Source organism: Canis aureus, chromosome 7 (assembly GCF_053574225.1).
Source record: "Canis aureus isolate CA01 chromosome 7, VMU_Caureus_v.1.0, whole genome shotgun sequence".
Classification (NCBI taxonomy): domain Eukaryota; kingdom Metazoa; phylum Chordata; class Mammalia; order Carnivora; family Canidae; genus Canis; species Canis aureus.
The window spans coordinates 21,499,087-21,571,175 of record NC_135617.1 but is presented as its reverse complement, the minus strand read 5'-3'; the positions used below and the strand labels follow the sequence as shown (position 1 = coordinate 21,571,175).

Below are 72,089 nucleotides of genomic sequence, written 5' to 3'. Positions count from 1 at the left end.
CCACCCAGGTGCCTCATGGAATCTATTTTAAGTGGTAGCTGAGCCATTTCTCTTATTCAAAATGTTAATTATGTCAAATTTGTTTTAGAATATTATTATGGCTACAAAGAAGAGAATGAATTGAGGGGAACAAGGCTGGGGCCGTGAAAGAGAGCTACCTGAAAAGTCTTTCAGGCTAAAAAGATGGGGCTTGAATTAAGGTTATAAAAGAAATCAGAAAGAAATAGTTGGATTTATGAGTTAGTAAGGATGTAGAATAGATGGCATATTTTTGTTGATTTGAATTTGAATGTAGATTCTGAACCAGAGATTCCAAATGCTTTATGAGTTTTCCGTTTGATCCACAGGGTTGACAACCAAGTAGGTGTTCACTGAGATGAGAGTATCAAGAAAGAAGCTATCTTGACATTAAAGGAAGGAAGAGAGAGAAAACACTGCTTTGGATTTAAACTTACTGAGTTGGAAATGTCTGTACTAGTAAAGAATAAATAATCAGTAGTGGTCAAATCTGTAGTGGTCAAGTAGCAGGGTGGGGGGAGATGAATCTGAGACAGAAAAATCAGTATTAAAGGATTCAGAATATAAATGGTGAGGCACTTGAAATGGATGATATCATCTAGGGAAAACTTGTAGTGATACAAAAAAAAAATAAGCTTAAGAGCAGTAGTCTAGCTTTATGATGACAAACTGCCAAGAGTCTATGAAAGAAGCTAAGATGCTACACACCAGAGTAATAGGGAAAGAACGGCAGAATATGATATTCAGGGAGGAGAGTAGAGGGTTCTGAAAGTAAGAGTGATTGAGAGAGTCAAATGTCAAGAGCATAAAAGAAATGTAAGAAGGGAGAAGCATCCAGTGGTTTTGGAATCAATGAGATTTCCTTTGACAACAGTAATTTTAGTGGAGATGAGGGAATATAAGATAGCTTTTATGTTGGGTTACAAATAAGAGTTGGGAGAAAGAAACTCCTTGTAGAGAATTATTTTAGCTTTCTCGAAGAGAAGGAAAAGCATGTGAAACAATGATGGCCATCACCCTCCTCTCAACTTTAGGAATGCTGCTCTTCTATGATGTTGTTGGGTGGGTAGGGCCAGAAGGGGGTGTTTGTGACTTGAGTGGAATCACAAACTACTCATCTCTGACACAACACTTGGGAAAACACAGTTATCCAATCCTTAGTTAATAATAGTACCTAGTTCAAAAAGTAGTATTAAATAATGCATTTAAATACTAAACGTTAACTCATAACCTTATTACATTCATTGTTACTTAATGTCTATAAAAACTGGCAAGACTATAGGAATATAGATACAGAGTTAACTGACTTTATTCTTGCCTCCCTAAGGGAATACAAGAAACTCTAACAATTTATTCAATAAAAGTTTTTGCAGCTTCTCCCTTGAACCAAAGTTGATATTGGGTGGGTTTTTGTTTTTGTTTTGTTTTTGTTTTTGTTTTTGTTTTTTGCTTCATGTTATTGATGAGTCTTAGGAAGCTTAATTTCTTCCTAGAATCATAGATAGTAAATGACAGACCTGGGTATTACATATGGGTCTTTCTGGCAGTGAACCTCATGAGGTATACCCTGTGTGTCACTTCTAAAAGAAGAGACAACTATCACTTTATTACTAATATTATATGAATAATTCAGTTTGTAATATGATAGGATACAGCGCTTCTTAGCCTTTTGGCTAAGATCAATCATTGTATTCATTGGGCAGGGGCTCTGACATCAGGGAGGCCTGCATAATCTTGAGTCCAAACCATTCCTGGCTTCAGTTTCTCATGTTTAAAGGAGGCATGATAGTTATAAGCATTAAATGCATTTAGTATAAAGATTTAAAAAGCTAATCTAGATAAAATTCTTTACAAAGTCTGTTACAAGGTAAAACTCAAAGCCTGTTTGTGACAGTGGCAATAGTAGCAATAATACTACTGACATTCTTGATTTACCACAGAAATAACAATCCATAAAGGAGAACTATACTATTTTGTCAAATTTGGGTAAAAAGACAGTTAACCAGTAAATTCATCCACAGATAGAATTTGACATGTAAATTTTATGATAATTGAGTCAAATTACTCAAGATTGTTGGCATTTTTTTCTCACAAACATTCAAGACATCATTCACCTAATTTATCTGAACCTTTGTTTTTTCTCAAGTCAGATTTTAAACGTATTGCTTACATCTGAAGTTGAATTGGAAAGAGTATATGAAATACCATTCTACTTTTTGGTCATTTTTAATGTATTGACCCTGTATTTGTGGTCTCAAATGACAAAGCTATTTATTTTTTCCTAAGTGTTTAATATTCGTTTCATTTCTCACATGTTTAATCCTCTTCAGTCAGTTCTATTAAAAAGGGATTAAACTTTACTAAACACAAGAATAAATATGTTAAAAATTGTTTTCATTTTCATTAAAAGTATAAGCTTTCTAAGGATAACTTGGAGTTTAAGAAACAAAAATGTGAATGGAACAGGGGAAATTATCTAAATTATGACATTGAAATCATATTTATAATGATTGTCACCACAGTCACATACACAAGTGACGTCGGTAGGAAAGAAAGCTCAGATGGTTTATTAAAGGGAGGGTAGTGGAGTAAGAATATATTTACACATTTTCCATATAACTGCTTTAGTGAGAATTATTTTTCAATATTTGCTGCAAGTTGAAAAGGTGGGACATCTAACAAAAATGAACACATTATCATCCTCTTCCAACCGGGAGCTAACCTAGAGCCAGTACCACTCTTCCTTATTTGTTCACCATGCAAACTAAAATCCTCAGGTATGTGAATGAGAAATATTTCTTTCATCATCTTTAAAATTGGTATGCTACTTATCTCAAGTAGCTGAGTTGGTTAGATACATTAAGATATTTGACAGTACCTGGTATAGGAGGCCTCCTCCCCACCACAATTTAATCTCTTGAAATTATTTGTCTAAAGTTTCTGAAAAAAAATATAATGATATTGAACCCTCTGAGATATTGATGTCTACACGTAGACACTTATTAGTCTGTCATGGTATCTTTAAACACCACCAATTAAACTTGAATGTGAAGCAAAAAGACCATTTTTTATTAGGGTTTGGATCCACTTGAGGGGATATTTCAGACTTCTCATTTGATCTCATTAGGCTCTACATTGAAATATTGCAAATATATATTAGACTTGTCACAAGCCAAATTTCTTTTTGGTGTCCATTTTTATGGTTGGTCACTCCCTCCAGGCACAGAGGCTAGGAATAGATTTTCTACAATCAAGAAAGTCCAGTTACAAGAAGCTCGACAATACCACTCAACATGCTTGGTTTCCAAGAAATAGAGAAACAAAACATTTTTAGTTTGATGTTTTTATGTGTCTTATGGGTCAGAGGTACTTAAAACTGAACTCAAGTGAAACATAAACTGTGGCCCTTTCCCTGGAGAGTCCACATGTCAGCTATTCCCTGGCCGAAGGTTTTGGCTGCCATCCCTCAGGGCCTACCCCTTTCTCCGGGTCTATTTCCACAGCTTTACAGATTTCATGGTGTTTCACAGAAAATGCTCCCACTGCTTCTTTTGAAGCCTGGCTAAAACTGAAAATTTTTTTTCTTTTTTTCTTTCAAATATTCCTTTTATTTTCTTTAGATATTTTGCTTATTTATTTAGAAAGAATATGTCCTACGTGCATTTACTATTGGATAAAAAGACACCTCCATCCATTGTCAATATAAACACTCCACAATTGGTTAATTACAGAAAAACACCTGGAGGTCCTGCTGCTTCTAATTGTCGCTGTCCCATGGTGGTTGATAGTCATAGACAAAATAGGAAGTGGCCATCACTTTGAATGAGAGTAACCATGGAGTCTTAAAGTAAAGACATTCATTAGCCATCTGTCCAAGGTGAGCTATGGCCAATTCCTTTCTGGTATGAGTAAAGTTTATATGGTAACTTCAGTTATTATTCTTCAAAAGTGGCTGTTACAAAGACATGAAAATATGAGCTGGGTGGATCTCATCTCAGAAATGTCTAATTTTATACAAAAACATTTTTACCAATTTGAAAATTCAAGAGAAATAAAAATTAAGATAGTAAAAGAAATAAAGAAAACTAACTTTATAGGCATGAGTATTTTCTTTTCTTTTTTCTTTTCTTTTTCTTTTTTTCTTTTCTTTTCTTTCTTTTCTTTTTTCTTTTCTTTTCTTTTTTTCCCATTGAAAAGAGCCTGTGTCATTAAGGACTTAAAAACATACTTGTTGGGAAGCCTGAGAGGCTCAGTCAGTCTCTTAAGTGTTCAACACTTGATAATACATTTGTTAAAATCCAAAATAGGAAATACAATTGTTGGTCAAATATATTCATTAAAGAATTTCAAACTGAAAATAGAGTATAATCTACCTACCACAAAAAGAAAAGAAAAAAGGCAAATTAGCCTGTGTGATAACTGTCCTATAAAGTGATTCAACTTTTAAAAATCCCACACCAAATAGCCAGTCACTTGATTTACAGCCTTATATGAACTTCAAGGTCAGAGAAATTCTCCAAACTAGTCTCTGATATTATAAACACTCATTGAACTATTAAATGGCTCCTCCCTGTGTGGGGAAGTTATTTTTTAATTTCATAAAAAATGAAAATCGTAACTTACACAGTAATCATGAATGGAATTTTTTCAAATAGATATTTAATATAAAGGTCATAGATTTTTAAAAGTGCATATTAGACAAAATCAAATAATGTATGTTTCAAAAATAAATTCCAAGAGATTGAATATTTCCCCACTATTAACTGTTAGGAGCAAGATTTTGTGCTATGTAACCCAGAATCTCATTTTTTTATTTAATCTAAGACACCAATCGAAGGTAAGATGCGCTATTATTTTATCTACCCCCAGGCACTTTTAAAATATGCTTTCAATTAAACTTTATACAATGCTTCCATTTCACTTAATTTTTCTTTCATACTTATTGAAGATATTTTTGCATTTAATAGAGACTTTTAAAATAACATTGTTTATAAATATATGAAAATAATATAAATATTAACCATATGAGCCTGCATGGTAGTAGTACAAATATAACTCAATTTCAGAAATTTTAAAATGTGAAAAAATATACAACTTAAAACAATGAAAAAGTGCATAACATATTATTTATTATTAGGGTAGCTCAGAGTAGGGAATCATTAACTACATAGAAAAAGAAATACATGAAATGACATTTTATTTAAAAACAAAATATTTCATATATAAATAGGTATTAACCTAATAATCCACAATTAGCAAGAAGGTGTGTTCTTAGTCATCTAGATGTATATTATCTCTATGCACAAACCTAAAACTTGGTTCAACACATTCCTCCTGCAAGATGTATTTAGCACTCACAATGAATAAATGCTATTTACATGGAAACTGCTTTAACGTACTAGACCTAGATTTTGCTTCACATCTTCTATTTTATTTTTTATTTGCTAAAAAATCTTGTAAAGGGATCCCTGGGTGGCCTGGCGGTTTAGCGCCTGCCTTTGGCCCAGGGCACGATCCTGGGGACCCGGATCGAATCCCACGTCGGGCTCCCGGTGTATGAAGCCTGCTTCTCGCTCTGCCTGTGTCTCTGCCTCTCTCTCTCTCTCTCTGTGACTATCATAAGTAATAAAAATTAAAAAAATAAAAATAAAAAAATAAAAACATCTTGTAAAGAATCTTTGCTAGTAAAAGTTAGAAGTGTTCATGTTAGTGTGCAGATTATCTCTATGACTTTGGATGAAAAATTTTTTTGGATGTAAAATATTTAATAGAAAAGTCAAGCAAAAGAAAGTTAAAGAGCTATAAGTGGTTTATAGGCCTTAAATTTTCCATGATTACCATATCTTCCTCCATATTTATTACTTTACTTCTCCTTATGCAATAATTTCTTTGGCCTGCTTCTTTGAGGCTGAAAAAATATATATATTTGTGTATATATACATTTATGTTTATATGTATATGTGTGTGTGTGTGTATATATATATATATATATATATATATATATATATATATATATATATAAACTGTGGCCAGTTAGGTTGCTTGGCAACAGACATCATGCTTTAGGGTGGACTTGAGCCTTTTGCTTCTATAAGCTGTTAAAATTAAATGTTTCTTGAGAGGGGGTGTTATGTTAATTCTCTTTTTCTCTATTCTCTATTTTCTTTTTGGCTTACATTATTCATGTGAAATAAACCCCCTCCTTAGTTCCAAATTTTAGTTCACTGAGAATTAGTTGTTATCATTCTCCTGCCTAGAAGAAAAATCTTGTCTAACATTCAAGCCTCTGTAAAAGCTTCACACATTATGCCCTCATAAATTATAGCACCGAATCATGAGGGCCAGAGATCCTGGGTACAGAACGTGTGTAGCACATACATTGGTTTAACAACACTTTGAAATTGTCAAAATTTTACCATCAGGTAGAAGCCTGTGGAGTCCAGGGACAAAATGGGGTTGTCTACGATTGCAAACTCTCGTGTGGAAATGTGAGAAAAGATGAATGAAACAGGCTTATGAAATAAAGATCTCTAATGGAAAAGAGAAACTAAGAAACAAAATGGATAAAAATGAAAATAGTGAGTAGGGCAAGACCTCAAGAAAAGATCTAAGAAGAAGAAAAAAATACATAAACATGATCTAGGAAACCCTGAAAGGAAACAGACACTACCAGAAAATGAAGAAGGTTTTCCTTCCCCCACCTCTTTCATGTGAGGGGTGACAGATAATGTGATTTCTCAAGGACAGTGATAAAAAACAAAATTGCAGAGGGGAGCTGCATCCTGCAGAGAGCAGAAGAGTTTTACTCACAGCCCTCTGTGTGTAAGCACTACATAAACAGGAAAAAAAAAAAAAAAAAAGCATTGCCAGTCCTCATGGCTTTAGACAAAGTGCAAAACTTGAAGGCCACACAGAGAAAACAAGCGAAAGTATACAAAAGACTAACAAGGCATCTAGATCCACAATGGCATCTCGAAAAATCTACGCAAATGACAAGGCATTCCATTTAGTGGTGCTCTATGTGAGGCAAGTCTTTGCCAGCCTTCTGAAAGGAGATAATCAGATATTAGTAGGGCTGTGATCGGCAGCATAAAGGAACATCGGCAAATTCCTATATACACATATTTCTAGAGGAAGTGCTTAGTTCCCTCCTGTACTCTAAAGAAAATGGTCTTGTCAACTATCTTTCCCGATGCCTTGATTTAAGTTGACTCAAGGTAGCATACATAGATCAGCCTCAGAGCATCAGTTCAGCAGACAGACTGGAAGGGAGTAGACATGTGACAGTGAGTACAGCAGTGATGAATGGATGTTTGATGGCATCATGAGAATTGCTTTTTAGTGCAAAAACATAAAAATGATGTAAGGTGAAACTGTTTCTCTTTTTTTCCCACATTTTGTCTTTCCTTTGGTCTAGTTTCTTTCTTTTTTTTTTTTTTTTTTTGTTTTCTTTCACACTTTCTTTGTCTCTACTCAGCATCTTAGTTTCCCAGGAGATAATCATTGATAATCCTTGATAATCAAAAATTCTTTCTAATTCTGTGATAACTTTCAAAGTGTTCTTTTTCTTAAAATGATTTTAACTAAGTTAAAACTACTGTTGGGACCTTTAGTGACATCAGAGATTTTTTTAGGTCTTTAGTAAATCTCCTTAGAGAATTAGCTTACCATAAAGACACCGTGTGTGCACGCATGTGTTCGTGTGTGTGTGATGTTGTTGCTTGTGAAGATTTTAAAGTATAACCGAATTTTTGTAAGAAATGATTGGATTTAAAGTATAGGAATCAGATGAATTTCATATTTACAACACCGTGTTGCGGCATTATGGTGGTTGAGCATGCGAACCTATAGATTGTGACCATAATTCACAAGTCTGAATTTAATGTGCTTCAATTTCAAGAGAAATTTTCATCACATCTGATGGAATGATCAAGAACACTTCTACACATGTGTGTAGGGTTGGGTGTTGATTCCTAGAAAACCCTGAATATAGATTTTTGAGGGACAAGCTTAGTGGTGCCCAATTAATATTTGTTATTATGATTGCCACCCAATTGGTTAGCTATTCCTTGTCTCTTGAAGAAGCTTTGCATTGATGGGAAGCCACAGGCGATTGACTAAACAAATACTTCAGTCAGGAGAAGATAGATTATTTATGCCAATCCAAAATTTAGGTATGAAATCTCAATTCAACAAATTTTTTCTCAAAGTGTTTTAGCCTATTCCCCAAAATTTGATTAACTTGAGGGGTCTGGCAGCACCATAAATAGCAAACATCTCCACAGAAAACACAGATTAGAAAAATTGTTTCATCTGAAATGGAGAGAGAGTTTTAAAATGTTCACTGTCTCCCCAAATACTTACGTATCCTTTTGTTACAAAAAGTAGCTAGTGCAGCTAAGATTTCCTATATTTTTTTGCAATGCTGTGGAAATCGTAATTAATGTTCATTAGGATCAGAAAAGTCCTTAGAATACCATACAGAAGTCATACATACACACAGACATGCACATATAAGCTCATGTATAGTCATTGATTTAATTAAGTTACAATTTGTATCATATTATTAATCCTGCTAATTAAAATGAATGCACAGGAAGAGGGTTTGGAAAAAAAAACCTAAAATTATAGGAAAGGATTAAAGGTAGAAATTGCAATTCTAAAGGTTATATTTCTTTGGATGTAGCATTGTTATAGTTCTAGAAAGTTTTAAAAACCAAGTGAAACTTTCAGATTACTAAGAAATTTAGAGATTTTTTGTTTGTTTGCTTTTTGGTTGTGCTCTAGATAGGTTGATATAGATTTTCAAAGATCTCATTTTCCCCAGGAACCCCAAAAGAAAGGTCAACAAAATTATCTCAATTTTTTCATCTTCAGACACCGACTTGAAGCTGTCAAAAGACTACTTTGTCTGTGGTTAGTCCACATATTGCTCTTCTGTGCTATACAAGAAATTAATACAGGCTGTTGATATCCTCGGACCAAACAGTAAAGAGCTGTCAAAAAGACCCCCATGTTGTCAAATTTGTCAGGAAACTCTTGGGGAATGAGTGCAAAAGGACAAGCATTTAATTTATTGACTTAAGAAAACAAACAAACAAACAACCTTACTGTCAGTAACTTTATGGGGAATGGACAGTGTCTGGGCAATGATTGTGTTTTCCTATGGAATGCTTGTCTTACCTGTTCAGGTAACACTCTTCATTTCCATAGAATGCATGTGATCTGTTACTGAGAAATGTTCCTTCAGTTTTCTTGTATTCCTATTTTGCTTTGTCCTGCTACTCTTGTCTGTGTGTGGAATGTTCGCTCTTCACACATATCACATTCAAGAGATACCATTAGTTTTCTTTAAACTATCAAGATTGGGAAAATTTAGCATTAAGCATTTTAACATCACCCTTCTTTCAGAGCATTTTAATTCTCTGAGATCAGTTGACACTCTGTCTGCATCAAGTACAAATCATTCAAGTACATGGTATGATTTCATAAATATAATGGGAACTCAAGGAAAGGTTGGATTTATTCTTTAGCTCTTACAACCATGCTCTCAGTACAAAATACCTCAATGGAGGCAAGAGGGAAGAAGACATACAAATATCACTATGATGTAGATAACATTTTCACTGAAAGATTAAGACATTTAGGTTTAGTATCTCACAAAGATCACTTACCACAAAGTATGGTAGTATTAGGCTTGAAACTCATGTCTTTAAGATTAATGTTGTTTATACAGCATTAGCCAATTATAGTCTTCTAGGGCTGTACTTGGTTTTTATAGCTGCCATAACAAAGTAACACAAACTAAGTGATTTAACAGAAGCTTACTCACAGTTCTGGAGACTAGAAGTCTGAAATAAAGGTATCAGCAGGGCCAAGTTCTCTCTGAAACCTCTAGTGGATACCTCTCTTCTTACAGATCCCCGCGATCTAGACATTCCTTGGTTTCTGATAGCGTCACTATGATCTCTGTCTCCATCTTCATCTGTAATTTTTTCTTCATGTCTTCATGTCATCTGCCTATAAGGACACCAGTCACATTAGATTAAGGGCTCCCCTACTCCAGTATGACTTCAGTATAACTACATCTGCGGTGATTCTAAAGAAAATAGAGTTCTAGGGTTAGGACTTCAACACATATTTTGAGCACGCAATTCAACTAAACATACCTTCTAAAATATAAAAATTATATTTGTAACATTAAGCAAGTATGTGTGTAAGTGTGAAATTTGAGGCCCAGAGAAGCATCTGTTTGTATTGTAGCAAAGAAATTATCTTATGGTAAGCTTGGTTGCATCTAGTGGACTGAATTCCTTATTGCTTATGAACAAATGACCCAACATTGGTAATGAAACTTCTGGTAGTATAATCATCACTGATCAATCTAGCTTGATTTCTATTTTGTTTTGTTTTTGCCAATATTTTCTGCTAATGTGAACATAAGCACCATAATTCAAAATCATCAGGGAGGCAAAATTAAGTACTCATTTGTTAGTCTGTCTAGGACTACACTTTATTTGTCCTGTCTTGGAATTCTACAAAGAATAAAGAATCCCATCTGGTTCCAGTCATTTTTTTGGTGGTTTCTTCCCTAAGATTTGTTACCAGTCGTATACATACTTAAATATTTGGAAATACAATGGATAATACTCTGTTTATATGGTACATATTTATAATTTCTACTTGTCAAAAATCTTTACTGCTGCAGTATTTAATGTCTGTGTTGTCAATGAATCCAATTACACCTACATCTTTTTCCTTTGACACACAATACAATAAAATCCAACTTATTCATTAAAAAGGGAATGGGCAGTTGATTTTTACTCTGAGAATAACATATTCATACATGAACATATGAACACATGAATTCTGACAGAACTGTCTAAATTACTTAAAATGATCCATTCATTTATTCATTAAACAAATATTAATGAAAAAAAAAAACAAATATTAATGAAATTTACTATGTGCCAAACACTATTTTGGATGTTTTCATAGATCAGTGGTCAAAACAGATAAGAAATTTCACCCTAGAAATTATATTCCAGTGAAGAAACAATAAAGTTTATATTAATCTATAAAGACATACTTATGTATATGTATATATATGCATATAAACACATAATTAGAACAGTATGAATTTAAACAAAAAATATCTTATGTTGATTATCTACTAAATAATAATGGTCAAAAACTTAGATCAAGAAATTTCCTTCAATATTTGAAACTCTGAGTGTAACTTGTATTTTTTATGGTTTTCAATGAACTATGAAATCAATATTTTATAAATATTTAACAATGAATAAAATTACTCCCATCAATCCAATGATTTACATTTATTTGATATTTCTATATTTATATTTCTTCATGGTTGCAATTATAGTGGCTATAAAATCGTGATTTTTAATTATTTCACTTAAAGTATTTCATAAACTGTTGCCTCATGTTTTTTCATAGTCTTGAGGCTCATCATATTCACAGTTGCTCAATCTATCAAAGTAACTATGATTTAGCATGTTCTTTTTTATATTTAGTTTTTTAAAACCATTTTTGTAATTATAAAAAAAGTGTTAAAAGAGACTTTTCAAAATAAATTATTTTAATTTCTTCTTTTAAATGTTATGACAAAATGAGTGATTTCTCTGAATTAGGGTTGGAATAATTTATAATTCTTAAACTTTATAATTGATTTTTAATTGGTTAATTAATTAATTTTTAATTGATAAATTGCCATTCAAAAAGTTACTTTTCTTTATAATCTTCAACATTATGATTTTTCTTTATCACAACACCTATTAATCAATCAGTACACATTTCTCTCTTTTTTAAAGATTTTATTTATTTATTTAAGAGAGAGAGAGAGCATGAGAAAAGAGTGAGAGAACCAGACTCCCTGCTGGGCAGGGAGCCTGATGCCACGCTGGACCCCAGAACCCCGGGATCATGACCTGAGCCAAAGAGAGACACTTAACCAACTTAACCACCCAGGCACCCCTTTCTGTGTGACATATTTAATGACCACTTTCCTTTTGTCATTAGAAGAATTGATACATTAACACTGTAAAGTGGTTGAATTGACTTGGCACATGGTAGGTAGCTTGTTATTTTGTGTTTCCTCTCATTACTTGTGATGCTGCAATTTTATCCTTTAAAAAAATCTTTGTTATGAAATAGTATTTAATAATAATGAGTATTTTCTTACTGGAAAGAATTCCTTCACAAAGAGCCAAACATCAAGCCATGATTTTGCTCATTTGTATTATGGCAAATATAAACAGAGGTTGTAACAGATGAGGAGCCAAGCTAAAGGTTATGGCTAAAATCGGCAAAATTGAAGCTGCCTGTGTCTTCACATTTCTTTTCCAATTTGCTTTTAATATTGCTTAGCATCATTCATTAGCCAGTCACCAGAAATAACCCCTAGATGCATAGTGTAATATGAATCAGAGGGTTCTGAAAGAAAGGCAGAAGAGAAGACTTCCACCTTTCACACGTTGAAAAATAAAGCGTGTTTCATTAATCATAAAATATCTGTGTCTTTTGCAAGACAGACCTGGCCACGGTAGGCACCATGTGTTTAGTGTTTTTTTTTTTTTTTTTTTAAGATTTTATTTATTCATGATAGTCACAGAGAGAGAGAGAGAGAGAGAGGCAGAGACACAGGCAGAGGGAGAAGCAGGCTCCATGCACCGGGAGCCCGACGTGGGATTCGATCCCGGGTCTCCAGGATCGCGCCCTGGGCCAAAGGCAGGCGCCAAACCGCTGCGCCACCCAGGGATCCCTGTTTAGTGTTTTATTAGTATAAAAAATGAATTGAGAGTATAAGAACTTTTTTGCTTTCAAAAATTGTTAAAAAAGTTAAAATGCAGCAAATAAAATAAAGATTTCCAAACTATTTGAAAAGCCAAATGTTTATTTGGAATGATATTGTGTGATGAACCTGATTCACATTATGTAATGTATTTGCAGGTGGAAGACATAGAGAAACAAGGTGAATTTCTTTTTTCTTTTTTCTTTTTTTTAAACAATGAATTTCTAAGAAGATATGCAAAACATTTGCTGGTAGATATTACTAAATGCTGACATGACACAAGATTGATTCATTTTTTGACCCATATATTAGCTAGAAGTACTAAAATATAGATATCCCATTTTGGGAAAACAAAAAAAAATACTTTTAAAATCATTACTTTTTTGTTGTTCTTTTTCTTCTTTATCAATGCTATTATTTACAGCTCCAAACCGTTAGGGTTCTGAGTTTCTATTTTTCTTCCCATGCCAATGATTTGTGGTATTAGTGCAGATCATTGATTCTGCACTGCTGAGCTATCCAGCTTATGGCAGACAAAGGGGCTGGGGGTGTGTCTTTAAAATGCCCTTTACTTTCAAAATTCACATTGTAGAAATGACACCTCTGGTTTTATAACTGTGCAGCTTGCACCGTGTTGCATAAAATGTTCTCCCAAGTGGACAAGGTCACTCACTTTTGAGAATAATTCTCGTTCTTTGTGTTCAACACGGGTTGAAAATATTATTGCATATCTTTGCAGTCTGGGGTCTCGAAACTATATTAGCTAATAAAATATTTTATATTTTTAAGTGAAAACTTATCTTACATTTTTCCTGATGAAATAAATATGCCAGACATTTAGAAGTAGACGCTTCATCATTTAAGCATTATGATGCTAATGATGTTAATATCAGAAACAACCAAACTTGTTACAAGATAATTTACTCTGCTGCATAACATACAATATTTTCAAGAAACACTTATATAATTTAAAAAATCTGCAGACCCAAACTTTATATCTGGAAGAAGTAGGAAGTGAAAGATAAGGTGATAAATGTATTTAGTCAATATAGAGATCACTATCGTATATATATATATATATATATATATATATGACTGACAAAAATCCTATACTACTCACTATAAATTCATAGAATCACAGGGTTTTGCAACTGCAGTTTTTTCTTTCTGAAAGGTTCTTTCCCCCTCAACACTTTTCCTGGGAAACTCCTACATATATTTTCAGAACTCCTTTTTTTTTTTTTTCTTTAAGTTTTCCCCTCCTGTGAGCCCCACATCAAACATATCTTAATTGTAGTTAACTACAGTTCCTTCTCCATTAGCTCCGTGAAGGTGTAGGTCATATCTGTCCTGTTCATCATGATATCTTCAGTTCTTGCCACTGTGGTTTGACTTAGTCCCAAACATGTGCTCTGGATTAAGACTGCTGGTTTTTAATCCTGACTCAGGGGTTTAGCAACTGTGTGACTTTGGCCAAGAGGCTTAACCAGTTTTCCCTACCTTAGTTTCCTCATCTTTAAATCAAGGTTAAAAATAGTACCTACTTTTTAGAGGCATCTGAATGTCTTGGGCAGTCAAGTGTGGGACACATGATTTTGGCTTAGATTGTGATCTCAAGCTGCGTGTCTGCCCTGCATTGGTCTCACACAAGACATGGAGCCTGCTTGGGATTCTCTCTGCGTCTCCCTCCTGCCCCCCACCTCCTGCCCCCACCACCTACCTCTCTCTCTCTCTCAAAAAAACAAAAACAAAACAAAACAAAACAAAAAAAAACAAAAAACAACAAAAAACAACCACAACAACCTACTTTATAGAGTGAGTGGTTGTGGAGACTACATTATTTAATACTTGTAGAATGCTTGGAACAGAAACTGTTTGGTACCCTATAAACTATAGCAAATGGTAACTCTTAATATTACTATTATTCTGCACACACTCATTAACCAATTGTTGAATTTATATGTAATTCTTTGAATTACTATGAATTTTGTATGCAGGTGACTTGGCTTTACTGATATAAAGTATTTAATTTTTTTTTAATGATTTATGTCTTTATTTGAGAAAAAGGAAGTGGGGAGAGGGGCAGAGGGAGAGAGAATCTTAAACAGACTCCGAACTGAGTGCAGAGCCCCATGCCAGGCTGGATCTCAGGATCTTAAAGAGCATAACCAGAGCCAAAACCAAGAGTCTAAGGCTTAACCAACGGTGCCACCCAGGAGCCCCATAAATAAAGTATCTTAATAAACAATTGGACAAAACCAACCATCCTTTTGATAAATAAATACAAGTGAAATTGTTTGGTAAGTTAACTCATTAATTAAGGTTACGATCTGAAAACTGTTATCTTCAAGGCTTCACCACTAAATTGTAGCATCCAAAATCTGATATATTTATAAAGCTTTTTTTGTGGTTATAAGAAAACTTTATCATGTTTACTTTATTTTTTTAATTATAATGATTCTCTCCATAGTTGCTGGTATAGAATTTTGGAATATCAATCACTCATTTCTCTATGTGTTGGAGAAAGCATACATTTTGTGGGGAGAAATAGTGGCCATGCCCTTAAACATTTATTTTATCTCCTTTTTTTTATTATTTTTTATAGAGATCTGGAATCCAAGTTAATCTTCAAAAGATACACAATGTACCTTTTCATCTACCTCTCAGTTGGTTTTCAAATTACTTGTAATTATTCTGGAATTTGTCAATGAGTATAATCTCAAACTCTCAAATGCCTAATATTTCTCAAAGTGCAAGTGTAAGAACTAATAATCATGGAATACATGAAAAGGATGAATAGTTCAAAACCATTTTTTATAGGTAATCTAATTTATTCTTGGATTAAACTAATTCACTGGGAATTTTCATACCTCTTTCAAATCACTTTTTATACCTGAACCTTTAGGATTTTATAATTAGTATACATTGAAAACTGCATAATGACTTCATGAAACATATTACTTGCCTATTAGAGGAATATTTCAGCTGACTGTTTCATATCATGTAGAGATATTGGAACATAAGGAAGAAATATATCTCTGGCCTCATTATCGAGATTACCAATGATCCTTTTGAATAATTGATTTTTGCCTTATGGACACCGTGAATCATGTAAATAATTCACATATCCCTTTTGGGTTGGTTGCAATAAAGCTCAAAAGCAAATTCATAGCCCACATCTTGCTATTTCACAAGAAATTATGGCATGCATTCTATCCCATTTCATCCTACCTTTTCTACTCCTATTTTTCCTTTCCTAAATGCTCTCATTTTCCAATTATAAATAGTTCTGTTTTTAGTTCAAATATTTCCATTACCTCAAAAAAATCTGGAATAAAGTGAGGCAGAAATAAGAACAAATTAGGATTATGGCTAATAATGTGGTCAAGGATGGATTTAGAGCATTCCAGAAGATAATGAACTATATCATTGGTCTAAATCAACATTCCTATTTAGTGTTGTGAAGTTATTTGTTAACCACCTTGAAAAGGATCACAACATTACATAATTATCATCATGTGGATAGTTTGGTTTCTGAAAAGTATTTGCTGATAAAATCTGAATTCATTTACTAAATATACAATTTATATATGTTCAAATGAGCTGTGTTTTACCCTCAATTTGTTAGTGAATTTCATCTAATCAGGAAAAATTTAACACATATCTCCTTCAGGTGTCTAGGACAAAGCTCAGTCATTCTCCTGATGTAGCTCTACTGATTTTACATAAGTTATTAATCACTTTCTAAAAGAATTTACTAACATGTTCAAATTTTACCTAAAATAAATGAAGTTGTTAACTTGCTTAGCCTGTTTCCTAATTAAAATTATTTTAAACTATTGGTATTTTAATTCTCTTTTTAGAATGACATTTCAAGGAATGTATGTAACATAGCAGAAACACCATCATTACCACCAAGGAAGAAACTACTTTTAAACATTATCACTGTTTCCCTAGAAGCACTGAGACTGCTAAAGGATACAAATATTTCTGGTACTTTCTATGAAGCCTCCCTGGCTCTACCTAGCTGAAAGTTCTCTTTCCTTTTTATACTTCTTTAGAACTTCCTTTTAGTATCCTCAGGTTTTTGCTCAATGCTAAATTTTTAGGCATAATAAGAACAATGGCTGTATTTCATCTTTTATTCTCCATGTATTCTTGCACAATGAATGAATGAATACATCAATGTATGAACAAATAGTGTCTTCCTTTCTAAAGGCCACAGTAATTGGTAACAATACTCTTTTTAAAAATGTTTCAATCTGAGGTTTGCTATAATCTTAGAGGTACAGATACTAAGATCATTAAGAGTCTTAAAAACTGTATTTCCTACTTCTAAACACATAAAAGTTTCTGGAATAATTTTTTTTTTTTTTTTTTGCTTCTTCATGCTCACTCTTTCTCTCCTATTTTAATATGTAGTTATGCTAAAAAAATAGGGAAAGGTAAGGTAAATTCAGTTTAAAATATTTTTCCATTGATAATAATTGCATTTTTATAAAACTTTCTATATTATCACTAACATGTATACCCATAATATATAATGTTTATTCATTCAAAAATGTTAATTAAGCCCTGATTGTGTTTTATACAGTAAGCATACAAAAGTAAATATGATATGATTTCCTGACCTTTTAGAGTGCATACTCTACTAGGGAAATGAATAGAATTATTGTAAATAAGTTAATCTAATTTAATATGATAGGGAAGAAAAATTATGTAAAATTATTATGTGAGCATAAATTAGTTGGAGATGAATTATTCTTGTCTTTTACCCTGAAAGGTAAAATATATAATATCTAGAGAATAAGCAAAATATTTTAACCCAACTGAAAGACAGAAACATTTAGTGTAAGCATAAACAGAAAGTAATTCGATTCACTATTAAGAATGGCCTACAGAGATGCTTTACCTCATATGAAATCAGGGAAATGCAAATTAAAGCAACAAGGAGATACCACTAAATACTTATTAAAATGGCCCAAATCCAGAACACTGACAACGCCAAATATTGGCAGAGATGTAGAGTGACAGGAAGTCTCATTCACTGCTGATGGAAATGCAAAATGATAGAGCCACTTTGAAAGACAGTTTGGTGGTATCTTACAAAGCTAAATTTACTCTGACCATACAATTCAACAATTATGTCCTTGGTATTTGCCCAAAGGAATGGAAACATTTTTACACAAAAAACTGCATGCAGATATTTATAGCAGCTTAATTCATAATTGCCAGAACTTGGAAGCAACCAAAATGTCTGTCCTTCAATAGGTGAATGGATAAATCAACTGGTACATATGAATATTCAAATATTATTCAGCACAAAAAAAAAAAGGAGTGATAAAGCCATGAGAAGACATGGAATAATCTTAAATGAATATTATTAAGTAAAAAAAAAGTCAATCTGAAAAGGCTGCATACTATATTCCTCATCCATAGATCCAACTGGGAACTGAAGTTTATATGAACTTGCTCTCATCTTCCAGTCATGCCTAATTTCCAACTATGGCATATTGACTAATTGCAACTGTAGGACATTCTGGAAAAATCTACAGCATGAAGATGGTTACCAAGGTTGAGAGGGAGAAGGGAAGGATGAAGAGGCAGATCACAGAGGAATTTTATGGCAGTGATGGTACTTTGTACAAAACTATAATGGTAGGGCACCTGAGGGCTCAGTTGGTTAAGCTTCTACCTTTGGCTCAGGTCATGACCCCAGGGCCCTGGAATAGAGCCCCATGTAGGGCTCCCTGCTTAGTGGGGAGCCTGCTTCTCCCTCTCTCTCTGCTGCTCTCCCTGCTTGTGCTGTCTGTCTCTGTCTCTCTCTCAAACAAATTAATAAAATATTTGAAAAATGAAATACACATTAAAAAATAAGATACACATTATTATGCATTTATCCAAACCAATAGAATCTATAGAACCAAGAATGAACCCCAATGTAAACTATGGACCTTGGGTGACAATAATATGTCATTGGAAGTCCATCAGATGTAACAAATGTACCACTCTAGGAGGAAATGTTGATATGGAAAGGCTATGTATGTATGAGGGTGGAGATATATGGAAATTCTCTGTACTTTCTATGCAGTTTTGCTATAAACTTAAAAATTCTCTAAAAAAACAAATCTATTAAAAGAGAAATAATGGCCTACAACCATTGCTTATCAAAAGGACATTTATTATTATTTTTATAAACAGGGCAAAGCATGTCTATAAAACTTCTCAGTAGAAACAGATAACTAAAGGCTGGGACAACCCCAAAACCCATTGCCCAGTATTTGTTACCATAAGGCCCCCTCAGCAGTGGTGAATTTTCAGGCTGAGTCCTTCCTCTAAACTTTGGAATGAAGAATAGCAATAGGTTGGTAGTAAAATATTTATCCTATTGTTTATGGACAAAACACACTTGACTATGTAATTTAGACAAATGTCTTTAATCAAACAACTTTGCTTCAATCAAGTTGACAATGAGTATGAGGCTGCCAGTAAGCACTGTTGACATTCTTACCCTTAGTTCCCTTCATAAATCTCCACTATGTAGTCTTATAGTTTAAAATCCAATTATATATTAGAAGTCATGGAGAAATTCCCTATGTCAAACTTTGATCTGCTTCTCTTCAGCCCTTTACATTTCTGAAGTCAAGCTTCTGAATAGATAAATGAGTTGAACTAAGTAGTTTGATTAGACCTAAATAATTTAGCTCTAATTTTCTGCCGCCATGGGGAGACATTAAGGCAAGTGGGTGAGTTTGGTTTTCAGTTGATTTTTGTGGAAATTACACATTCTGTGGAAATACATACTTGTGGGTGAAATTCCTCATCCATAGACCCAACTGGGAACTGAAGCTTATATGAACTTGCTCTCATCTTCCAGTCACGCCTAATTTCCAACTATGGCATACTGACTAGAAACACTGAGTGTATGCAGATAAATCTATTTTAAAATCAAATGCCATATGGGGAAGAAGGAGCAAGAAAAACATCCTTAGAAGGGTGATGTAGCATTCTGTGGCATGGCTCACAGTGGTGTGAAAGTAGCACCATATGCCATATGCTGATTGTTAACCATTTCATTAATTAATGTGTAACAAGAATAAAAGTCACCTCTGTCACTCAGTAGTACCGATATGAAAGTCCTGCAGTGCTGTATTTGTTAAGTGAGCAGTTTACTTTTCCACAAATAAAAACTAGGGTTGACCATTACACTAAACCTAAGTCTAAACCATCAAAGTCTTCATAGTCTATCTGGATTTTCAGGCTTATTTTCAGATATAAAAACATGAAATCCCAAAGTTTTCATCAACATGGGCTTTTCTGAAGTAAATGAACCAATGACTAGAATTTTATGCATTTTTCTTCTTAATTGAGTTTTCTCAAACTGGCGGTTTTGTGGCTTTTTTTTATTTTAATTTTTGTTTTTCTCAATGAGCTGACTTTGGATCTAAAGTCTGGCTACAAACTGTCTGAAGTTCTCATCAACTAGGCCATCTGCTCCAGCAAGCACCATACACATTTGCATCTGATAGATCTCTTTGAGTGTGCTCTGTTTCTATTTCCATCTATCAGGTATGAATGAAACTATATCCTCTTAGTTTTGTTTATTGCTAATTTTCCTTGTGGGACATGCTATAAAATGCCATATAAATCTCATTGGACAATATATAAAAAATCATATGATAATTACATTTATCAGACTTCTTTGGAACCTAGTTAATGGAGAGCATTTATTCCCTATAGTTTTTTTTTTTAACATTTTATTCATTTATTCATGAAAGACACAGAAAGAGAGAGACACAGGTAGAGAGAGAAGCAGGCTCCCTGCAGGGAGCCTGATGTAGGACTCTATCCTGGGTCTCCAGGATCACACCCTGGGCTAAAGGCAGTGCTAAACCACTGAGCCACCCGGGCTGCCCATATTCCATATAGTTTTAAACTCAGTTTTACTTTAGCTTCTTTAATAATACATATAATCTTATAGGCAAGTAAACTTTCAGGTAAAATCTAGTCAAATCTAAAATGACCATTCCAATCTTAGTAGTTCAGAGTTGGCCCATTCATATAAATATAATTCCATTTGTTTAGTACATTTTGGGGTTTTAAATTTTGTTAAAACTTGGAATCATGATAGACACCTATTCTTTACTGTTTTCCATTAAAGAAGTAACTTTCTGGCATGCAGAAACAATTTTAGGCAAGAGAATATTTTCTGTATTCTGTAATGGAAAGATTTGAACTCATGCCGGTTAATCACTTTTATTTTGTCTCCCCTTGCTGTCTTTAGCACAGATGATATTAATTTTTTTTTCCTTAAGCCTCTTCAAGGCTGTTCATTTGGCCTTCTGTCTAAAATCTTCCTTTCTGTTTACCAGGTTGGGATGTTACTTTTTTTTTTCTGCAAAAGTTAAAATTATGGTTTTATTGACTGTGAGTTGAGGAAGTTTATATTTTCCTTTTTTTTCCTGAAGACAACAATTGATCAGAGAAGCACAAAATGATGTTCTAGCTCTTTTTGTTCTGATTGCCCAAATGGGCAATTTCTGTAATCTTAGACTTTGGCTCTCTGTACTATTGATTGTTTCAAAATGACTGCTGGATAGGAGTTGCAACATAGGTCAATGCAGAACTATTTCTTAACCTGAATTTAGCAATCTTGTTTTTGAGTTTGGCAGTAGAATTGAAAGACATCCTGGCTTCCCTGAGAAGGTATGGCTTACAAATGGTTATTTTGTTCTCGCAAAGGTAGATAACATTTTTATGAAGTTATAATGGAGTAAAGTTAAATGTGTTGAATTGGAAATGATTCTAATGTTAAGCTGCATTACTGAAAAGAAACCAGCAGACCAAAATTGCTTATCATTTTTTATATTTATAAATTCTTTTGTGCAACTGATTTACTGTGGCTTTTGCTATTTATGTTCATTCAGTTTCTAAGTGTCTGGAACTTGGAATGGGGCTGATGAGTCACATTAAGCGTTCTCATACTCTGGGACAGCAAAGATGTAACAGCACACTTAATTGCACTCATTTAACCATTAAGCCTTGTTTCCAAGGGCTCTGCCAGTTGTCAGGTGCACTATATTACAGTCCCACATGGCATGTGACATCTTTGCTACTTGCTGCATCTGGTTAGAGCCCTCCAGTAAATGGTGGTATCTAAGCTAGTGAAAGAGTCCAGGTGTAGGACAATGATGCTCAAGTAAATGATAGTGAAGCATTGGAAAAATAACCCTAGAGAATACTTTACATCTGATGAGATAGGACAACACTTTTTCATATTAAAATGATCATAGTCATATTACATAGTTGCATTGTTTATTTTAAGAAATGTGAGTTTTGGCCATTTTTCAAAGGATTATTTTTGTAGTTACTAACCATAAAGGATTCTGTTAATTTAAAACATTTTCAGTGTAAATATTTCTAGTCAGACTTAGAGCTGGGTTAATGAATTGGTAGGCTTAAATTACTGGAATTTCACTAGAACTTAGAGATTTCTCGATTCATACTTCTTCCTTCCTCTCACCAAGGAGAAGATGATTCAGTATAGATAAATGATCACTAAAACCTCAAGGTTGCTTTTTGCCTTTTCTTTAGTTAAAACTATAGCTACAGGTTTTACAAGCAAAATAAAAGTGTTATAGAGAAGATATGCTTATTTATTTCTTCTCTCTGCATATCATTTTATTCAGAGGAAGCCCTGTCATCCCCACACAATCTAAATTATTAAAGTACTTAATGAAAAGAAATTCACATACCTGATAGACTGATTAAAAGACTGTATAATTTCTAATCCATTTTTTACACTTTCAAGTGACTTCAGAAAACAATCAGATCAGGTGGAGAATGGGAAAAGAAAAAAGAGCCTCCTAGTGTATACAGGAAAGATTAGAGGTAAATAAAGTGTTGTTGGCAGCCAGGTGTTTTCCATCTTCATCAAGGAGAGAACAGCAGAAAAGGCTTAAGCTGCAATGGGAGGGATGGAAGTTAAATATAACACAAATGCAAAAGTAAAATGCAAGAAATAGCAACTGGAGAAAATCTTGGAATTTATTCCCCCATCCCCCAGAAAAAAAAATTTCCTTCTCTCTCTCTCTGTCTCTCTCTCTCTGTCATTTTAATATTTAATACCAATAGAATCTATCAGACATCAAACATATGAATATAACTTTTAATCAACTTTGTGATGGAATTGACGGAAACTCGATAATTTATTAATGACATAGGGTAAGATACAATGCCCTGTAGAGAGAATACTACAGGTTTAGTATGCCACCCACTATCATGCAGCAAAAAATTGAGTTTTAGTGAAAATTATATTCAACTTTCCATTAAAGGGTAATATTTTCAAGAGGTTTTAGAATCTATAACAAGAAATATATGGCCCATGTTTATGGCTATTAAAATCTATATTTAAATTTAATTAATTTCAAAAATTTTAGAATAAATAATAAATGAAAATGCTTTATTTAGCTATTTAAATAAACATTGCACTAGAACACCTAAAATACAGGCAGGTCTCATATATGTGTGTGTATGTGTGTTGTAATATGGAAATGGATTTCTCACAAATACATTCCTATAAGTTGTTAGTCTGTCCAAGTACCTTTAATATCATCATGTTTTTAGATTGAGTTTAATCAAGCTATAACCTATAATCACAATGTATAACAAAGTTTATTCTTTCTCTTTTGTCTCTTTATCCCAATTCTTCCCCCCTCCCTTCCTTGCATCTTTCATATCGAACACATTGGATAATACATTTAGACTAAGTTATTCACTCTACTAGATGGTGAGAATACAGAGATGATAAAAGTTAGTTTAACCTCCAAAAAAGCTTATAGCCTGGTGGAGGAGACAGGCTTATAATAGAGTACAGTAAGATATGTGCTATAAAATTCAGATGGCTAGAATGTGATGGACTATCCAAAATGGTTAAGTAACACAGACTAGAGATATCTATGGGGTAGAAAGTATCATTTTTTGAGTTCAGTCTCTAATGAGAAACTATGTTGTGAATATGGACTTAGAGGCAAGAAGAACATCCTCCGTGGTTAGGGTAGAAGCTGACTTACCTAGTCTCACCTACTATTAGGTTTCTGGAGAAGAGGAGGAAACCCAGTGGAACTGAGACTAGAGAGAAGGTGAAGGCTTACAAGTGAGATTTGTAGGTCTTTTGGAAAGGTACTCATAGGAGCTCCCACTTTTCACTTTATAAACCTCCGGTAGCAGGACCTTTTTCCTGGTGTAAAAATAGCAATATTTTCTCTACAACTTCCCCTTTTCTTTATATAGGCAGTTCATGTTCTCCATAAAAGTAACATATTAACAAACATATTAAATCAAAAGGGGTGATAAGAGTCCATCCTGTAGCACATCTTAATTTAAACACAAGAAACTTCCATTTTTAAAAACTATATATTTTTATTTTAACCTGAATATAGTTGACACACAATGTTACATTAGTTCGAAGTATACAGCATAGTGATTGGACATCTCTATACATTGTGCTTTGCTCACCACAAGTGTTGCTATCATCTGTCACCATACACTATTAATAATACCTTGGACTATGTCCCCTGTGATGAAACTTGTATTCCTGCTACTTCATACCATAACTGGAAACCTGTATCTCCCACTCCCCTTCACCCATTTTTCACATACCCTAACTCCTTTCCCTCTGGCAATCATCAGTTTCTTCTTTGTATTTATAGGTCTGATTCTGCATTTTGTTTGTTTATTCATTTGTTTTGTTTCTAGGATTCTACATATAAGTCAATTTATATGGTATTTGTCTTTTATTCTCTAATTTATTTCACTTAGCATAATACCTTATAGGTTTATACACTTATCTCAAATAGCAAGATCCCATCCTTTTTTATAGCTGAGCAATATTCCATTATATCGATCTCTAATCTATATCACATCTTTATTCATTCACCTATTGATGGGACATCTGGGCTTCTTCCGTATCTTGGCTATTGTCGATACTGCTGCAAAAAAAAAAAAAAACAAAAAAAAAAAACAGGAGTACATATATCTTTTTGAATTAGTGTTTTCATTGTCTTTGGGGGAATGCCCAGTAGTGGAATTACTGAGTCATATGGTATTTCTAATAAAAAAAAAAAAAATGGAAGAACCACTATACTGTTGTCCACAGTGGAAAGTTTACATTCACAACAACAGTGCCCAAGGGTTTCTTTTTCTCCACATCCTTACCAGCACTTGTTATTTCTTGTGTTTTTTACTCTACTCATTTCAACATGTGTGCAATGGTATCTCAGTGTGGTTTCTATTTGCATTTCCCTATTCATTAGTGATGTTGAGTGTCTTTTTATGTGTCTGCCATCTGTATGTTTTCTTTGGAAACCCACTGAATGGGAGAAAATATTTACACATGACATATCCAGTAAGGGGTTAATATCCAAAATATATAAAGAATATACGCAACTCCACACTTAAAAAAATCAAAAACAAAAACATAATCCAGTTAGAAAAGGGCAGAGACCTGAATAGAGATTTTTCCAAAGAAGACACACAGATGGCCAATAGTAACCATTCCATTTCTCATCTTCCTGAGTCCCTATGGATTTTTCTTGATGGTTTTGGCAAGGATTTTGCATGTCCTTGAGACCCTGCTAGACAGAAAGTTATTCAATAGCCTCTCTCTGTCCTCTTGTACTTGAGGAAAGCACATAGGCCTCAAGAGACTTTCTAAGAGATTTTGCTGCTAGCAACAATGGGCAAGAGAAACAATAAATGCAAAGGGAAAGTTTAAAATTGTCAAGAAATCTAACTCTGCAAAAGTGGTTTCTGTTCTTCTAACTTGCTATATGACTTTGGGCATAGTACTCATTTAACCATGTATTTTTAAAAACTGACTGTATATCATAAAGTAGTATTTCCAAACCCATGATTTTATTGGATTATTGAATAAATTAAGTACCAAATCTTATTTATTAAAAAAAAAAAAAAAGAAAAAGAAAACAACTTTTTATTGAGGCCCTAACCTGGCTCTTTTGGGAAGCCTTTACTGCCAGGATTTAGTGCTCTTGCATTCTTCTACAGGACGTGGCAAAACTTTGTGATATTTGTCATTCCATTTGTTGACAAGTTTATGTAGTTCCTCTAGCTGGCTGGACAATTATCTCTATTGGCTTTTTGTGTGTCCAGACTGGAGATGTATTCTGAGGAAAATGTTCTTTGCAGAAAGAGGAAAGCCTTCCTTTTCTTTTCTTCTTTCTTTCTTTTTTACTTTTTTTTTGGGGGGGGGTGCGGGTTTTTGTTGTTGTTGTTGTTGTTGTTGTTGTTGTTGTTATTCACATAGTAACATCTTTACTCCCCAAGGCCACTTAATATGCTCTGTGATCCAGGAAGTTTGGCTTTTCTCTAGCCCCTGTCACCATTCTTCTCTCACTTGGAACCTTTTAGGTGAAAAAAAAAAAAAAAAAAAAACAACCCAGAATGAGACAAAGTCCTGCAAAGGTGCTAATGATGTGTCATTAAATAGAAAAAGACCAAAGTCTGTGAGTAAAAAAGGAAGGGAGGAAATTTCAACTCCTGGCAGTGGAGAAAAGGGGGACTATCTCTGGTCATGGTAAATCATTTATAAACAGAGAATGTGAGAAGTAGGAACTACCTGTAATCTTTATGTTATTTAGAAGTCTCATTTTCAAGAATTGTACAATGAAAATGAAATTGCAGTGAATGGATAATATTTCATAACTTTCATTAACTTCTTATTCTACTTTGAAATCATAGAAGGATAAAATTTATTCCACAAATAAGAAATCTGAGATCAACTCTCAGAAACTTATTCTTTCTAATGAGGAATATACTTGCCTTACAACCAGATGATGTAGGTGCACTGCCTTCCGTATGACAGAAGCTTATATTCCATTTGCAGAATCAATAACTTCTATGAATGGAGGTCACCAAATGACTTCTTGACTGAAATATTTTTACCATGGACTCTACTGAAATATCAACCTATATACTATCTTGTCTAATTATTTTGTTATAAGTAGAAGGACAACATGATTTGTTAAAATAATCAGAGATTCAAATCCCAGTTTTACACTTTTCTGTCTCTGAATAATAGAAAAATTATTCTGCTTGTGTGAACTTCAGTTTCTTCACTATAAAATAGAAATAATAAAATATGTACCTTAAAAGATTTTTTTTAAAGGTTTTATTTATTTATTTGAGAGACAGAGTGAAAAAGAGAGAGAGCACAGGAGCAGGAGCAGAGGGAGAAGGAAAAGCAGGCTCCCCTGCTGAGAAGGGAGCCTGACGCAGGGCTCAATCCCATGACCCTGGGATCATGACCTGAGCTGAAGGCAGACGCTTAATTGACTGAGCCACTCAAGCGCCCTTAAAAGTTGGTTTTGAAGATTACATTTAATATACATGAAATCTGGGCAGCCCCGGTGGCTCAGTAGTTTAGTGCTTCCTTCAGCCTGGTTGTGATCCTGGAGACCTGGGGATGAGTCCCGCATTAGGCTCCCTGCATGGAGCCTGCTTCTCCCTCTGCCTGTGTATCTGCCTCTCTCTCTCTCTGTGTCTCTCATGAATAAATAAATAAAATCATTTATACACACACACACACACACACACACACACGTGAAATCTTTAACACAGCACCCAGAATCTAGCAATAAATATTACATAGTGTCAGTCATCTATTTTCCAGTATGTAGTATTACTTTTCTAAGTTTCCATATTAAAATACTAAAGTCAACTGTATGCCAACGATAAAACAAATAATAAATATTATCTATTTATGTTTTATCCTGAATGTGTCATGAAAGTACTTTTCTAAAGGCCCTCACTTAATCTAAGGGCCTGAAATCACAGCAGGCCTAAATTTTAACCCTTGATGCTAGAAATATTGAGGGAAGGCATCTGCCATGAATTCAGATCTGGTGACATTTACAAAGGGCTGATTGGAGGATGTTGAGTTTGGGAAGGACAAAATACTTCAGAAGGGATGAAGTCGAGGTCAAGATGCCTTGATACTCTACTAGACTTAAATCACATCATGCAAAATGATCTCAGAGTTTCCTTAATAGCTGTGACAGTGGATAGGGAAACACCTTCCATGACAATAGAGAGCTAATGTAACAACTTTCATCTTTGTGAAAAAGGAAAAAATAAAACACTGAGTACAAAACTGATGGAAGAACAAAAGGTAACTAAGACTATACATCATAAACACACTATGGGTTGTGAAGTAAAAATTCGGTAAAAAAAAAGTCTCCTTGTGTTATAAAATTATTATATCATGAATGCTACTAGCAGCAAAATCTCTTAGAAAGTCTCATGAAAGTTGTGTGCTTCCTAAGAGGACACAAAGACAAGCAAAACTCTGGTCAAAACCATCCAAATAAATTTTTTAGGGACTTAGGAAGACAAAAAAGGGAATGCTGTACCCTCACATGGCTTCACATTCCTCACCATGTGAACACAGAGAGAGCTCTAATGTCTGTTCCTCTTCTTCTTTTTTTTTTGTATATTTTTTATTGGAGTTCGATTTGCCAACATATAGCATAACACCCAGTGCTCATCCTGTCAAATGGGGGGCCCCCTCAGTTCCTATCACGCAGTCACCTGTTCCTCTTCTAATAAGGATACCAGATACCTACTCTATAGGAGTAATGCTCTACCCTTATGACTTCATTTAACCTTGATTACTTCCCTAGAGGTCATATCTCAAAATACAGCCACACTGGGAGTTAGGGCTTCCATGTATGAATTTGGGGTGAGCACAAATAACCTTTCCATAGTCCATTTATATTAGCTTTAATAAGTATATTAAGCTGGCTTCCCTTAAAAGCAGAACTTGGGACAAGAACTTAGGAGATTTCCCTGAGATATAAGTACTGAGACAAGAATTTATGAGATGAGCTCAGGAAGCAAGAGTGAGAGTTTGGGGAGAGTGAATCTGAAAATGTTGATGGAAGAGTGCACTACAACGCTACCTTAGGCAAGGTTCTCCTTTCAACCATGATATCTAACTATTATAGAATATTCCAGAATTCTCTATCTGAAATACAGCAGACTAGAACATTTTTATCCACTCTCACCTCCTTCATTTGTTGAAGGATCACTGTGAAGCAGGTAAGAATGCTCTTGTGCACTGCCAAGCAAACCCCCTTCGAACAGAGAAGGCCTTGGCACAGAAAGAAGAAAGACATGCAATCTGAGCTTAGAATGGGATGCTGACAGCCAGCACAAAGTGAAATGGAACTGCCACCTGCATTTCAGCTGATTCCAGAGGTGGGCCAATGGAGCACATGCACCAGAGGCATCTATTTAATGTTTGTCTTTGCTTATATACAAGTGGGCAAAAAGTAAACTGGCCATATTAGCCAGTTAAGGCTAACATGTTAGCTCCAGTTAAGGAGTACTTTTAATGGTCATATTGCCTCTTAAAATTAGAGGAATAGTTTTTATATGGGAAATTGTATTAGTATGAAAAAGGAAAATAGTATGGATATGAATTTCAGTTATCTATTATTATATACTGATTTAAAAAAACACGTATTTTATTATGTTTCTCATGGTTCTGCAGTCCTAGACTATGTTGAATGGTCTTCTGCCCCTTCTGATGTTTGCTAGAGTTTTGTTCTTCTGAGGACTACAGAGCTGCAGTAGTTCAAGATGGCTCTCTCCCTGACTGGCAGTTGACGTTGGCTGTCAACTAGAAGTTTGGAGCTTTTGGCCCGAGCACATATGCACAGCTCCTCCCTGTGGCTTGGGCTTTTCATTACAAGGCATTTGGGTTTCAAGAAATAACCAGAAAGAAAGGAAATTGAAGTTTTCAGACTTTCATAATGCTCGTCTATACTCAAAACTCTTTGAAAGATACTCATTTGCATTGTATCATTCAAGACAATCACTAGACCAGCCTGGATTCAAAGAGAAGACCATAAACTTCACCTCCTGATGGGAGGAGGAGCACGCATGCCCAGGTAAGAATATAATTATTTGCAACCATCTTTTAGCCCTAGCTATCACAATAGGATAACAAGGCCTGTGTATTTTCTTGAGAATTAAAACAATTCTTTTTCAGGGTTCTACTATTTTGTTAATGCTTTGCTAAATCATCTATTCATAGTAGATGTTTTAGAGGAACAAAATCCTCTTCTACACTGATTAAGAGCAAATGGGGAATATCCCAGCAGGATTTTTCAAAGTACAGTATTAGTATCTACATTAGAATCCCCACCATGCTTTTTAAATAATATGGATTCTTAGGCACAACTCACCTAATGAGTCATGGCCTTTAGAGCCATCCAAGAAATCAGCATTTTAAATAATGCACACTTGGTATCTGATAAAAACTGCTACTAGAAAGATACATTCTATGTCTCCCTTTGAGAATAAGAGACAATCACTGGGGAATGACAGCTATTCTGCACCCTGAAATCTTGAATAGACATTTTAGGTAGTATGGAATGAGAAGCATGTATGAAGTTCTATAAACTAGGCAGAGAACAGTGTTTTCCAGGAAGCAAGTCCATCAGTCCAGAGGGTGTTTAGAAGAAATAGGATTATGGTATGACTACATTAATCAATCTAAAGTCTAGAAGAAGACAGATTGTGAAAGATTAGAATATCATACTAAGTAACAAGCTTCATGTTGAAGATAAAGGGTAGTCATTGAAAGGTTTTATTAGGAAGTGTCATATTGAGATGTATGATTTAGAAAGATTATTGTGTCTACAGTTTAGGCAATGGGATAGAGATAGAGATCTGATTAAAGAGAAGGACAGTAAAGAAGATAACTGATAATGGCCTAAACTAAAATAGCAACCCATGTAGGTAAAGGTAATTAAACCATTAGAGTTGTTTACGTAAGAATAGATCACTTTCCTCATAGGAAGATTTGTACTCCCACTAATGGTTCTATGAGGACATCCAACCAATTTTGAAATACAGATGAATACACATAATATTGAACCCATTCATAATCTTTAAAAAACATACTGTCTGTGTTGCCAGATTTTATGGAAAATTGTACAATTAGGTACTCAGACATCAGATACTCTTCTAAAAAGACTTACCTTTTTTTTTTTTCCCCCCTGCTGCATATCCAAAGGAACATCAGCTATCAATGTTCTGGGAAAGATACAAAGCCTATCTTTTCAGTCGATTTTATGGATGGGCAAAACCACACCCCATTTGTTTCACTTTGTTTTTCCTATTCCCTTTATGGAACTTTATGAGGTATAACCATAAAGTAATGGTTTTCTTATGTAGCTCGTAAACTAACTCTGAAGGCAATTCCAAAAGAGATTCAACACAGTTTTGAGCTATGGCAGCACTGTTAAAATAGAGGACAGCCTCCTCGGGTGATTACTCTGAAGAGGGCAGCACTCCTTGGAATGTATTTCTCCAGTATGTTGGCTCTAAAAACACCCTTCTCCCTATCTTGACCCTCATATACCTACTAACTTTTTAAGTCTTCAAACAGATTTTTAAACTAATTTATGGTTATGCTTTATTCTAAAAGAAAAGTGAGAGTTATATTAAGGAACCTGTTTCTTCCCTTTAAGCAAAAGTCAAATAGGTTTCTGTCTGGAGGGCTTTTGACAACCTCTGTATTCCTGATGGACACATAGCAGGCCTGTGGCTCATTTGCACACCCAAGAGAAAAGAATGCAGGGGAAGCATCCACACTGGGCTTAGAAATGCTAAGGGCAAAAAGCAAGATCCGAGCAAATCTTGGAACAGTCTGAGCAACATGAAATATATGCTGACTCCAAATGTGTATTTCCATTCTTAGAAATGAGGCAGTCCTGATCCCTTGAAGAAGAAAGTAAAGGAAATCAGACAACTTTTATTGACTTGCGGAGGGGCTATTCACAAGGGTAGCACACATAAATCTGTGCATGGCTCTAAGCCCTTGCTTCCTGAGTATATACAGACACACCATTGAAATGCTCATTCCTTCTCTTGGTCTAAGAAACCCCGAGCCACTCTCTAAACTTTTATTCTCTCACATACCCAAGAGATTGCAAACATTACCGACGTCATTATTCTGTCTCCTTCCAAATGCCTTATGGTTCTACTCTCATCGAGGAAGTCCTAACTCCCCACAAAGATAGTGCCTCCCCTAGTAAACAAACTCCAAGTTGCACAAGCAAACTGTGGTATTACAAATTGATATCCAGATTCTTCCCTCAAAGAGTATTGGCCTCAAAAGTAATCAGGTTCCAGTTCTTGTTATTGCAAGCTCCAATGCAAGCTTCTGAATTTTACAATGCAATTCTGGTCTTACAGTATCCCCTGCTTCAGTAGGTGGGAACACAGCATCTGTGCATTGTAAGGGTTTCCTGTTTCTTCTGGAATCTGTGGGTATCCACTAGAACTAATGTTACAACAGTTTTGTGTGCTTAAAAGCATGCCGTCATCCATACCCCTTTTCTACGCTCCTGGGAGAATTGAGCTTAGCACTGGAAAGTTAGTGATAGCAATTATAATGAATTATGTATAGACGACAGAGAAGAGTGCTGTCAAGAAGCAGAATTTTAAAAGCAAAGGTGGGTATTCTTCAATGCATACATACACACTGGATTGAGGTAAGAAAACATCGAAGTATAAATTAATGAAAGATGGCTTCAGACTTGCCAATAAATGAGATTTCTGTTCAAAGCACTCCTTTACTTTTTTATGATAAAATGAGATATGTATATGATAAAATGGAATATTCCATGCTGGGAAGATGTGAGGAAGTGAACTTAAGCAGCACTAATAGTCTGTTTATAATGGAGTAATTTAAATATTGTACCTCTTAAACATACATTCTAATTTTTATGAGTCTATTTTTTAGCATAAAAACTACTTCTTGCCTACTTTGTAAGTTTAAGCTTAGAGTCACAAAGAGCATAAAATATAAACATAACACAGATACATATACCAAACATACTTCCTATTCCCCTCATTTCCCTGATAGTAAATCTAGAGCAGAGTGATAATAAGGAGTACTTTGAAATGCAAACACCACATAAGTGCAAGGCAGATTTTTTTTTCCTTGAAGGGCTGAGAAGTCATATTAAAAATCAGGAAGCTTATAAGATAAGCAAGGCAGATGATTCCAAGGCGTATTCATAGGACAAACACGCCAGCTTGGGTGTTTTCAAAATAGTCATGCTACTGCTAAAAAAAGGGTGTTTCAATGACACACTTTGTTATCAAAAACTTCATTCAGCTTAGAATTGTGTTCCATGATTGGATTTCTCCCTTCCCATCTGACTTTTGGTGAATAGGCTAAATTTACTCAGAGAGTCTAACACCCTGCAGTGTGGTTCTCCCAAGCAGAGGGCTTCAGCACACTTAGGGAGGCTATTTGGCCAGTGTTAGGGAGCTCAGATTCTGGTGTCAGACTGCTTGAGTTTGAATTTCACTCTGGCACTTTTTAGTCCCTAAGAGACAGGAAAGTTACTTATCTTTCTGTGCCTAAGATTCCTCAAATGAGGCTAAAAATGGATTCTACTTTGTAACACTGTTATAAGGAACAAACAGCTCAATATATGTGAAGGACTTAAAACCGTAACACTTAGGAAGTATTTACATAACCAAGCACACACACACACACACACACACACACATACATGCACATGTATGTTTATGAGCTACTGTGATGCTACTAGTTAGAAGCTTCAGTGTCTACAGAGGTGATTTATATATCTGAAACCTGAGAAGTGGCCTAACAAAGGAATATGTGTTCTTGAGAATACAATAGTTCCTCCTTATTGGTGTTTTCAGGTCAACCACAGTCCGGATGATCCTCCTTTTGATGTATCTATAGATCAATAGTAGCCTAGCTCTGTGTCACAATGCCTGTCTCATTCACTTCATTTTATCTCATCATGTAGGTATTTTAATTATTTCACATCTTCACAAGAAGAAGGGTGAGTACAGTACAAGATATTTTAAGAGAGGGAGACACCACATTCACATAACTTTTATTATTGATGTTCTATTAGGTTTTTTAAAAGATTTTATTTATTTGAGAGAGAGATCGAGAGAGAGAGAGAAAGAGAGAGAGAGAGAGAGCACAAGCAGGGTGAGGGGCAAAGGGAGAGGCAAATTCCACTCTGAGCAGGGACCCCCATGCGGGACTCGATCTGTGGACTCCAGGATCATGACTTGAGCAAAAGGCCGATACTTAACTGACTGAAGTACTCAGGCACCCCTATTTTATTAGTTTTTAGTTATTGTGTTAATCTTTTTACCTAATGTATAAATTAAACTTTATCATAAATATACATGTAAATATATGTATATGAAAAAGCATAAATAGGATTTGGTACTATCTGCAGTATTAGGCATCCACTGAGGTTCTTGGATCATATCTTCCATAGGATGAGAGGAGGGGAACTACAGTATCTGGAAAACACAGAATACATCTAACTTAGTACCATTTCCCCCCAGTTTGCTGTAAGTTACTACTATTCTGGTCCAGTGCCAAGGAGAGCCAAACTTTATCATTATCTCAGGCTGAAATTGTTCAAAGTAGCTTTGTTCCCTATGACTTTCTAACCTAGGTATCACTGTACTGAGATAATTGAAAAAGTATAGGCTACATTTCAGATGATGGACAGATTTTGCCTGCTTATGTGTCACTTTCAGAATCTTTAAGGCATTCAGAGACAAAGATGATATTTTATCAAATGCTGATCATTTTATTGTACTTAAAGGTTTTTTATGAAAACCAATCTCACTACTTTCTATCACACATTTTTGAATGTTTGACAAATATTTATTGAGGATCAATTAAGAGCCAATCACTAGGAGAGATAACGAAAGTACACAGGTGAAAAATTTGCTCTCCATCTTCTCTGAAATGTAAATATAGTAATAATATAGTGGAGTGACTCCTGAATACTGTTACTATCTACCTTACAAAACCAAGTCCATGATACCTGAAAAATAAAAGTCTATCCCCACATTAATTTACATACTGGGATGTATGCAAGTTGAATATTGATCAACTAAATACTTTTTAAACTAGAATGATTCTTAATAATTGACTCTATAAAGAATTGATATTATTCAAAGTATAGTGGTAAGATGAAGTTGTTGAATTTATGTTTAGAGGATTTTTTATTATTTATTCATAGAAGTTAACAATTATCAATTAATTTATATATTCATTAAACTTAAATCTAAGACTAAATTTTAGACTCCTAAAATTTGCTTTCATGTGATGAATAGCAGCTTAATCCTTTTATATTTAGAGATTTGATTTTCAAAAGGCCATGATTACAAACATATCTTCATTCTCTTGCCATATGCAATTCTAGAGTGAAAGAAAATATTTCATCTTGAGATGTTTCTGATTTATTTTAGTTTATATATTATGCACCCTCATATTTAGCCATTTTTAAAATGTCAGTTTTCTATAGGAAATCTTATTTATTTTTTGGAAAAGCTACTATATGCACTTCAAAAAGCTAGTAAATATACTTGTACAAAATTAAAATTATTTAAAAAAAATCAGTACTAAATTTTATTTCCTTCCCTGCTCTCACAGCTCAATGACTCTTTGCAGAGAGGGTCACTGTTGCCAGTTTTTTGTTTATCCTTTTAGAAATTATCTATGAATTTAAACACACACATAACTATTTTATTTAAAAAATTTTTTAATTCATTTATTCATGAGAGACACAGAAAGAGAGGCAGAGATATAGGCAGAGGGAGAAACAGCCTCCCTGTGGGGAGCCCCATGCAAGACTCAATTCCAGGACCCTGGGATCATGACCTGAGCCAAAGGCGATGCTCAACCACTGAGCCAACCAGGCACCGTCCCACCCCTCCACCACATAATTATTGAACATAGTTGATAATATATTACATGCATTGTTTTGCAACTTGCTTTTTCACTGTATATAATTTGGAAATCTGTCCATAAGTTAAAGTAAAGTAGAAGTGCCTCATTCATTTAAAAGTTTACAGTATCACTTTATTTTTTTTTTAATTTATTTTTTATTGGTGTTCAATTTACTAACATACAGAATAACCCCCAGTGCCCGTCACCCATTCACTCCCACCCCCCGCCCTCCTCCCCTTCTACCACCCCTAGTTCGTTTCCCAGAGTTAGCAGTCTTTACGTTCTGTCTCCCTTTCTGATATTTCCCACACATTTCTTCTCCCTTCCCTTATATTCCCTTTCACTATTATTTATATTCCCCAAATGAATGAGAACATATAATGTTTGTCCTTCTCCGACTGACTTACTTCACTCAGCATAATACCCTCCAGTTCCATCCACGTTGAAGCAAATGGTGGGTATTTGTCATTTCTAATAGCTGAGGAATATTCCATTGTATACATAAACCACATCTTCTTTATCCATTCATCTTTTGTTGGACACCGAGGCTCCTTCCACAGTTTGGCTATCGTGGCCATTGCTGCTATAAACATCGGGGTGCAGGTGTCCCGGCGTTTCATTGCATTTGTATCTTTGGGGTAAATCCCCAACAGTGCAATTGCTGGGTGGTAGGGCAGGTATATTTTTAACTGTTTGAGGAACCTCCACACAGTTTTCCAGAGTGGCTGCACCAGTTCACATTCCCACCAACAGTGTAAGAGGGTTCCCTTTTCTACGCATCCCTTCCAACATTTGTTGTTTCCTGCCTTGTTAATTTGCCCCATTCTCACCGGTGTGAGGTGGTATCTCATTGTGGTTTTGATTTGTATTTCCCTGATGGCAAGTGATGCAGAGCATTTTCTCATATGCATGTTGGCCATGTCTATGTCTTCCTCTGTGAGATTTCTGTTCATGTCTTTTGCCCATTTCATGATTGGATTGTTTGTTTCTTTGGTGTTGAGTTTAATAAAAGCTGTGGTCATCAAGACAGTGTGGTACTGGCGCAAAAACAGACACATAGATCAATGGAACAGAATAGAGAATCCAGAAGTGGCCCCCGAACTTTATGGGCAACTAATATTCGATAAAGGAGGAAAGACTATCCATTGGAAGAAAGACAGTCTCTTCAATAAATGGTGCTGGGAAAATTGGACATCCACATGCAGAAGAATGAAACTAGACCACTCTCTTTCACCATACACAAAGATAAACTCAAAATGGATGAAAGATCTAAATGTGAGACAAGATTCCATCAAAATCCTAGAGAAGAACACAGGCAACACCCTTTTTGAACTCGGCCATAGTAACTTCTTGCAAGATACATCCATGAAGGCAAAAGAAACAAAAGCAAAAATGAACTATTGGGACTTCATCAAGATAAGAAGCTTTTGCACAGCAAAGGATACAGTCAACAAAACTCAAAGACAACCTACAGAATGGGAGAAGATATTTGCAAATGACATATCAGATAAAGGGCAGTATCACTTTAGAATGACCCCTAATAAATTCATGTCCTCTGTGGTCCATTGTGCCTGCATGTAGGCAGAACTTGCTTCCAACCAACAAAATACAGAAAAGTGATGAGAGGCACTGCCTTGATTCAGTTACCTTATGGCAAAAGTGAAGGCATGTCATTTTCCTGATTACTTTTCTTTGTATAAGAGTCTATCTTGGCAGACAGGAACTGGAGCTCCCTTTCTAGCTTTGAAGAGGTAAGCTGTGGTGCCTGTGAGAAGGAAGGCAAATGGTAAGGGCCCGAGCGCAGGCCTAAGTGCAGAGAGAGGTCCCTGCCAACAGATAACAAGAAAAACAAAATCTCAGTCATGCAGCTGCAAAAAAAAAAAAAAAAAAAAAAAAAAAATTACTTCTGCCTACATTGATCTGCTTGGGGTTAGTTCTTCCCTATCAAGCATCCAGGTAAAAAGATAGCCTGACCAATATTTCATAGCCTAATGAGACCCTGAGTAGAAAATCTGACAAAGCCATGCCTGGACTCTTGACTCACAGAAACTCTGAGAAAATAAATATGCATTTGTTTAAGTCACTGTGTTGACTTAAATTTTTATACAGCAATAGAAAATCAGTACACTTGTTGGATCGTTATATGGATGTGCCATTATTGATCGATTGACTGATTGCTACCTTTTTGAACTCAAGGGCAAGCAGAAAGTTAAATTAACAAAACTCCTTCTTTTGTGCAATGCTAAAACCATTAGTTCAAAGTGCTTTTCCTTTTATTCTTATTTTATCACTTTGTTTTAACCATAATTCTCACTCACATTCTCCTCCCACCAACAGGCAACCATTTAAATGAGTTTGATGTGTATCTCTTTTTGTTAGATTTTTATTTCTGACAATTATGTACATGAATTTGAAGTTTGCCTAGATGTTACTGAGCTATTTTTTCTGTTAGCCAGCATTGTTTTTATGAATGATGCATGTTGCTATATTAGCATCTATTTAATTTTTTCTCATTTAAATAGAATTCCATGATGTGCTTATACCACATTCTTTTGTGTTTCCCCAGTAATGGATATCTAGTGTGTCATGCTTTTCACTGGTACAGAATGTCTTACAGATGAACATTTATGGTTCCATGTGAGAATTTCTCTAGGTATATACCCAGGATTTATAGAGTCTTTTTTATTTATCTAATCTTTATAGAAGGAAGATGGCTGTCATTCTATACGATATACTCTGACCAGCAGTACAAAGAGTTCCTTTTTCCTGTCACAACCCAATTTATGAAACCAGAACAATCTAGGCACAAAATGGGACTCACCATGGTTTTAACTCCCATTTCCTTGACTTCCAGTGAGTTTCAGTAACTCCACATGCTTATTCACCACTTGCACTTATCCATTTTTTAAGTGCCTATCCCTAACATTCGTCTAATTTCTGCTGATTTTCTCTTGATGTACATAGATTATATAAGCATATTGTAGATTTTGGTGGAAGAAAAAGGTAATAGATTTCTTAATTTACTGTAGCTCATACAAAAAAAAACTTAATTAGGTAGAACTATTATAAAGTTCTGAGATTAGCAAATGGTGGTGAAGAATTGATACTTTCAGTTGGCTGATTTTCTTATTCACATTCCCATACCATGTTGCTTTGTTTTTGATAACTATATAGTAATGAATGATAACTGTGTCCTCTTGAAGTTTGTCTTCACTATTGAAAGTCCTCTAATTGCTACTAGATTCAACTATTTTTCACACACACCCTCACAAAAACTATCAGATTTGGTGGGGAGGGAATGGGTTGAATTTGTAGGTTAATCACGTAAAAATTGGCACCTCACAAATATATGAACAAGGTATATGTATCCATTTATTTAGAGCCACTTTAATTTCTATTGGTGGTATGTGTAGTTTTAATCAAGAATTCTTACACATTTCTATTAGATTTGTTCCTAAGTATTTGATATTCTTTTAAATCATGTTTATTTTTGAATTGTTTTTTTTGGTGAATGTATAGAAATGCAATATATTCTGTATTTTCATGACATGCAGTAACCCAGCCAAATTTACTTATTATTGCTAATGGTTTATAAGTTCTTCTGAACTTTCTAAATACATAATCACACCATCTGTGGAAATTGAAATTTACTTTTAAAAATTTCATACCTTCAATTTTTTTGTTGGTTGCACTGCCTAAGTTTGCCAGTAAAATTGTGGATAAAAGTTATTATGGACATCGTTCCTTATTACTGGCTCTGAAGGGAAACATTAAACATCTCTCAGCATTATAGGTAACATTAGCTATTGGTTTTTAGTAGATACCCTATAACAAACTGAGAAGAAAAAATTTCCTTCTACTCTCAGTTTCTTGAGGGTTTTTTTTTTTTTAAATCAAAATAAGTGTTTTTTTTTATAATCAAAATAAGTGTTAGGGGCAGCCCAGATGGCTCAGTGATTTAGAGCCGACTTCAGCCCAGGGCCTGATCCTGGAGACCAAGGATTGAGTCCCCACGTCAGGCTCCCTGCATGGAGCCTGCTTCTCCCTCTGCCTGTGTCTCTGCCTCTTTTTCTCTCTGTGTCTCTCATGAGTAAATAAATAAATAAATAAATAAATACTTTAAAAGTGTTAAATTTTATTAAATATATTTTTTGCCTCCGTGGAGATGATTGTTATTCTTTTTTTTATTATGTTGATAGTGTAAACTGTATTGCTTAATTTTGAATGTTATACTAACTTTAAATCCTCGAATAAATCCCATTTACTCAAGATGAATTATTCCTGTTTATATACTGCTGGATTCAATTTGCAAATATTATGTTTGGTACTTGTGTCATGCTCATGAGAGATATTAGTCTGTCAAATTTCTTTGTTGTAATTAGGTTTTAATTTCAAGGTTATGATAATTTCATAAAATTAACTGGGAATTATTTCTTCTTCCTCTACTTTCTGAAATAAGTCATTTGAGATTGCTATAACTTTTCTTTTTCTTCTTTAAATGTTTGAAAGTGTATACCAGTGATACCATATGGGACTGAAGGTTTCTTTGTAGAAAGATTTTTAGCTACAGATTTAAATTCTTTACCAAATATAAGAATATTTCATTTCTTGTGTCAAACTTGGTAATTTGTATTTTCAAGAAATTTGTTCATATTGTTCCTTTATCAAATTTATTAAAGATGTTTATTAATAAAGATGTTTTATTGATTTCTTAATCTCTTACAGGATCTGTGCTCATATCCCTTGTCATATATAATACTAGTTAATACCAGATAGGTGAAAATTCAAGAATTTGTTAAAACATTATTTACTGAATACTTAATGTAGACGCAAGTGCTATTCTAGACACTGAGAATTCAGTAGTCAGAAAATCAGACAAAAATCCTGTTCATATGATGCTATGTTCTAATGAGCTCACATTAAAATCTAAATGTAAATTTGCCCTTTTACATAAATCCAAGATTTCTTATTGTTTGACAATTTCTTGTTTCCTCTCCAGTATGAAAAATGAATTGAGCTAATATTAAAAAGTCCATTTTTTCCCCATCTCATATGATTTACAGTTTGAAACTGGATGTTTGTTTGTTAGACTTTCAAATTTAGTCTGTATTTGTTATGCTCAGTTGCTGTCCAGCTAAAGTCTTCTGTCAGTGTTTGGGTAGTGCCTGTAATTGAAGAGAATCACTTAGAGTGGAGAAGGATTTGGGAGTCCTTCTTTCTCCCTAAAGTTTATTTTGGTGGGGCAGCCCACTGTGGCATAATAGGATGTGTGATGATCAGCTAACAAGTTTGCCTAAATGCTGTGAAAATAGGAATAAAGGCTGCTCTGCAGTCACTAAAGCATGCTTTCTGCCTGACCTGGTGATATCTCAAGAATTCATGATCTGTGTGCTCACATGGGCCAAACATGGGTTTCTGAAGCCATGACACTTGATGTAGGTGATTCATTTCCCAGGCTTCCTTCCCTGGGCTTCAGTTCCAAAGAAAGGCTGTCACATTTACCCTTGGCTGCTATCAGCAGTTTACTCTGTGAAATCTTTTGAGTGTCATTTAATTTGGTAAATTTCATGTGTGTGTCTCTCTCTAATAAACCCTATGTCTTCTGTACTGCATAATGTAAACTTCCAAGAACTTCTTTTTGTTCCTGCCCTAACCTCAGGATTCAGGGTAGAGCTACCCTCACCCTCTCCAGGCAATACTTAAGGATAGCACAAGACCCTATGAAGACACATTTATATTCTCCTGCCATTCAGAGATTTCAAGAAAGAGTGTTCCTGGACCCTAGAAAAACTCCCAAACTTCCGAGAACATTCTTTTTGGCTTTCATCTTTATTGGAAGAAATATTCATCAAAACCCTTCTCCACAATAGGTCAGGGGAAAGAGAAAAATGTTCCTATCTGTATTTAATCTTTGAAAAGTCTTCATTCTCAGAAGGCTTCTTTCACATAGGTTGCTTTGTATATGTGCTATAAGAAAGATAAAATAAGCAAATATATCCTGTTTACTCAAATGATTATGTCCTGCACTAGAATCTAGCTTAATAGAACTTATTTTCATGCAATTTAGTGTGTCTCCTCTTTAAAATGAAGATAGGGCATGAATTACAAGAAAAAGAAAGTGGAACTGAGTTTAATCTCCCAAGTCATTGGTACAAGTAAATACGTTATATACTATTCCATTTCAAAGAGTTAAGAGTTAATATGAGCAGATCATGTTCAAAAAGTAAATCAAAAACAGGGTCAAGGTTCAGGTTAAGAAGCAGAAAGCAGTAAGAAAATGAGGTCATGAGCCAGGGAGTTCTTCAGGAGTCAAATACCTGCTGTTCAGTCTTCAGCATGGGCTAGGGGACAGGTCAACCTGCCTTGGAATAGGAAGTGATCCTTTTAAAACATGAAAGCTATTATTTCCTCAGTGGCTGAAGAATTTCAAAAAATGTCAGCTTGGACCAAATTTGAACATTGGTAAAATGAAAACTACAATATAGACACAACACATAAAAAGGAGAGAAAAACCAGGGCCAGACATAAGTGTGAACTGGGTGGCTGGAGGAATATATCCTGCATATAAAGTTCTCCAAGAAAGTGGAAAGAGTGTGGTACAAAGGAGAAAGGATAGGATCTGGAACAGAAGACATAAAATAAATTCTCAAGCTGATCCTGTAAGAGGCTGTGGTGGTTTGGGGCTTATAATTTGATCTCTTCAGGCTTCATCTCCCTCAGAAGTAAGAAGAGAGAAAACCAAACATCTATTTACAAGATCCTGAAAGAAATAACATAATTGCTAACAAAGCTAGTTATGGCCATTTTCTCAATTTGTTTTGGTATTTCTTTATATTTTAAATTAAAGATAGTTGGTATAGGAATCTGCTGTAGGAAGACAAAAAAATTAACAAAATATGTAGCATTCTTCACAGGCTTTAACCACTAGAAGGAATGACATTTCCATGTATAAATAGTGGCCGAGTGTTGGTTTGTGAGGTCCTGGGGAACTTCCCAAGTGTGATCTGAAAGTGCCCCACCCCCATTAGTGGAGAGCAAGGAAGACAGAAAGAGGCAGGTCACTCTAGATTGGTAGGTGGCAGGTTTATTAAGCAAGGAAACTTACACAGGGGGCTTTTCTTGGGTCACCATGAGAGACAAATAGATCTTCATATCCCTCTGGCAACTCTTAAATGTAGATGCTGTAACTACCCTCACCCACATACACCATCCAGATGGTCCCAATGTCACATCACTATCTTGAGGCTATGACCTTGGAGCAGCCTCTGGGGGTGAGAAATCAAGCAGAATTCACATTCCAAGGACAGTGGAGGAGATGAGGATCCTCTGATTGTTGAAGTTCAGCTCTTGGGTCAACTGTGGTCATGTCCTCTGTGTGACTTTGCCCAACACGGAGTCCACAAATTCATTTCTTTTTGCAAGGCTCATCTTTCATCTATTCCAAATAATTTTTAATACAATTTCTTTAAAAAGGTATTTATTTTCCTCCAATTATTTATTCAATTGTAAGCTCTAGTTTTTCTCAGACCCCCACAAGTTATATGTATAAAATGAGTTCACCCTGCCATTATCTACCCCATTCCCTGGACTGCGAAAATTTCATTCCTCTACTAGTTTCTTTTCCCCACATAATTTTTTGAAACCCCAAAGGGATACTTATATTTTCCACAAATCTGTCTTGGTGCTTGCTTGGTTTTTAATTCTCCAAGATATTCTAGCAATAGTTCTAGAAATATAAAAGTTACCTAAGAGTTTCATTATCAACTCTTCCAGGCAACTCTGTTTCTGCTTACTGATAGTTTTTTTTTGTTTTTTTTAAGATTTTATGTATTTATTCATGAGAGAGAGAGAGAGAGAGAGAGAGAGAGAGAGAGAGAGAGAGAGAAAGGCAGAGACACAGGCAGAGGGAGAAGCAGGCCCCGTGCAGGGAACCCAACATGGGACTCAATCCCGGGTCTCCAGGATCACGCCCTGGACTGAAGGTGGCGCTAAACCGCTGAGCCACCTGGGCTGCCCGGTTTTGTTTTTTAATTTACTGATTGACTTAAAGAAAAAAAAAAAAAAACAAAAAAAAACGACGAAAGGAGCAATCTGAAACCTGCTCTCAGAATGACCAACATCAGAGTTTATAGAGCTCACTCCTGATCTGGCCTGAACACCACACCACTATGCTTCAAATCTATCATCTTTCAGTTCAGGAGATATCATTTATTCTTTCCACCAAGAAAATGCTTTCCATTATTTCGCAGAGCAGTGAAGTTTTTCTAAAGACTTTTCTGTAGAAAAATATACAAATTTTCTGTATATTTTGCCTTACTTAAGATGAAGCAGAAAACTCCTTATGTCTTCAGAGTTAGAGTAGTCCTAACCATCAAATATTTAGAAATATTAGTGCACAGTCTCAGAATGCTATGACATGTTAATAATTAGTAAGAATCTACTGGTTAGACCCTGGAATTATTATGGACTCAAATTCTTAGTATTAAAGATTCTGAATTCCATTCCTGTTCTTTAGGTGTTCACACATTAGTTAGAAAGACAGACATGAGCATAGATGCAGGGCAGGGCAGCACGTCATTTCTGGAACAGAGGCATAGACCAGACAGTTGGTGTTCAGAGGAAACACGAAGCATTCTTGGGGTCTCCGGAATAAAGTATACCCCCAAAGTCTGTTCCTGTTGAAAGATGAAGGATCACTTAACCAAGAAGAACAAGGTGTCTCAAACTAGGGGAATATCTTATGTAAAATTACAAAGAATATGTTATGTGTAATTGGACACAATGATAATTTGATGTAATATCGAGTATGTGGAAAATGTGGCAGGAAGTGAGGCTGCAGGGTCAAATCAGGGTAAAAAAGTGAAAGCTCTTCTACATTATGCTCTAAATTCGACCACAGTCTTCTTAGGGTCAAATATTACATTCTTGGTTTTCTTCCCCCCTGTAATCAATTATAGTTAATGAGAATGGACCATAAAGTTTTTATTACTTACATTGACCATAGATACGGAAGGAAAGACCACCTTGGAACTGTAAGAAATTATATCTATTATTTTTATTAATTTTATTTTATGAAATATTATAAAATATTTAAGACATTTGTAGGAAGATAAAAATAATATAATATAAAAAATACAAGAAATACGCTATGACAAACATATATAATTTAAACCACTGCTTTAATCCTCCTTGTTAGTATTTTCTTTACTCTTCACCCAAAAGTAATACAGAATTTCACTGACTTAAAATTTGAATTAACCTGAATTTGGTATTTTTTCTTCAGGTATGTATAAACTCTCCCTCATATGTTCACACAAACACATACATATGTGTAGATGAATGCATGCATGTATACACATGGACAAATATAATTGTGTGCATATTTGCATGTTTTTTAAAGTATTAGCTATGTATATATTCTTCTGCAATTTACTTCTTGATTTTCCTCAATATTTTGCATGATTCGTTAATTCAGATGAATACATGTAACATTGTTAATCATTTTCATGATTGAATAGTACTCTATGGTGGATTATTACATGCTATATATTCATTCTTCTGTTAGAAATTTCGGTTGCTTCCAATTATTTGCTGTAGTTAGCAATGCTGCTGTGAATATTCTTACAGATATATTTTTGCCCATGTGCATATATTTTGTTACATTCTATCAAAACTTATGTATTACATGAAATAAGGTATTTTTTAAATATCAAGTGTGCTATATTACTAAAATGGAAGACCAATATTTTTCTTAAAATTGTATAGATATATATTCCCATGACCTCGAACCTCAAAACAAAAGACTTAACAAATTGCACAATGGTCTTCAAAGCTTGACAGAGGTTATAATAAAACTTAGAGCTTTACTTCATTGGGTAAAACAAGGTACACATCCATTCTTCAAGTGTGCCTGAAGATTTACCTTTATATCGAGGTTACCTTTATTTCTAAGATCCTTACTTACAATATTCCTTATCAGTTTTTTTCCTGTTCTATATTTAATGAAGTCTAAAGACACTTAAGTGTTTATTATTCCAGGAGTGGTTGTTTCATATAATGCAGTCTCACAACTCACATCAAAAATCAGTCTAGTGGGTTATAATTTACACATTTTAGGATCTATAAAAACTGAGAGGATCCAGTTATCATGCTCTTAATTGTTAATATATTTTTATAATATCTTCTAGGTATAACTAACCTTTAGCTATTACAATGACCATACAAAATACCTCCCTTGAAGAATAACAACTCAAAGCTTATTTTTTTTTCTATGTAATTTTATGAGAACAGGTGAAATATCACAGGGATCTTCTTCAAATATCTACCATAGGAGATAATTTGACACATGCCACATTTTGGGAAGCATTAATCTTTTCTTTTATATCCCAGAGGGAAAATAGCTAATGAAAATATTGTGACTAACCTTATCCAAAATGCTCTAGTTTGATTTTCATGCACCCACAGCTAAACCATAGATAGTGAAGTATTAAATGTAGAATTAACTAAACCAATTTAACCAAATATTTATTGAGTTACTTCTTTGTGCCATATTCTATTCTAGGAACCCTATACAGGGAATAATACAATGATGTCTGGCCACATGGAGCTTACATTCTAGACTATTGCCTTTTACAGCTCTATATAGGTCTTAGATAATATCCTAGCATTCTGCCTTAGGTAATATTATATAGTTTTAAAGAATACCTTTCTTAGCATAAATAACAGCTTTTTTGAGGGCAAATTCTTTTCAGAAATGTTTCTAAAAATTTTGTCTTCTACCAGTGCATTGAAAAATATGATAATGGCTGATAAAAAGGAAAAATGCTGACAATATGTAAAACAATAGATGACTTAAAAACTATAGACAACATAACATATTCAAGTACACAAATTTTTTAAAAATTCCAAAACCATATACAATATATAAATCAGAGAGAATGTATGTGCCACAGAACTTTGTTATAAGATGGCATAGTTGCTGTGGAAAACGGATGACAGTTCCTCAGAAAATTAAACATATAATGTCATTATGATTCAGCACTTTTAGGTATATACTCAAGAGAATTGAAAACAGGGATCCAAGCAGATATTTGCACACCTGTGTTTGTAGGAACATAATTCACAATAGTCAAAATGTGAAAGGAAACCAAATATTAATCGAAGGACGAATGGGTAAACTAAATGGTGTACATACATAATGGAGTATCACAAGTGTTAAAATAGGAATGAAATTCTAATACTTCAACATGGATGAACCTTGCAGACATCAGGCTAAGTGAAATAAACCAGACATACAAGAACATACCTTACACGATCATATTACATGATCACATTACATGTAATATTACACATTACATATTACACACTTAGAATTGTCAAATTCACAGAGTCAGAAAATAGAATGGTAGTTGCCCAAGGCTGGAAAGGAAGGAAGGTGGGGAGCAATTGTTTGTAGGATATAGTTTTTCAGTTTAGGAAATTGTTAGTGGTGGTGATTGCACACCATTGTGACATACTCCATGTCACTGAACTGATCACTTAAAAATAAAAATAAAGTGAAGGGAAAGCAAGAAACTACTGACAGAGTTTTTATAAAAGGAGAGAAGTGAAAATGGCAATGGGAATCCAAAGGAAGTAGTTTGGTTTTAATATGAAAAAGCCAGTGTGTTTTTGAAATATCCAGAGTACAGATAGTGAAGAGAAAGAAAACCGGCAGTAACTAGGGGAGCAGAGTTTGGTTGGGAGAGGGGCAGGAACTCTAAACTGTATCATTTTACGAAGCATGAAAAGGTCATAAACCCATAAAGAAAACAAGGTAGCAATAAGTAACTGATAAGAGAGTCAAGATAGTGGACCTCCAAGGGTGAAAGAGTAGTGTGGTCAGAAGTGACACATAAGGAGCTTCCGGGGTAATTGTCCTGCTTCTTGATCTCAATGATAGTGTGCTTTCTATAAAGGATTGAATGTGTGCTTTATAATTATTCACTAAATCTCTTATTTAGGTATATGTGTTCTATTCCCTAATATCAAAAGTAAAACAAAAACAAAAACAAAGGAGGACTAATATCCCTAATGGATATAGAGTACTTAACAGATTACTAAGGAAAAGATAGACAGTCTTGTTTATTTTAATAGGCAAATTATGCAAATAGCTAATTGGTAAAAGAAGAAATACAACCAGTCACTAAACATCCAATGTGATGTTCAACCTCATTAATCATTTCAAAAACTAACTGGAACTTAAAATTTAAAAAAATAAAATGGAAGAAAAACATTTTATGGGGTTGGCTTAAATTTTTAAAAAGATGGATACTTTCCCAGGCTGGTGAAAATGTTGGCAGTGAGACATTTTCTTTAAATGGTTGGTGGAGACTCTGTTCAGATTACATATGGGTAAAATAAGTGATCAAGCAATTGTACTTACAGGAATCTGTTCTGCAGTAATTAGACAATTATCTCACAAATTTACAGGGTTTTTCACCACAGAATTTTTGTGTAACAAAACAAACAGCAACGGAAAGGAAACCACCAAAATAGCAAAAATTAGGAAACTGGTTAAGTAAATTATGGTATGTTCATGTCATGGAACATACTGACTAGAAAATAGGTCCATGAAATATATATATATATATATATATATATATATATATATATATATATTTTAAATTCAAATATACTGTTTCCCTAATGCTTTTTATATTGCTTTAATTTTCTTCTAAAATTAAACATAAGAATCCAAACTTCCTTCTCATTTTTTTTTAAGCCTGCAGTTAAGTTTAATGCCCAAGACAAAGAAGATCCCACTAAATTACGTAGCTATGTTTAAGTGGCTGAGAGGATTGCAGACCTAATTCTATTAAGGAAATAAATAAATAGAATAAATAATCTATTTCCAAACATTTGTCTTGATTTCTCTCTAGAAGAGGCTAACTTTACTCGTTGTCTGGGTGCTGATGACAAATAAAAATTATTAAATGACACAATAAAGAATGACCAAATAAAGTATTACAATCAGAAATGACAGGCAATTTACCTCAGAGAGTATTGTGAGGATAAAATTTTTTTATGCGCTATGCCTTGAGTGCTTCCTTGAGTTATAAAAAAATAATTACATTTTAGAGACTGGATTTTTAAACCACCCGCTGATTATTTATCTGAGGATAATGCCATTTTCAAAATTTCTTTAAAGCTTGCATATATTCATGATTAAATCACCCATTCTGATGATCAACTTAGCAAAATATGAAACTGATATAATTACTAAATCAAATTAACTGTTCTGATGGTTGCTCTCATCTGCTGGCTTTCCTTGCAGGTTATTGGAGTGTTACTTAGCCTCAGATATGTAATGTGGCCTGATTTTATGAATGCAACATAAAGTATTTCCAAACATATTTGAAAAACAGTAGAACTAGCAAAATGTGGTTCAGTGGGAAATGTGATGTGTGGTGACTTAGTAATGTATAAATTTGGATAGGCTGAATTTCATTGTCCAGAATTTACTGTACATTTCAAATTAAGGTGGACCATAAAAGGGATTCTTGTGAGAGATTTCGAGAGAAGGGAAGAAGCAAACATTTTGTATCTGACACATTTGTCATTCATCTGTTGACTCATCTTCTTGACAGTGTCTGGGCCAATTACCACTCAATGTTGCCCCTCAGTTTCTGTGATACCTTTGTCAGGTGGGTGCACTTACCTCAGCGATAAAGTGTCTCAGCTTCAGCGGGATACCAGACCACCAGAGTCAGAGGCAGCCATACTGAAATGGTTTCAATCTGTCCCAGTGGGCCTCACAACATTTTTGTGGTTCCCACTTTTTTCTTGTCCTCTCCAACTTTATATCCATCTTGCCTTTCCATCCATTGCCTTGGAGAACTCAAGCTTCATCTTCAGGCACCAAGGCAACAGCTTTGCAGAGACTGCTCAACCAGCTCCCATGACTTTGTGAGTCCAAGTCCCTCTAACAAATAACAAATCTGTAGATGGAAGATAATAGATATATAGATTGATCAATATCCTAATTGTTCTCACTTCTCTGAATGAACCTTAACTCATACACTATGATATGGACTTAAATACTTTAACTTTGATTTTCAATTTTTCATCAGAAAAAATGAGTTTATTTAATGAGTTATTATGAAAATTTAATTTTAAACTAGGCAAGAATAATTAATACCTGTCTTATTAGGTACTAAATGAATGCTGAGTAGCTTTGAAGGTGTGTTGAAGAAAAGAGATATTCAAGAATAATAATGAAGTGAAAAATAAAACACGATGTCATTTTGCTCTGTTCCAAAAATATCTTCTCTATTGACAGGGAAGAATGGCATGATTCCATTTCTGCCTGCAATTCTCACTCTTCCTCTCACTATATTAAAGACAAAGGCATTGTGTCTAGAAGTTTGATGTCAGTTTTATTCAGTGGTTGATCCTGTAACCCTATCCCATCAGTACAGATTAGTTTATCACATTAGGTAGTTAATAATTTGCAATATCAGAATGCTGACACTAAGAGTGTAGCAGACATGGCATACATTTCAGTGGACCTGGAGCACACAGGTAACAAACCCCAGATGGTAGAGGTCGAGCTGCAGGCTGCAGGCCAGAAAGAACAGGCTCCTGGTGATGGCACCATTAGAGGGGTACATAGGAACAGAGATCCTGAGGGCTGGGGATGGGAGTCACAACAGCGAGCAATTCTCAGAATATCCAATGGCAATTTGAAAGTATTTTTTTAGCAAGATTATTAAAACCCAAAAGTCCAGAACATAAAAATAAACGTTTAAAGTTTGAGGGCATAATATACCATTAATAATTTAAAAAATATTATATTTATATCTTTATGCTTATCAAGTTTATAGTCTGTGTTTTTAATCATGTATATAATAGTATAATCTAACTAAAATTTGGCATACAAATGTATTATAAATAACATTTATAAATCAATATTTATATAATTAATTGTATGTTCCATACATATATATATATATATATTTTATTACTACAAGTTTCAGATATATACTGGTTTTGAGTTCTTGATGAGACCTCTTATTTTCCTTTGATGATCTCTGTAGTGTCTCCAAGACATTGCACAGTAGTATATAAATGGATATGCAGTAAACATTGCTAATTAATAAATATATAAAATGAATAATTTTATATTACTATTATTAAATGCCTCCATATTATTAAAAGAGTTTAATGTTGCAGCAACTAGTGTTAGTAAAATACTAGATAAGACACTGGAATGACTTCAGGAGAGCAAGGGTTTTTTTTTGTTTGTTTTTTTGCACCCCCCCCACCTCCGTTTTGTTCACTAATATATCCTAAATGCCTAGAACCGAGCCTGGTATGTTGGGTATATTGTAGGTGACAGAGTCATTTGTTGAATGTTACTGTGTCAGTCAAAGTTTGCAACATATTGTATTTTGACAATCAAACCACTTTTTTTCTATTTTCTTTCTATTTTCTCTATTCAACTCCAGTTATATCTTGATAAAGTGAAAGAAAAAAAAAAACAAGTAGCGACACTGAATTTAAGACCGTTGATTTGGCACACAGGGCAGTTTCTTCCCATCACTAAATTTGAGAGTGATAGAAAACATTTTCAGAAAGCTAATAAGTATCCAGTTCCAAGTATAAAGTGAAGTTTTGATGGAATAAGAACTCTAGGCAATAATATTGGGCAGGAGAAATATCTCAAAATAGCTGGCACCAAGGATAAAGAGATGGGAAGCATAAGAGAAAAAAGGGATGCATAGAAGATAAGAGTCAAATAATCTTGATTTTTTTTTCATAGAAATGTGGAAGAGGAAGAGAAAATGTCTGTAAAGTAATGATCTCAGAAAATAATAGCAAAACATTAACATGATTAAATAGCTAGATAGGTAATACATTTCCAAAAAAAAAAATGATAGAGCAAATTCAGAAACTACAACTGTTAGAGAAAAATAAAGCAGTTCTCCTCCAAAGGAAAAAGACTCACTGACCACAGACTTCATAGTAACTCTGGTAGAAGGAAGATAAAGGACCAGCATCTTCAAAGTGCTGAACCAAGAATTCTCAACCCAAAGATCATTCAAGAGTGAGAGGGAAAAAAATTTCAGACATAGAAGGACCCAAGAAATTTACCTCACTAAGAACTTTTCTCAAACAAAACAAAACAAGACAAAAAAAAAAAAAAAAAAAAAAGCTAAGACAAAGAAATTAGTAACCCATTTTCATCAAATAGGTACTGACTGCAAAAATCACATTTTAAAATGACAATATTCAATTTGACTCCAGATGATTTAAACATGGCAGATGAAAAGAAGCCCGAAAGGTAGAGAGAAAGAAAATCTAAATTAAATGCTCTACGATTTTTGGGCAACTCTAAGTTTAAAAATATTGGCTAATGTTTTATGTGAAACCACTAGAATACAAATAGAATGCATAATTCTCAAAGTGGTAGAACTTTGAGAACTGGTAGAAGAAAATAAGGAACTTAAGAATAATGTAAGCTTATATAATCTTACATTTTATAGGAAAAAATCCTCCATTTAATTCTTTGACCAATATCTCTCCATTAGCATGTTGTGTTCATAAAGACACGTATTTATACATTGGATAGCCTGCAGAAGCCAATCTTCCCTGGCCCTCTCTGATGAGGGAAACCAGATCTGATAGCCTCATCCATAGTCATATAATGAAAACAATCCATAAAAGAGCAATAGGAAGATCAGGACTTAATACTTAATTAATTAATACTTTGTATTAATTAATACAAATGACTTCAAAATATATTCATATAATTACTGATTATATGATAGGGGCATTTTAACTTAAAACATATTATTTCCACATAAAACATATTATTTCCACAAACCCCGTCTCTCAAATTCTCTCAAATCAGACTTCAGTTGTTACAATTCATTGACCCACTCTACTGAAGCATTTCTGTCTGTTTTTTAGTATATATGAATGAAAACTCAAAAGTAAACATTTAAGAATTGCAATAATATGAAAAGAAGGTAGGAAAGGCATTTTTAAAAAATGAGACAAGTTGGCAAATTGAACTCCAATAAAAAAAAATAAATTAAAACAAATAAATAAAAAATTAAAAAAATGAGACACATACATTAGGATTTTTCTCAATAATTCTCAGAACACTAGATTTAGATCTAGAGTATAACAATTCTACTCAATGTAATACTTTCAATATTAACTGAAATGCTTATGCAAAATGTTTGTAGCCTTGAGCAAAATAATATAAGAGGTACCATTTTAAATGCCTCAGGAAAAGATGATTTTAGGCATTTTAAATGTTATGTTAAAACCATTTATATATTTCTAAATGTGTTTCTAGTTGGGCATTTTTCCAAATACATTAATTTGGCCTTTCTCAATGTCAAGAAATGAAGGGAAGATTAGTCTAAATAAGAGATTGTAGCATTAGAGTCAGTGTTTCAAATGCAGATGTAAAGTTTGAGTCTAGTAATAATGACAGAAAAGATCTTAATGAGCTATTTAAAATGGGATATGGGTAATATGAAATATTCAGAATGTGATCAACGGGATCAACGGGAAATGCTGACATAAGCAAAATCATTTATATTTAGAATAAGATGGGGCAGAGACTTTATTTTTTTGTTATCTGTTTTATTTATCTGCTTTTGTTTTCTGCTTTTAAAAAAAACTGCTCTATTTATTTTTGTGATCTGTGGGATGCCTATTTTTCTGGTTATCTTTTTTAATTGTTTGTTGTAATAAGGGCTAAAATATTAATAATAAGAGCTACTTTTTTGAGCATTTCCCAGGGGCCAAATCATAGGATTTGACTTTTATTTGCTCATTTAGAGTTCTACCATTGTCTTGATTTGTTGTAAGAGGAAGCGGTGCATTCTACTACCTCCTTACATCCTTGAGAACAGATACTACATTGGGCCAGAAGCATGGGTTTGGGAGTCCTCATGTACCACCCGAGGGAATGTGGATGCTCCACTGTCCCCAGCTTAGGCCTCTGCATTTGCTCCCAGACAAATGTCCCAGAGGATTCTCACAAGGCTACAAAGTGGGACCTGTATGAAAGGATGCTCATTGCAACATTATTTGAAGTGTCAGGTTTTAGATGTGACTATGGTCCCACTACTAGAAATCTGTGGGTAAAAGGTGGTAGGATTTCACAATTGAGTGCAAAGTTAGAAGTATAGGTGATAAAAACAGACAAATATTCATAGTTCTTAAATACATAATGCTAAGTGGAAAAGGCACAAAATGCCTACTGAAAGAGAATGCTAACAATAATAACAATAATGACCACAAAGAGTATAAAATAAACACATTAGAAGAGTTTTCTGATTAGAAAAGTAAATGGGTGGAAGAATGGGGAAAGAGAGGATGAATACTTAATTTAAATGTTAATTAAGGGCAGCCTGGGTGGCTCAGTGATTTAGCGCTGCCTTCAGCCCAGGGTGTGATCCTGGGGACCTGGGATTGAGTCCCATCAGGCTCCCGGCATGGAGCCTGCTTCTCCCTCTGCCTGTCTGTGTTTTTGCCTCTCTCTCTCTCTCTCTATCTCTCTCTCTGTCTCTTGTGAATAAATAAATAAAATCTTTTAAAAAATAAATAATAAATTTTAATTAAAAAAAAGACAATGAAGGAATTTGCATGAATCAAGGAAGATAGAATGCCATACATGAAAAAAATGCATTAACCCAGTGCTTTGTAGCTGAGTTCTGACATGGAAAAAGGTATATAAATACAAATAAAAATATTCTATTGCAAAATTATTGAAGAATATTGTCTTCCGTCCAGATAAAAAGTATAATACCCAGAATTGGCTTGGAACCAAGGTAATCCGAAGTAATAATCGGTTTTAGTGCAAGTTAAATTTATGCAACCATTTTTAGAGTAGATTTTTATGAATGCACATTTTGTTTAGTCTAGCAATTCATCTTCAAGGATTTTGTAATAAACAAATGATTGGAAAAGTAGCCAAAGATATATGTGCATGACTGTTTACTGAAATAGTCATAGAAAGGACATTGATTACTTTCATATTGTGTATTAAAAATTGTAAACAAATAAGATAGATGAGGTTCAAATTATAAATTTATACATTATGTGAAAGAAGGCAATGCCCAGCAACTTAAATATGTTTCAAAAATTGATAATTACATCACAAATTTTAGATAAGCATTCCACTTTTGTTCTTTAGAATAGACTAGCATTATGAAAATTATTGCTTAATTGAGGCTAAATACATTGTTTGTGGTATGCCTAATTTCCATCCCCAGATCCATAGCATTTTTTGCATCTCCTCTGTAATTATGAAACTAAAAAGTATAAAAACACAATAAATTAATAAATGGTTATTTTATGAATGCATGCCTACATAGAATATGAACATATGCACTTGAAAATGTGAAAAAAATGATGCTTTCCTCTAGTGGAATTATGTTTTGTTTTATTTTTGCTTTTCTGGATTCTCTATTTTTTTTCTACAAAGAACATGACTAATCTGTATAATGTAACAGAACATGCTAATTTTGATTTTGTCTGACTATATGGGGGTTTATTTGCAGATAAGAAGTGGGGACAAAGCACAAAGACACAATTTACCAAATTCATCATGAAGCCTCTGAATTTAGCCTGCAAAGTTTCTAAGTTAGAGGCTTATATATGTGCCATTTTATAGGCACCACTATTTATTAAATTCTTTCCAATGGTGGTCAAATCTCAATCTTTCTAAGGGTAGAGACAAATGGACAGCTGTCTTTTCTTCTGAGTAACAGACAAGTCAAATAAAATTGACTGCATGTGTCATCAGTTAATCAATCAAGGAATAAGAGTCTATTGATTGAGAAAATCCAAAGTCTCTTTTCCCCTTCTTCTATATTGTTTTTCTCTAAGTTGTAGATGAAATGGATTGAGAGAATCATTTGATTTGTCAAATTATAAAGATGTAGTTAAGTCGGTGGTCGTGGCTACAGCAAAGGTAAAAAGTCTGCATCTAGGCATATGAAAGCTTAGGGATATTATTCAGTAAGTATAATAGTATGTCTTTGTCTAAATAAGCCTTTTCTTTCTTTTAGAATGCAGATTTGGCTTTTTCAGACATCTTACTATGAAATATTACAAACACATAGAACAGTTTACAGAATTTTACTGTGAAAGTCATAATCCCACCGTTTAAATTCTATAAATCACATTATGCTTTTTACTTGTCTGAATATTGAGTAATCTCCATCAATCCTTCTTATTTGTAGTACACTTTGAGGCTGCAGACATTATTATATTTCCAACCAATATGCATATTGGTTGCATATTTCAATATGCATATTATTACCTAAAATTCATTTGTTTGCAATTTTTCCTTTTGAGTTAAAATCTCTTATTTCAAAAATTGATTTCCCCCCCAAATAATTGTCTCTTTGAAATTTGAGGATTACAGTAGCTAAATTTTTACCTTAAACATATCTAAGCTAATGTTCCTAGAGGATTATTTAGAGACACTCCCAATAGCAGATTCATTTTTGTCTTGTAATCCAAGTGGGAAAATTTAAAAAAGAAGTCAGCAGAAGGAACCACCCGCGTTATCCCATTAATAAGTCTGGAAACCTAGCTATATTTGTGCTTGTCTTCTCTATTCCTCGTTAGAAGTTCACTTACTAGCATTTTGCAAGATGTGTCTGTTTTGCAGAATTTGATTTATTAAATTTGTGAAGAATAAGGCTATTTCATGAAATACCAAGAAATTTAAGAAGAGAGGAGACAATAAAACTGTTTTTATGCTTAGAATCTTCAATATGCTAGGGGAAAATTATAAAACATAAAAATCCAAGATGAAAATTTGTGTTACCCAAATATATTATTTGCTAGATTATGTGTACTTATATGTAACACACAACAGTTTGCATGAATTTCCAAAGTACAGAAAAATAATTATCTGATAAGTTATGCAGGATCACATTTTACTGGTCCATACGCTTTTCGAAAGTTTTCATTGACAAAGTCAATGAAGGTTGATTGGATACAACCAAAAATAATGATAGTGTGGAAACTCTGATGGTCAGAATGGTGCCTACGTGTGTTATTTTTAAAAATATTTTTTTCTTAAATTTCTTTTTTTTTTTATTCCACAGATAAGAAAGATCATACAGTATTTATCTTTTACTTTGTTATCTATTTCACTTAGCACAATGGCCTGGAGGTCCATCCATGTTATCACAAATAACAAGATATTATTCTTCTTTGTGGCTGAATAGTTCATCGTGTGTATGCGTGTGTTAATGTATGTGTATTTTATATCAATATTTAGTTTCTTTATTTCCTAATTTATGGACACTTAGATTATTTCCATATGCTGGCTATTATAAACAGTGCTGATACAAACATAGTTGTGCAGATATATTTTGAGTTAGTATTTTCATTTGTTTTGGATAAATACCCAGAAGTGAATTGCTGGATCACATAGTAGTTTTATTTTAAATTTTTTGAGGAAGCTCCATGCTGGTTTCCATAGTGGCTGCAACAAATTACATTCCTACCAACAATGCACCAGAGTTCACTTTTCTCCACATTCTTGCCAACACTTGTTATTTCCTGTCTTTTCAATATTAGCCATTCTACAGGGTGTAGGTGATATCACACTGAGGTTTTGATTTCCATGCCCCAGATTAATGTTGGAGAGAAACTTTTCATGTACCTGTTGGCTCTTTGAAAAACGTTGATACAGATTCTCTACTCATTTTTTAATCAAGTTGTTCAAGTTTTGAAGTTGTATGGGTTCTTTACATATTTTGCATGTTAGCCCCTTGTCATATATATGATTTTCAAATATTATTTCTCATTCAGTAGGCTGCCTTTTCATTTTGCTGATGGTTTCCTTTGCTGTGCAGATTTCCAGTTTGATGTAGTCACACTTATTTTTGCTTTTGCTATTTTTGCTTTTGGTGTCAGATTTAAGTATCATCAAGACCTATGTGAGGGAGCTTACTGCTTATATTCTCTACCAAGAGTTTTATGATTTCAGGTCCTACATTCAAGTGTTTAATCCATTTTGAACTACTGTGTGTGTGTGTGTGTGTATGTGTATGGTGTAAAATAGTGGTCTAGTTTCATTCTTAATATGTGGCTATCCAGTTTTCCATAAACTATTCGTTGAAGATTGTCCTTTCTCCATTGTATATTCTCAGCTCCCTTGTTGCAAATTAATTGATCATATATGTGGAGGTTTGTTTCTAGGCTCTTTATTCTGTTCTATTGGTCTATGTGTCTGCTTTCATGCCAATACCATACTGTTTTAATTACTACAGCTTTGTAATATAGTTTGAAATCAGGAAGCACAGTGCCTCATCTTTGTTCTTCTTTCTCAAGAGTACTTTGGCTATTAGGAACCTATTATGGTCCCATACAAATTTAGGATTACTCATTCTATTTCTGTAAAAACTGCTACTGGAACTTTGATAAGGATTGCATTGAATCTTCAGATTCCTTTGGGTAGTATGGACATTTTAACAGTAGCAATTCTTCCAGTCCGCAAACATAAAGTATCTTTCCATTTATTTGTGTTTCTTTAAATTTATTTAATTAAAGTCTTATAGTTTTCAGTATACAGGTCTTTCATCTCTTTGGTTAAATTTATTATTAGGTATTCTATTCTTTTTGATGCAACTGTAAGTGGGCTTGTTCTTAATTTCTCTTTTATTAATTTTAATTTAATTTATTTTTTCTTAATTTCTCTTTGTGAAAGTTTATTACTAGTGTATAAAAACACAACGGATTTTTCTGTATCAATTTTGTATCCTATAACTTTACTAAATTTGTTTATTAGTTCTAAAAGTTTTTTCATGGAGTTTTTAGGATCTACTGTATATATTATCATGTCCTCCGCAAATAATGAGAGTTTTAATTCTTCCTTTCCAATTTGGATGCTTTTATTTTATTTTTTTTTCTGATTGCTGTGATTAGGACTTCCAATACTATGGTGAATAAAATTGGTGATAGTAGGCATCCTTGTCTTGTTCCTGGTTCTAGAGGACAGGCTTTCAATTCTTACCATTGAATATGATGTTAGCTGTGATTTTGCCATAAATGGGCTTTGTAATGTTGAGGTGCATTCCTTCCATCACATTTTTGAGAATCTTATCATAAATGGTGATGAATTTTGTCAAATGCTTTTCTTGTATTTATTGAAATGGTCATATGAAATGTATCCTTCATCTTTTATCCTTTATCTTTTAGTTTCTATTTCATTTATTTCCTTCCTTCTACTGACTTTGGATTTTATTTATTCTTCTCCTGGTTTGTTGGGGTATAAATTTACATTGCTTGAGACTTCTTGGTTCTTAAAGTAGGTATTCATCACTATAAACTTCTTTCTTAGATCTGCTTTTTGCTACATCCTACAAATTTTATTATGTTACATTTCCCTTTTTGTTTTCTCAATGTTTGTTTTTGATATCTCCCTTGACCCACTGGTTATTCAGTAGCATGTTGTTTAATCTCCATATATTTGTGAATTTTCCAGCTTTATTTGTATAATTACCTTCTAGTTTCACAACATCATTGTCAGAAAAGATGTTTGATATGATTTCAATTCTCTTAAGTTTATTAAGACTTATTTTGTGACCTAACATGATCTATCCTTGAAAAATGTCCACATGCACTTGAAAAGATGTGTATTTCACAGCTTTTGGATGGAATGTTCTGTATATCCATATAAGTTCATCTGGTTTAACATTCATTTAAGGCGAACTGTTCCTTACTGATTTCTCATCTGCATGATCTATTCATTCATGTAAGTGGAGAATTAAGGCTTTCTACTATTGTTGTTATTATTGTCTATTTCTCCCTTTAAGTCTGTTAATATCTGCTTTATATATTTAGGTGTTCCTATATTGGGTTCATAAATATTTATAAATATTATATTCTCCTTTTGGATTGACCCTTTATAATCATTTAATGTCCATCTTTTTGTCTTATTATGGTCTTTAAAGTCTATTTTGTCTGATATAAGTACAGCTACTCCAGCTTTCTTATGGTTTGTATTTGCATGGAATACCTTCTTGTACTCCCTGCACTTTTAGTCTGTCTATTGCCTTACATCTAAAGTGAATACCTTAAAGACAGAATATAGCGGGGTCTTTTTTTTTTTTTTTTTAATTACATTTAGCCACTCTATGTCTTTCAGTTGTAAAATTTAGGCCTTTTTCACTTTAAGCAATTTTTGCCATTTAAAAAATTTTTTTGGACATTTTGTAGTTCTCTGTTTCTTTCTTATTTGAAATTCCCTGGGATTTCTGGATTAGGATGTTTGTTTCCTTTTCCAGCCTAAGGTAAGTTTTCAGCTATTATTTTTTCAAATAAGATTTTTGCTCCTTTCTCTCTCTCTTTCTCTCTCTCTCTTTCTCTCTCTCTTTCTGGGATCCTTATAATGTTAATATTAGTCTGCTTGATTTTGTCCCAGAAGATGCTTGGGATATGTTCACATTTTTTCCCTGCTCTGATTGAGTGAGTTCCATGTCCCTAGTTTTGTGTTGACTGATCTTTCCTTCTTCATGTAGTCTAGTGCTGAATCCCTCCAGTGTTATCTTCTAGTCCAGGTATTGGATTCTTCAACCCTGTGACTTTTACTTGTACTTCTATAAGGAAGCATCATATGCCATTTAGATTGAGGGCTTGCCAAAATTACCACAGAAAATAAGTGTTTTGGCTCTGACAGAGATTTTTCCATTCCTCACAGTATCAAATGAATTCCTGATTATTTTCTTGAAGTAAGGAATTCAAAATATAACTAGACTGTAAGCACATCACAGACCAGAATGTTGCAGATTTTTTTTACCTAATTGAAAAATATGTATGTTTTTATAAGAATTAATTTCCTTTACACATAAGGAACAATATAATTCTGAATATAATATGGTTGATTAATAAAAAAGTTCATGCTGCCATCCATTGATTTTTGCTATAGTCTATGAAAAGAAACCTAAAGAAGAAAAGTTCAAAAATGAGAGAGAATTACTCCAAACTATCTTACCCACCATAAAGGTCAAATTGCTTAGACAAACTTCCTTAGAGCTGAAGAGCAGAGTAGATTAGCTAACAAGCCTTATAGCTTTCTATGAAGTTTTTTCAGATTAAAAAAAAAATATGAAGAATAAAAGTTACTTCTTATTTTCAAAGGCCACTCCTTGCAAATGTTATAGTAATCTTTTTACTTATAATTTTTTGAGACATTATTTCATGCAATCCTCCCCTTTTCTTACTTCATTAAACTCTTCCACTCTACTAGATTTTTCTTAACATTTAATCAGTGTGTTCTTCTATATCCCATCATAACTCCTATTATCCTTAAGTTACACTCTGATTTTTCCATTCAGTCTAACAGCCAAATCTCACAGAAAACCATATGTGCCTTTTTCTCTATTTGCTCATCTTGTATTAATTTTCATTTCAATTTTCCCTGTAACATTTCTATTAAATTACACTTATTACATTCCCATGATTGTTGTCAAACATCAGAGATTCTTTTCTACCTTCATACTACCCTACTTCTTACTTAGCTCTTCACTCCTTCTCAAATCCCTATATCCTCTTGAATTCCATGACATCCAAGATCTTCATGCCAGGGATAGATGATATCAAAAGATAAAATTAGACAAAGACCAAGAGAGTACACAGAAGAGGGTAAAGACTGATAATTAAGGAGTCCCAGTCATAGTCATAGATGCAAAGGGGAAACGTGAAGTTGATTTAGTATTTATTTTGTCTCCCTTTTAGCTTGTTATATATAACCAAAAATAAGAAAATGGAATCTTTTATTACATTTTAAATTATGTTTTATATATAACTTTCCCCAATTTACTTATTCGTTGACTCAGTAAAAATTTTTGCAAGACACTGTCCCATTGCATTTACTGGATAAAATTAAAGTTTAATATATATAGATATGCCTCAGAATTACAACAAAATGTTATATGATTTTCTTATTTTTAGCATTCTAATGTTATAAATATCTGAAACATATTAATCCTAAAGAGCAAAAAAGTCTAATTTTTCTTTTAAATCACAGAGACTATTTCTAACCCATATTTGGTATATTCTAGTTGTATTAACAGCTTGTAGTATAATAGGAAGTTGCTATAGCAACATATCTTAATCCTTTAAGAATCACTTCTACAATTTAATGCTGGTTTTGTACAGATAGACAAATGACTATTTTTGATTCACATTATTACTAAAATTAATAGTGTATCAATCAGGAATACAAAGTTTTTCCAGAAGTATAAAATGAAACCAGTAATATTTAGCTTTATTCGTCCTTAATATCTTTCCACATCACATCTATTTAAAATGAGATTTTCACATCATGTATCCCATACCTGCATTGAAATTCGCCATCTGGTAGGGTCAGCATCATTAAAGAAATGATAAACCAGACTGGTTTATCACTTGGTGATATATTTGACACAGTATTTTTTAAAGATTTCTTTATTTATTCCATCAAATGGTGGTCTAATATTCTTTAAATTTACAGAGTGCTTTGTTTTTTATTTTTTGTTTGTTGTTTTTACACAGCTATAATGTGTCTCTTGCCCATAATTTGTTAAATCCGTTAAAAAATTCATTGAGAAAGGCATAACTATGGACAAATAAATATGCCGAAAATTGGAATATGTGACTGCCTTATTGAACATTTTCAATTAATATTTTATTTAATATACAACACTAGTATATTTTATAATAGATTTCAAAACTATAGCAACATAGAAAAAATCCACTTAAAATTCTAGCTTTCGAAGATTATCACAGTTAACATTTGGGTATAGATCCATATGAAATTAGGTTTACATTGCACCTACACTATAGCAACCTGCTGTTTTCTCTTAAAAGAAAATCATAAACATGTCTCTATAGCTTTAACTGTTATATTCTAGACTGACATGTATTATTTCCATAGCATTTGATTCCAAGGATGTACAGTCTTTTCTTTTTAACCATTTTCTTTTATGATCCATTTAAGTTGTTTCCAATAGCTTTCTTTTTGACACAATATCCTACCACCATATTTACACATTAGTCTTCATTTACTTTTCTATTCACTTAAAGGATTGGTGTGTCAAACTACAAGCACATTCTTTTATTAATTATATTTAACACAGTTTTTTTTTTTTTAAGATTTCTTTATTTATTTTAGAAAGAGAGCATGAGTGGGGCCAGAGGTCAAGGGAAAGGAAGAGAAATCCTCAAGCAAACTCCCTGCTAAGCATGGAGCTCGACTTGGAGTTTGATCTCAGGTCCTAGAGATCACGACCTGAGCACAAATCAGGTGTCGGACAACTAACTGACTGAGCTACCCAGGTACCTTTACTTGATGCAGTTTTAATTAAATGTTAATATATATATGGGCTTTAGAGTTAAACCTATTGAATTGAAATTAGATTTGACACTTAACAGCTCTATAACCTAAAAAGAATTATTTAATCATTTTATGTCTCCACTTTCTCATCTGTAAGATGGGAATAAGTACATTATCTATCAGAATGATTTTCAAATAATTAAATCAGTCAATACATGAAAAGAACTTATATCAATATCTGGCAAAAGATAAACACTCCAAAATGTTCATAATTATTAGTATTCGCTAAATGAGCCGCCATAATTAATGCACTGATTTATACTTGAAAAGATAATGTATACATAATCCTATGTTTGTACAACATGATCAATACTATGTATTGTTACTGCTGTACACTTTTATATTTAATAGTCAATTAGTACTGGATTTTTGAACATCTGTGTTTTGTTGTTGTTGTTTGAAAGATTCTTTCTCTTTCTTTCTTTTTTTAATTTAAGTAGACTCCACACCCAGCATGAAGCCCAATGTGGGGTTTCTCACAACCCTGAGATCAAGACACGAGCTGAAATCAAAAGTCAGTCGCTCAACAAACTGAGCCACCTAGATACTCCTGTTTTGAAAGTTTATATAATATCTCATAGTTACTTTATAAATTGGATATCAAAGGAATAGTTAAATTATATTTGACTTCCCTCCATAGTACATGGCTAAATTTATAGTTCACTATAGTGACAATTTTTTCATAGTAGACAATTTGAAAAAAAATATTTTTCATATTTGTCTAAAGTATAGTTACAAGATTGAAAACTTTAAGCAGTGAGAGGCAATTAATTGTATTTAGTTATTTTTTTGATAAGCTAAAGGCCAAAGAGTTTTAAAACTTATTTAAGTAAACATGGCCAATTAAAGTAGGAATTAGATAGAATAAACTTCTATAAACTTCCAAGACACTCCTTCTACTAAACTATAATAATTACATTGAAAAAAATCAACATTTGCTTATCCTCTTAAGTAAGCAGTTTCACTATATCTGAAATGCTCTGTATAAGCCAGATGTCTGCAATGTAAGAAAATTATGTTGATATGAGGTTAGAAAAGTTCTAGAAATGGATAGTGACACGGGCAAGAGGATAGGCTCTGCATAAAAAAAATTCAATAATAAGACCTTAAATCTAAAGATGATGGCAAGGAAAAATATAATTGATGTTTTCTGATTCTTGAAAGATACATGGAGAAAATAAACTCAATTATCAAATAGTCAGCTAATATAAACAGTGGAGCCCTCCCTTATGTCTTAACTATAGAATAAATATATACTACAGAGCATAGAAAATAACAAGCTCATGAAATTTATAGTACCAAAGGATTATAGACAGGTTGAAATTACAGAGTCACAAAAATAAATATACAAATGGGGAACAGATCCTTAATATACAATAAGATGTTAAGGAAGTTTGATGTTTTCTGGACAGCAAAGTCTCCTAAAAAGACAGCTAGTTGCCATGTGTTATGGACTGAATAGTTGTGTCTTCCCAAAGTTCATATGTTGAAGCCTTAACACTCCAGTGTGATTGTATTTAAAGATAGGGTCCTTAGGAGATAATTTAGGTTATATGAGATTGTAAAAGTGGACCCCTAATCCAATAAGATTAATGTTCTCATACAAAGAGAAAAATTGACCAGAGCTCTCTCTCTGTGAACACATGCACAAAGGAAAAGGCCATGGGAAGACACAGCAAAAAGGCAGTTCTCCACAAGCCAGGATGAGAATTCTCACTGGAAACAAAATCAGCTTATTTTGGACTTCCCACCCTCCAGAACTGTGAGAAAATAGTTGTGCTGTTCTAGCCACGCCCAATCTATGGTATTTTGTTACAACACCCTGACCTGAAGGGTGTCATCACTGGTCCATGATAGCATGCGACCTTAATATTCCTTTGCATCCCAACTGCTATAGATTGATATTTGCTTTTCCCAAAAATTCATATGTTGAAATCCTAACCCCCAAGCAGTTTGAAAGTTGGGCCTTTGGGAGGTAATTAGTTCCTAAAGTCAGAGCTTTCATAAGTGGGATTAGTACCCTTATAAAAGAGGCTCCAGAAAGTTATTCTGCTCCTTGCACACCAGCAATGTAGATTAAAGCCAAAACTTATAAATCTGAACTTTAAGAATAATAATGGCCATCCTGTAGAGACTCTAAACTGACATTGGAAAGATGACTATGAGGAATTTTCTGGTCCATTGCACTAATCATATCGTTGGCTTTCTGTAAATTATCTGAATAATTTTAGCTGGTTGTCACCCTTAACTGCAAATGGAGTTGAAAAACAGCAACCTTTGAAAGAGAAGTATGATAGGATTAAAATAATAAGAAAAAAAAGTGAAAAATCTTTCCCTAAGGAGAATTTATATATTAAAGTTTGCAAACCATTATTTATAAATTTAGAATTAGGAAGATATCTGCAAACTTTTCTATCTGTAATATTTGGTAAGTCTATGAACTTCTATAGATTTTTTCCCCCACAGATAGTCTTTTGTTTTCTCATCCAATTTCTTCCAGAATTATGAAGATAAAGACATATGGATATACTCATTAAAATAAATTAATTGAAAATACACTGATAAATCTGAGAGATAAAAGCACTTAAGGTGACCAGCTACCAGACCATATTTATAATTCAGGTCATTTGTATTTTTCAAATACTAATTTAATGTAATTATTTAACAATTTGATATAGGTGTGTAAAGGATACAATGATAATTTTTAAGAAATCTTTTAAGAACACATTGGGCATTATGGTAGTTAAAGTTAAATTACAGTAAGGAAATGGGAAGTGTTCTCTGTCAGTGTGCCTTCAGGGAGCAGAGGATTTTATGACTTGGTTTTTAATGACCCTCATGATTCCTGAGGGGAGTCATAATTTTTTAATCAGACACAGCTGCCATTTAATAAAAGCCAACTTTGCTAGACTAGGTCAGTGACAGTATGTTTAACGGCTTCCTTGATAGTTTTGTACACGTTTTCTCTTAAGCTTATCCACATTTCTGGACATTCTTATTTTTTTAAAAAAAAAACTAACCTCATCAAGCAAGGAGATAGATTCTACAGGTCAGAGCAAAGATTTTGGTGATAGATACTTTTAGACACTCAGCCTCAAAGCAAGTATGAAACTATCTTATTAACTTTGCCAGCCTTTAAAAAAATTTTTTTGAATCTTTAAAGATGTTGGGAAGCAAAATCAAATTTTTAATATGAGGGATCTGAAGCTGATATGTAAAATTTAGGAAAGTTCACTTAACAATTTTGTCAAGCTGTTTCTACCAGTGACACTATCTGTCCCTTTCTATGTTCAACCAGTGTTTATATAATAGTGTTCTAGATCTTACCTCAAATCTTATTGGCAATGATTTTCCTCTGAAATGTCATCGTTCTTCTTTCTCTCTTTTAATGATATACTTAAATTTTCCTGTGTGTCCCAGCATGGTGCTATCTTTAGGAAGGTATTTGCAAAAAAACTTTTAAGAAAAGATGATAAAATATCAGGTATATTATTATCATGTCATGACTTGGGCACTAAGTGATGAAATTTCCCTCTGTGGTAACACTGCTACTGATTGTTATTATTTTAGGTTCTGTTCTCCTTCTAGGAACAGAGAATTGCACTTACTCCTGCAAAGTTAGGAATGAAGACGTTATTTGTTTTGTTGTTAAAAGATGACCACGAGAAGAGTGTGTCAGTCCTAGGTTGGAGTATTTAATTGCTGTCGCAAAGCCTTCAAACTCTTTTCCTCCGTGGACAATCATAGATGCATACATCGAAAGGACAGCATCCTAAGATGGTAAGGCCTCTGCTTGGATCTTAGGCCACTTTGATAAGAACTCTCTTGTGAATCTGCATTGTTACATGTAGCTTAACCAATAAACGTATTGTTTGTAAGTCACTGAAATTTGAGGTTGGTTGTTTCCTGGTCTGTCTTGGCTGACCCACATTCTAAATTTAATCTATTCCTAGTCTTCAAGCTAATTATGAGAATTATTCCACTTGCAAACTAGGCAACTAGAGATGGCTGTTCATGACTTTTGTATAGGTTCATTAAACTGGGCATTTCAGTCTTACCCACTATTTGAAAGTGTGTTTTCATTTTAGCTATTTTCTTTAGACTAGTGTGATAAATTATGAAAAACTGACATCATGAGCTAAGCTTAATACTCATCAAAATGATTCTTTCCATGTCATCTTAGATGGCAGTACTGATAATGAATGAAGCCTGAAAACTTAATCTAATTTTACTGAACTTACTGTTGAGAGAATTATATAACTCTAACCTTTCCACCCCTGTTCTTGTGTCCTATTTTACCACCTGCAGCACTATAAACGGAAGAATCTTGCCGGATGGGAGCCATCTGCAAAATAACTCATCTCTTCAAAGGGCGGCTGGATTCAAGTGCTATCATGTCTTCCAATGTGCAGTATATTTTAGTTATTGCTTTTAAATAATCTTTAGTTTTCTCTTTTGCACATTGGTGAAGACTTTAAATAGCAGATGTCAAAAATCACTTGATTCTTTTGCTTATTGAATTTCCAGAAATGCTCAGTATGAAGATATGCTTCTACAGTGTTTGTGTGAAATAATGTAATTCAATCATGCTTTCTCTATAGATAGCAATGGTCCACGTATGAGAAAAATTCAGAATGCATTATCCAAAAATTAGCTTCCATATATCTGATTATACTTAGCTCTTCTGGAATAAACAAAATTTGATGCCACTGATGCCGATGCCTTAATTCTTACTTTACCTGCTGTGCATGAAAAATAGACACTAGAAGGGGAGCACAAACAGCAGTAATGGTACAAAGATTTCTTATTTCAATATTTACCTTTTGTGGGCAGATCTGGGAATTTTCCTTTTCCTTTAATGAGAATTGAAGATAAGCTGGCTTCACTATGGCAATACAAATGTTAAAATTATCACGAATGCTATGCCATATGTCACTTAGATAATAGTAGAAATAGGTTGTTGATCAGTAGATACATTCTCATTAGAATCTCACCATTTTTAGCATAGAACAGACGAATTTTCTTTGGAACAGTTTGTTCTAAGGATGGTTTTCTTGGCTGTCATAGGAGGTTTTAGAGTTTCATGAATTGTCGCTATAGCATTCTATATGAATTGAATAAAATGTCTATTGTGTTTTCCAAGGTGAATGCTTCCTAACTTTCACAGATATTTCAGTATTTACTTAGTCTATATCACAAATTAATGCTAACAAAAAAGACATGACTTACTTCTTAAATACTTTCCACACACAACTTCACATTACTATCTTTTTATGGAGCGGGTAACCCCCAAATTCTCAGGTTGTAAATGGCTTGCTTTCTGGGGCACTGAGAAGAATGCTTGTTGGTGCTTCCTTACCTGGAGAGATAAGTCTATGATTATTTACAGGTGTACACTGACTATTTAACTTTAGAAGTAAGTTTGAAGTAAGGAAGATAACCTAAGGAAAATAAAATGTCTTATACACATAGCTAGCTATGTGTTAACTCTAGCTAACTCATAGCTAACTCTAACTAGAGTCCCATGCAGAACTACAATATAAATAGAACCCTATTTACCTCTTTGTTTTTATTACTTAACATGTCATTGCTATATTTATTTAAAATTGTTGCTTTCTATATTCTCTATATTCTGTAAGATTAAATATTTGTGTTATTTTATTTTTTCACTAAAAGTAGAATATTATTGTTCTAAACTAAAGCAACAGAACTATTAATTACATAATAGTTTTGATCAAACCAAACATTTATTAACATAAATAGAACTGGAAAAATTTAAATGGCTATGCTAATAGAATAGACAGGCTTCACTACTGAAAGTTTGATGTTGATAGAAATACCCAAATGCTTAGGTTTGAATTATGACTTTCAATTTAAAAAAAGTTTAGTACAAATCTGTTTTTTTTTTTTTTTAAGATTTTATTTGTTTATTCATGAGAGGCACACACAGAGAGAGGGAGAGAGGCAGAGACACAGACAGAGGGAGAAGCAAGCTCCATGCAGAGAGCCTGACGTGGGACTCGATCCAGGGTCTCCAGGATCACACCCTGGGCTGAAGGCGGCGCTAAACTGCTGAGCCACCGGGGCTGCCCTAGTACAAAGCTGCTTAAATGTGTTGAAATATAAGTATGTTATTTTTTCCCATTAAAGTCAATGGTCGTGAAAAAGAACAACAGTTTTGAATCTGGTGTATCTAAGTCAAATTCTGATTATGTTATTTAAGTTATGTAGGCTTTCAGTACTTCAGTTTTTTTCAATTGTCAAAGGGTGTTTATAATAGTATTTGTTTTAGGGGGTTTCTTGAATGTTACTTAAAGCACTTAGTATAGGGCCTACTTCACTCACTGTTATTTTTATTTTATTACTATTACATTGTATCATACGGCAATGTATCATTACGGCATTGTATCGTCAATACATTATTATTACATGATGTCATAGGACAGAGTCAGCCTATGAGAGTTATTGAATTTCCCCCAAGTGCTCATTTTCCTATTGAAGATATAACATATCTGTCATACTTCTGCATTACCATAGTCCATTCACTCCTCAATTCTTTTAGATAACTCTGACATGAGAATTCCTTTCTCCTTTATTTTTAATTTTCCAATGCCTCTCTTCTATCTTTACTCTCATCTGAAGACTGGGCTTCCTATTCCACTTAGAAAACTGAGAGGATCTGAGGTGGGTTTCCTTATGCTCATCTACCCGAGGACCACATGCCAACAAATGTCCCTCTTTCTTCTGTATTAAACTCTTTCTTTTCCCCTAAAACTTTTCCATTAGTACATAACTATATTTTTAAAAACTTTTTTTGTTTTCATTCAGCAGTATCTCTCATAACTCTCCCTTCTTAGAACAAAAACCAAAAAACTCCTCTAAAGAGTTGTCTTGTAATCACTGACTCTTTCATTGCTCTGCTCTCATTCTTTCTTAAAAACATGACAAAAAAAAAAAAATTGGGCGTCCACCACACAACTTAAAACATTGATCCCATTGACTACAGTTGATGCTAAATCCAAGATTCAGTTTTATGTCATTATTTAAAATACAAGTCTGATTAAAAATAGCCAACAAAGGGATCCCTGAGTGGCTCAGCGGTTTGGCACCTGCCTTTGGCCCAGGGTGCAATCCTGAAGTCCGGGGATCGAGTCCCACGTGGGGCTCCCACATGGAGCCTGCTTCTCCCTCCTCCTGTGTCTCTGCCTCTCTCTCTCTCTCTCTCTCTCTCCATATATCATGAAAAAATAAATAAATCTTTAAAAAAAAATAGCCAGCAAATTCTCTTTATTTGAAATGTTTCCTGATTTACTTCCATGCCCTTGCTACTTCCTCCTTTTAAAACTTCATTACTTGACTTCCAAGTGCTAACTATTGTAATGATAGGTCAGTCTTTCTTTTATTATTATCTGTTAACAGTAACTCCCTAAATTATCCTATCCACTACATTGACTTAAAATTCTAATATATACTTATCATTTAAGTTATATCACCTTGATTTTACCTGCAACTGCCTGTTCACCAGCATCATTTGGATGACTACAGATAATCTGAATCCTCTACCAGCCTTCCTTTGGACTGCTTTCTAGTCCCAAATATACCTTGTATGAATACTCTAAAAAAATAGCCTGCTAAGACTGAAATATTTTGCTACTATATATATATATATAATATTCCATATATATATTTATATATTTGAGTATTCCAGTTAGTTATCTAAATTGAGTCCCAGCAAATAGCCAATATCAGCTTGTAACCACATGAATGAGCCATCTTAGATATTTAACCTAATTGAGTCTTCATATAACTGTAACTATGCGAGAGACCTCTTACAAGAATCCAACTGATCTTAGTCAACCACAAAACAAAGAGAAATAATAATAGGTTGTTGTAAGCTACTAAGTTTTAGAGTAGTTATTTTAGGTTTGGTTTTGGAGTCTGTTATCTGAGAATTATCATCTATGATATTGGAATAGTTTTGAGACCAAAATAATAAAACATAAACAATTTTAAAAAGATCATTCATTGATTAAACTGTTTAGTTACTGATTTATTGATTTAAATTGGCTTATCTGGAAACTTGTAAACTAGTTCTATTAATTTTTTTAAAAAATATTTTTCTAGAAGAACATAGAGCATTACAAAATCACTCAATATAAGCGGAAACCTTAAATAAAATGAAAAGTGTATTTATATTGATTATCTGAATATCATATATAACACAAGCTGAAAAAATTTTCTCAATATAGATATATAATAGATAGAAAGATGAGTGATTAATTTATTTTTTCAACTGTTTTTGCCTCTAATATTGTGTCACTGGTATTTTTTTGATGAAATATTGTGTTCAAAATATGACATGTTATTTTTCATAAAATATTCTGGTTTCCTCTTAAAGTTTCATTCTATTTTTAATGCACTTGAAATTGTTAATTCCTTCTGTTTACTTGTCTGAAAACAAATTATGCAAAATGATATATTCTCAATTCTATATTTTCATTGAAATGTGCACATGTATATCAATCTATTGTAAAGATCCACTCATTGCTATCTTGCAGTGTCTTTATTAAGCTATTTTTGTAAGATAAAAGTTGTCAAAAAAGTTGTATCTATTTATGATTCTTTCCAGCATTTCACCAATTTTAAATACTATAAAACCTTAGACTTTTTCATTTTCACTCCATACCCAAATAGAATACGTTCATTCAATGTATACTGAACTCTATCAAAAATATTATTCCCACAAATATAAATATTTCAAAACACAAGAATGCAATGCTAGAATAAACTTTGTATACTGAGTTCTTAACATTTCTTTGTTTTTCCTGTGTTTTGTATGAACAAAATTTAGCATCATCCTGTCTGCATGCTATACTTTCAATAACTGACTTGCTAAAAGCTTCAGAAGCTGAAGATGTAGGGTGTTGCAATCACTGAGTACTTTGATTAAACATTTCTAATTTTTTATGCAACCAAAATATTACAGAATACTTTAATACAAAGATAGGAAGATTAGATTG

At 33.7% G+C, this 72,089-nt stretch overlaps 2 long non-coding RNA genes across 3 annotated transcripts; one reads left to right on the top strand and one right to left on the bottom strand.

The window, feature by feature from the left end:
* Positions 1-42,734: 42,734 nt before the first annotated feature.
* LOC144317115 (uncharacterized) lies at positions 42,735-66,896 on the bottom strand. Its single transcript, XR_013383015.1, has 4 exons — positions 66,397-66,896; positions 49,366-49,645; positions 44,660-44,696; positions 42,735-43,101 (listed from the first exon to the last, which is right to left on the bottom strand). It is a non-coding gene; the product is annotated as an uncharacterized LOC144317115 (long non-coding RNA).
* On the top strand, positions 44,197-68,106 carry LOC144317116 (uncharacterized). Of its 2 annotated transcripts, none has more exons than XR_013383017.1 (4): positions 44,197-44,381; positions 62,829-63,011; positions 66,640-66,849; positions 67,378-68,106. It is a non-coding gene; the product is annotated as an uncharacterized LOC144317116 (long non-coding RNA). The 2 variants fall into 2 exon arrangements; XR_013383016.1 differs by having other exon boundaries at positions 62,848-63,011; positions 67,378-68,102.
* The last annotated feature ends 3,983 nt before the right edge of the window (positions 68,107-72,089 follow it).